The 72,089-nt window shown below is 39.1% G+C and overlaps 4 protein-coding genes across 6 annotated transcripts; 3 read left to right on the top strand and 1 right to left on the bottom strand.

Moving 5' to 3' along the window:
- The first annotated feature begins 24,234 nt into the window (after positions 1-24,234).
- On the top strand, positions 24,235-25,494 carry LOC122290065. The gene has a single exon (XM_043097590.1). The coding sequence runs from the start codon at positions 24,235-24,237 to the stop codon at positions 25,492-25,494; it is 1,260 nt and encodes a 419-aa protein (XP_042953524.1).
- Positions 25,495-25,646: 152 nt separating this feature from the next.
- Positions 25,647-26,525, top strand: LOC122290064. Its single transcript, XM_043097589.1, has 2 exons — positions 25,647-25,858; positions 25,979-26,525. Exons 1-2 carry the CDS (start codon positions 25,647-25,649, stop codon positions 26,523-26,525), a joined length of 759 nt encoding a protein of 252 aa, XP_042953523.1.
- Positions 26,526-27,786: 1,261 nt separating this feature from the next.
- Positions 27,787-32,584, top strand: LOC122290063. The gene is made up of 5 exons (XM_043097588.1): positions 27,787-28,909; positions 29,039-29,574; positions 30,590-30,922; positions 31,009-31,079; positions 32,533-32,584. Exons 1-5 carry the CDS (start codon positions 27,787-27,789, stop codon positions 32,582-32,584), a joined length of 2,115 nt encoding a protein of 704 aa, XP_042953522.1.
- A 28,280-nt stretch (positions 32,585-60,864) lies between these two features.
- On the bottom strand, positions 60,865-63,714 carry LOC122290227 (transcription factor bHLH137-like). Of its 3 annotated transcripts, XM_043097822.1 has the most exons (8): positions 63,036-63,711; positions 62,602-62,841; positions 62,404-62,469; positions 62,227-62,295; positions 62,051-62,116; positions 61,760-61,933; positions 61,388-61,515; positions 60,865-61,221 (listed from the first exon to the last, which is right to left on the bottom strand). In XM_043097822.1, exons 1-7 carry the CDS (start codon positions 63,417-63,419, stop codon positions 61,423-61,425), a joined length of 1,092 nt encoding a protein of 363 aa, XP_042953756.1. In that variant the 5' UTR covers positions 63,420-63,711; the 3' UTR covers positions 60,865-61,221; positions 61,388-61,422. The 3 variants fall into 3 exon arrangements, with proteins under 3 accessions (XP_042953756.1, XP_042953755.1, XP_042953757.1); XM_043097821.1 differs by lacking the exon at positions 61,388-61,515 and having other exon boundaries at positions 63,036-63,714; XM_043097823.1 differs by lacking the exon at positions 61,388-61,515 and having other exon boundaries at positions 62,665-62,841; positions 63,036-63,708.
- Positions 63,715-72,089: the final 8,375 nt, after the last annotated feature.

Raw genomic sequence — 72,089 nt, 5'->3', positions numbered from 1 at the left:
ATATATGCATTTTCTGCTTTCCAAGAATCTCTTTGAAATAAAGTTTCAAAACCTTACATTTATTTATCTAGTAACCTAGGGGAAGAACTTTTTATTAAATGAATGATTATTCACATAGAATGGTAAATAGGGTTTTACTTGTTGAGTCATAGACTCACATATCCACCTGCAAAATTATCTAAATTTTATAGATGGGGTGGGAAATGTCAGGCGAGAAAAGGAAGTGAAGGAAGAAGTAAGGGAGAGGCTCTGGTCTCTAGATTCCAGCTTGGGGCAACCACAATCTTCTTTACCACAGTCCTGCCATTGGCCCAGGCCCATTTTTCTTTTTCATAATTGCCATTTCTCAACTACAGTTAAAAGATATTCACTACGAATTCCCCACGTCCATGTTATGGTTCACAATGCCTACCATTTTATAGGACCACCTAGTTCGGTGTCTCAAATGCCGCTCTGCTCCTATTGGCAGTCCTCCACTTGTAAATCTCTAAATCTCCATCTTTTAATGATCCCAACTAGTTAGCAACAACCTTAATGTTATTTCCTGCATTCCCCACTTTCGTTGGTGTGAATTATTGCTTCTCTCTCTCTCTCTCTCTCTCTCTCTCTCTCTCTCTCTCTCTCTCTCTCTCTCTCTCTCTCTATATATATATATATATATATATACACACACACACACCCTTAAATTAGGTAATAATTAAGGGTGTGCAATAGTTTTATGTTTCATATATTTTCAACTTAAATTTCAAGCCAATAATTATGGGTGATTCACTACAAATTATTGCAATAAGAAAAATGCCAGTTGAACCAATAAAGGTGACCGATTGAGTTTTTTATTTTATATTTTTTTACTTAATGATTAAATAAGTGACTATTAATGAGTTGATATTTTTTAAAAATATTTAAAGATATATAAAAAATGATTAAAAGAAAAAGGAGAACAATAAAAAAAAAGGTAAATTTACATTTATCGGTCAGTTATTTTGGTTAAATCATCAGTCTTAGTAGCAATCCCCACAATAATATTTCTCAAGATATGATTAGAAAAAACCATTCCAGCATGTTTGGCAAACTACATAAGTTTTAAAATTTCTCATATCCTCGAATATTATTTAAATATAAAAAAAAATTTATTTCAAATTTTAAACTTTTTATATAATCGTTACTTAATAATTATTAAAATATAAAATTAAGTACATTTTTTACAAACTTTAAAATAAAAAACATTAATAATTTATATTCAAACACTTTTTAATTTATCTATGATCCACTTTCACAACTCTAATGCAGCATATACTTTTTCTCTCAAACAAATTTTCACAATTCTCAAATATTTCCAAACACTCTTGCTATCCAAACATGCAAGTTTTTAAAATGTTAACTTCCCGCTACTTAATATTTCTCGGGCTGTGTTGGAAGAGACAAGAAAATATAAAATATAAATCGTTTCCTGTTTTTTTCTTCTTCAAAAACTCGCACCTGGCGGTTGGCGCATTCTCATCTTTTTCCCAAGTATGTCGGCATACATATTTTGCTTTATAATTGTTACACTGTTGTCGTGGACGTCTTAGGTAAATAGGTACTTCCGCAGAATGCCTTCAGCAACCTGCAACAAGAAAATAAGGGTGATTTGGAGTCGTGAGGGACACCTCCAATACTTAATTTAAGTGATATTGAAATGTATTGACTGTATCTCTAATTTTTTTCCAATATTCATCTTTATTTATTTAAGATGAATATCCTTGTTTGATTGGGCTTGCCTTCCTGCGTGAATTTTTGTGGTCCTTGGCTAAAATGTAAATTATCAATGTGATGACTCGCTTTTACGTGTATTTTCACTGAAGGGTTATTTTTAATTTAATTAATATATTGATTTATTTATTTTAAATTATTATATTTTAAATTAGTTTTAATTTATTTGATGTGGTGTTTAATTTATTTTAGTCGTTTTACAGTTTTTAATATCGTTTTCGGCGGATCGGTTTTTAGTTTCCGGAGTGAGGATTAGACCTCATTTATTTTCTTTTCTCTTTTTTCTTTTCTTTTTCTTCTTTTCTTTCTTTTCTTCTTCTTTTCTTCCCCGTTTTCTCTCTCCCCGCACATCCCCCTTCTCCTTCCCCTTCCCGTCGCCGCCTGTTTACCAGCTCGGTTCTCCGCCGTCCGGCCGCCGTGTAGTGTACCACCCCCACCATTCTCTTCCCCTCTCACCAGAGATTATCTCCACCAATTTTCAGAGCCATCGGACCAGTCGTTAGCCGCCACACACGGCTGGAAGTCACGGCACCAGTCCTGTTTTTTCTCTCTGTCGTCGGTTGCTTTCTCAGCCCAGAACCGCCGCTCGCCAGCGGCGTGACCTACACCATCCACCCAGTTTTCTTCCCCTCTCACCGGTGAACATCCCCACCAAGTTTCACCTCCATCCGAGCCACCATTAGCCACCACGAGCTCCTCCAAGCCACAAGGATTTTCACCGATTCTGGTGCCATTGCACCACCTCCGGCCACCATCTCTTCACAGCTTCTTCCCCTACCTCTTGCCGACCTAACCCGCCCATTTCCGGCCTCGATCCATTGCCGGAGCAGCTCCCACGAGCTCAACTCCGATTTGGCCTTTTTCAGCTTCCTCCGCCATTTCCACCACCACCCACGGCCAAAACTCGTTTCCCTTAGCTTCATAAATATCTCAAGACCATTCCCTATCAATTTCGTACCTTGGGTTTTCCCCGTTCGAAAGTGGGTAATTTATTACCCACGGTCACAGTGTAAATTACACTGTTACGTTGCTTTTCCTCCGCCGTTTGCAACGCCGCGAGCTTTCAAAAAATACCGTATAGCGCTGTAAGCATTTTCCAAACCCTACTTTTGGATTTAAATATATTTTGCTCATACTATAAATATTTGCTGTTGGTTGTTGATTCCGGACTGAGTCCGAGGAGTTCGGGGATCGGACAGATTGAGGACGAAGTGCTTGGTTTTGGTTGTTTATGATTGGTTGGTTATTTTTGCCATGAGGCGTGTGTTACATATTGCATATATGTGCATTTTATTTTATTTGAGAAAAACCCTGTTTTATTGGCGTAAATGAGTTTCGGGTGCGTGTGTCTCACTAGCCCAAGCCGGGATGTGTTATTATCTCGGTGGAGCTCCTCTGGTCACTCGAGAGCGTAATATATTGAGTGACGTCCCCTGAGTTGTCACTGGGCAACGACGGGAGCAGGGGCTAAAGGATGCTTGGCTACGAACGCACGGGGTGCGGAACTGGGCATCGCTCTACGCATCGACTCCGTGGCCCTTCGCTGGCGAGGGCTAGAGGATGCTTGGCTACGAACGCGCGGGGCGCGGAACTGGGAATCGCTCGTTTAGGTGTTACACGCGTGGTCGTTACCTGCGATGTGACACAGGAGCCAGGGTGTGCGGATGACCCCTAGGGGAGGTCATGGTGTATACGGATTAATTGGTTAATGGTTGGATTTGGATATGGGCCAAATGTGACTTTTGGCGTGATATTTGGAAATGTTATATTTTTGGGCCAAATGAGATTTTTGGCGTGTGTGGAAAAATATGGTTTTACGGGACATGTGCATTGGCTTTTCTTTCATACATATTGTTTAGTTTTATATATTTTTATCTAGTGGTGTTTGGATTTTACTTACTTGCGGCACCATTTTTGGTACCGTAGATTTTGATGCAGAGATCGAGGAGGAGGAGGAGGCTGAGCCTGAGGATGCGGCTTCGCCGGAGTTCTGAGTTGAAGTTAATATCTTGTTATTGCTTTGAATAATATTTGTGTTTTGTAATATTTTAATATGTAAGTTTTGCACAGCTTTATATTAAACAATGAAAATTCTGGTACTTAGTTTATGACTTTGCTATCCGCTGCGTGTTTCTTTTTGCACATTTGTTACTTTTACACACACTTGGCACTCGTCGATAGGGTGGTAACCCGTGTTGTCATCATTCGGACGTCTCGATTTCCCCATGTCTGTGCGTGGGGATTTGGAGGCGTCACTGTCAATGTCTTATATTTGCTCGTGCGAGGGAATAATGTATTGGGGACATTAATGTAGAGGGCGTATATTGTGGACGAGTATCACATTGGAGGTCATTGACTTCCCTCGTCAGTAAGTCCATATTAATGATGGATAGATTTGAATTCTATATTTATGTATTTTGGCGGTTGTGAGTTTGGGTGTTGCAGAATAGATTTATGGCTCTTTAAGCCCATGGGCCCAAATAAAGCGAGATTTGGCCTGATTCTCTTAGGGAAATATTTGTCTTAGTAGTTACTCTGAAAATTCCTATCAAACAAGTGTGATGAGAATTTTACATTCCTTATTTTTTTTTGGGTATCACTTCAGTAACCTTTAGGTGTCCAACCTTCACTTGAAGTTAATCACCTTGAGTGGCATGAGTGCATCCTTCCAGCACCTTTGCACGTTCCATCTCAGCTTGAAATTAAGCACCTTCAGGACACATTCCCACGTTTAGGATAGCATGTGCCAGCTTTCATCCCATGTCCTTTCGTGCAGCGTGGATTGCAGGATTTGCCTGTTTTGCCTTTGTGTTAGCGACACCTGTTATTTCCTTGTTGGGGGTTATGGGTGTTCATCCGGATCCGGATATCCAGCCATAACCGGATCCGGATCTGGATTTCAAAAACCGGGAGGTTATCCACCTGGATTGAATCCGGATTCAATTCGGACGGATAACCGGATTCAATCCAGATTGTAACCGGATATCCGGATTGTTTGCCTTTTTATTTTTTTGATAAAACCCAGATCAATCACGTTATAACCGGATTCAATCCGGTTTTGTAGTATTTTATTTTTAAAAAAACTTTATAATTTGAAAAAAAAATTATAGCACCTTTTTTTTAAAAATAAAAAATAAAAATCTGATACCCTCTTCAAATTGCCTAGATTTAAAAAAAAAAAAAATTAAACACTTTTTTTAACAAATAAATTGAAGAAAAAAATTTAAAAAAAATGCAAAATAAGTAATATTGTTGTTACATCACAATGTAAAACATAAATTTACAAAGAAAAAAATAAATAATAATACATCACAACTAATTAAACTAATACAATGTTACTACTCTTAACCGATTTAAAAAAAAAAAAAAATCATCCTTCAAGACAAAAGAATGATCACAATCTTCCTCTCCTCTTGCTTGTTCTTCAGATGGAGGATCTACATCATCATCCTAGTGAAAGCAGCATAAAATTAAGTTAATATAGTCAAAAATATCGAGGTATCCATATAAATTTCACATTTATAAAAAGTTATTTCTCCAGTCATTGTTCTTCAGGATTGAGGATTGAGTATGATTCATATTAACAATGCTTGTGCAGCAACTTTGAAGCATAAATAAGCAAAACTTTGTCGTTAGTGCTCATTACAAAAACATAACTTCTAGTTTTAAGGACAGGAGATAAACATAAACTATGAAAAATGTGAAAAGAGCTTATGTTTAAACTACCAGCAATTAACGTACATTTTAGATACACTAATGCATTCCATCCAGCAGAATCACCTGGTAGTGACTTCTTTGCAACAAGTATTCATTGTCTTCTTCAGTTTATCTCATCTTAGAGAAAAATAAAATAGAATGAACAAACTAAAAATTAAGAACCATGTCTGTCTTAACAATGACTAAACTTTTAAATACCTTCGAACATTCTAACGCCATTGACATCTTCTTCCACATATCTTCCAGGCGATCATCTTCAGCATCAATTTGATAATCCTACCAATAATTAGAAGGACAGGATAAAAATGTTATCAGAACAACCAAAAGGGCGACAGATAACGGAGAGAATCAACCAAAAGGCTAGAGCAAATGGAATACGCTAATTCCAAATGCTACGAAAGGCAAAAGAGAATTGTTTCCAAATCTACAAAGGCCCTTATTAGCTTCCACGAGTAGGAGCATATTTAATAAAGCTCATCCATTTGTCACCCTAACATAAAGATAAAATAGAGACTAACTCGAAAACAAATAATGAAGCCGCAAGCCAATGATTAACATACTTCCACTAATGAAACTAAGATTTTGACAGAAGCCTTAAATCATGACACTCCTTATCACTTCTACATAGGTTTGTCTAGGTAGTTGCTCATAATCTAGCAATCTTGAGCTCAATCCCAAGATTATAATTAGTAGTGGGATCCATATTAAAGTAGTAAATGATGTTAGAACTTAAATGGGTGACACTTTTGTGCTAACATTTAGGTGAAAGCCTCTCTTTCTTTTTACTTTCTGAGTCTGTAGTGTTGTAGAATGAATGCTAGTGGACAAGTCCACTTTTTTTTTTTTGTCACTTTCTTTGCAATTTGAAGAGGGGGACACATGCATTAGTGGAGTTAATTTAGTATTCATTTCAAAAGAATTTTGTCAAGCTAAAAACACATAGGGTGCTGAGCTTTACTCATTGACTTATCTTCAGATTATATTTCGCAAAGAACATAAAAAAAGTAACCCATTCACAATAATTTCAAGGACTTTCTCTCAAGTTTCTTCACTCGGATAATCAATGATTTGATTTGAAAAAATTATGGAATGTAGTGAAGAGAAAGGAAAATGATTACTACCTTTCCAAACCCAGAAAATCAAACACAAACACAAACCCAAATAGACCAAGCGAAAATCAAACACAAACCCAGAAAAATCCAACCAAACCGAGAGAAAGACAGAGACAAAGAGACCAAAAGCATGAAATAGGGAAAGAGATATAAAGCATATTATAAACATCAGCTTCACAAAATAATAAACCCAGAAAATCAAACACAAACCCAAGCAGACCAAGCGAAAATCAAATACAAACCCAGAAAAATCCAACCAAACCGAGAGAAAGACAAAGATAGAAAGAGAGAGAGATTAGCATACCATCGATTTCAAGATAGAGACAGATTCGTAATCGGCATGTAGCCCAGATCTAAACCAAAAAGAAGAGAAAAAAAGTTAATAAACACAATCACAGCATCTAGAGAGATTAATGGAGCAGAAACTCACATCCCTAACAAAGGCTCGTAGCCCCAATTGCAGAAATCCTTTACTTTTTATAGATCTACACACAGAAACTCAAATATATAAATACGAACTCAGATCTAGCTAAAGTGGGCAATGGCCAACGAGAGAGGAAAGTGATGTACAAACACCAAAACACAGATCTAGCCAGAGTGGGCAACGATAGAGGAAACTGATATACAAACATAGAGAGAGAGAGAGAGAGAGAGAGAGAGAGAGAGAGAGAGAGAGAGAGAGAGAATATACCGAGTAATGAGAAAAAATTAGGAGAAGAAAGTAACATTACCGGACGGTAGCCACTTTAGTCACTGGCGGCGATGGATCCAACTGTGAGCAAGAGTTAGGGTTTCAGCAATCAGGGGGTCGAGGTCTCTGTCCGTAAGGGTATGAGTGTGGTGAATGTGAAGCGTTAGGACCAGATTTGTTAATTTGGTTTGTTTTTAAAATTAAAACCGGTTACGGATATCTGGTTATAAAACCGGATTCGTAACCGGATCCAGGCGGTTATCCGCCTGGATTCACACGGTTTCCGGGTTTCAGATTCAGACTGGGAAAAAATCCGATCCTGATGAACACCCCTATTGGGGGTTACCCAACTATCGTTGTTTCCCTTTTAAGTCTTAGTCTTCTTCATGTCTTTTTGTTTCTTGCCGTTGCGCTCCCTTTCAAACCCTAATATTCTATCTTTCACTTTCCTTGTCTTCCTATACTCTTTTCATTGCCAATGACTCCTAAGGTCCTCAAGGTTCTCCTACAAATCTGATGGTGCTAGTTTGCATCATTTGAATGACTTTGAGAGACACCATGGGTCCTCGACTACCTCCCAAGCGGGTCTAGATTTGGTGAGGGACCAGTATGGGGTCTTGGATTTTGTAGTTATAGACCCACCTAGGACCCATCGTGGGGCTGTCGACTCTGAAAGGTTTGCCGAATAGGTTGCTCTATACACTAGCATGTTTCTATTAAGGCTTTGACTTCCCTATTGTCGCCTCGTTCACGACGTTTTAGATTTCTTGGGCTTGGCCCCTTTACAACTCATTCCTGACACCTAGATGATCCTATTATTGTGTTGCGTGGTGTGGCATCAAGTTCTGGAGCCTGCTAGTTAGGAATATCTCAACCTTACTACCCAAGAGTTTGTTTACAATCATGATGAAAGATGTCATGACAGGAATTAATGCAGCTTCCATTCTTAGACCAGATATAAAGTGGTGCGTTTGGAGTTTTTCTATTCCCATGCCAAAGAGTGGCATAAGAATTTTATCTTTGTTTTTGGTTCTAGCAAGCCCTTGCACCCATAGGCTCATTGCACCACCTGGCCTTGAAGAAATTTTGAAGAGAAGAACACCATTCACTTGACCAAGGATGACACAATCTTGAATTTTGCACTCATCACCTCCACCGCCCACTTCCACCACTCAGAAACCTCACCATTGCTGTTCGCCTCACCCCTCCATTGAACCCTATAAATACCCCATTCTTGTGGGAGAAAAGAGTTGAAGCCAAGTATGTTGTGAGAGTGATCTTGAAGTGATTTGTTCTTGGAGCTCAAGGGCTAGGAATTTTTGTAAGTGTTCTTGCCTTACCTCTTTTTGGGTGTTAAGTTAGCATATTAGGCTTTGAGTTATGGCATGGGAATGGGAGTTTAATTGAGTTTAGTTGGGGTTTTACATGCAAGATGCAAACCAAGTTAGGTTTGGAGTATGGATTGAATAATTTGTTTTGGGTTGAATTTTTAGCCATGGAATGTCTTGATATGATTTTGTATGATGCACTAATATCTTGAAATATTTTTTGAAGGTTTAAATTTGAAGTAGAAAGCATGCCATGATAGGCTATAAATCCATATTTTGTGTTCATTATCGACATGTGTCGGTTTCACTTGATTAAAGTTTATTTTTGAAGTTTTGATTAAATTTCCTAAGCTTGAGTAATCAACATTTAGAACAGCCATGTGATTGGGATAAGAATGAAAATGCATTATTTAAGTTTTAAACATCTCTTTGACAACCTAGAAACATAATGCATATACTAACTTGATGGTTTAGTATGATTGGCTTTAATCAATGCATAAGTGCTGGGATGAATTCATATGACCTGAATCTAAGTTATAAACTTGTCCCTAAGGTTATATTCACGGTTGCCACTCAATGAAATTTGAGCAAGCATGGATCCAAATAGGTTATAGAGTTGAAATTACATATAGGCCCATATAGATGCATGCCACGGGTTGGTTGATTTTGGCATATTTTTAATTTAATTCTTGCAATTCCAAGGGAATAGATGATTTAAGAACATATAAAATATAAAGTTTGGGAAATTTTGTGAGATTTGGGGCCAAATTGCATATTGTAAAAATATAAAGCCTTAGTGGCAATTTTGGGAAAGTATAAGGGCAATTTTATAGTTTTTAATTTTTGAACCCTTTTGATTATGAATGTCTTTCTTAGTAGTGCAATTCCTAACTTAGAATAACTTTGATTACACCCGCACCAATTCTCTAAAACCTTTGGAAAGTTTGTAAGTTAACCTCTAACTTCTCTTAAATAATTTATTTATGATTTATGTATAAATGCCACATTCATTATAAATGTCGTTTTGAGCATGAAACATTATGTTATATGATGCATTGAGTATTTGATTACATAAAATTTGTAATTTTCACCATTTAGCATATTACATGAAATTGTCATTTTTGCATAAAAGCATACTTCACAAGCACATGTCACAAAAAATATTTTTAAGCATAGCATAAAAGGATTAAATTTAGTCATGACCCTAGAAGCTAGGATGGGGAATGATCCTAGTGAAACTCCTCTGTCCACTCTAGAGTGAGTAAAAATGGAGTGGAAACCCTTGTGTTGATACATAACCAACAATTGGCTTTGAATGGATTCTTTTTAAATAATAATGGAGCAAAGTAATTATGGCACCTAAGGTTGGTGGGTGCATATGTTATGATGTTATGATGATATGTTATATTACAAATGCATTGAGAATGAGTCTGCAAACAGCGTAGTTTCAATATGAGTTGTACTACAATCACCAACAGGTACTCACAGTGCATAATGAGGAGCTGTGATGATACTATGTGTTATGATGTTATTGTTAATGATGACTTTAATAACGATAAAATGTTATGAAATAATTGAAAAATGTTCTCTATAGAAAATGTGCATTAAAATTTTTCTTACAACTTGCAAGATTTTTGAGAAAACTAGATGAAAGGATAATATGGACTTTTTTTTTTTTCTTGTGCATAGCATGTATCTCATATTCGTCATTTATCATGCTTAACTTATCTCTATTTAAGTTGGTTGTTTAACTTATTGAGCTTTCAATTAAATCTCAGCCTTGTGGACCAACTATCATTCTCGCGGAATGGTAGAAGTTGTTTCAGGACTGGTAAAGGACAAACATGATGGATCGTTGGATGCAGATGGTTGAAGAAAAGCCAGATCTTTAGTAAAAGCTGGATTTAATTTTAATATTTATAGCATTGACTCTACATACTTTAGAGTGTATGAAAGAGTTGATCTGACTGTTGAGACTTAGTTTTAAGTATCTTGCACTAAGGAAATGCTATCCTTAAGTTTGAACTTATGATGTTTATTAATATTATTGGGTTGTTTAGTTCCTTTTGGCATAAGTGTTTTATAAGTCATCCTTATTCCGTTGCAATTATTGCATATAACTAGTTGCATACTAGGATACATTGCATATTAACTGTCATAAACGTGAATGTGTAACCATGTGTAGCATGTCCAGATGCTCCAAGTCTCCATTACATGCCAAGCAGGGGTTTGGGGGCATCACAGTGCAGCATCATCCCCGACAACTGTGAAATCAGTGTGGCACTTTCCAACCAGGAGAAAGCATGTCCAAAACTTATCTATTCTTGGATTGAACAAAATTATGAGGTTTGGTCTGATGTTCTTCTTACTTGGTTGAACATTGACTGGTTTTTAGTGTTCTCAAATTGTTCCCATGTTGAGGGTCAAAATTTTTGACTCGGCCGTCTGTTCCTCAGGGATAGAAAAAGACGCAATCCTATTCCATTGGAGTAGAAAGGGAAGAAACCTTGCCCTGATAGCAAAATGGCTCATGGTGCAAGTGAATCCCTGTTGTGGATCATGATTTGATTGTGAGGATTCCATGCCTTCAAGAAACTTCGAGCAGTAGTGGGCTTTATCTCCGTCAGGTGGCAATGGACCTATTCACCCAACTTCACCTCCCTTTGATAGCTTGGAAGAAATCCCGGGTCAGGTGGAGGCTGACCTAGCCATGTTATTAGATGCCAAATCCCCTAGACTTAACTCTCCAAGTGTTTCTAAGCCTTCTCGGGCGTGCACGTCCTTCTCGCCTGGTGATTGACGACAAGTTCATTAGCCCCTGTCAACTCTTGAATACCTGGTTGAGACCCTTGATCAAGAAGAGGCAGATATTGATGTGGTACTACACTCTATGTTTAATGAGTCTTTACCGGATGTTTTCCAAGTTCCTTTTCCTGAGATGTCCTTTGAGGACTTCAAGGGGATGTCGTTGTTACCAAGAGGCCATGCTGGAGCACGTAAGATTGACAAGGGATGTTGTTTTAGTTAATTTGGGGTGCTCCCTTAAACGATGTAGATGGTGGGGTCGGTACCCCACAATGCATTCCTTCCACAGTTTTGGTGGGGAAACTTCTAGCTTCTCGCTTAATCCTTAGGGATTATCTCGCGATGATCTAGCTGGTATTGAACTTAGCTGGGGTCGGGTTTCTATTCCTTCCTCTCCTTTTAGTACCTCACTACTTATAGGAGTAGTTCTTTGTTTGCCAACCTGAAAGGGACTAAGTCCTTTCTTCACGCGATCGTGAGTGGCTCAAGAAGGGTTGGTTTATGGCTTCGGCCAGTGCTACCCTTGTCATAACCTCCCTTGACATATTCACCTCCTTGTTCTGGTTGTGCGAGTGATCCTTGTTTGGGGTTGCTTGGCCCTTTTGGATCTCATCCCTTGGGATCCATCCCGCAAACTAACGATTATATGGGAGATTCAGTTTGTTAAATTGCACGCAAGCATATGGACTTCTTATCCGCGAGAAGTCCCTCTCTTCTAGTCTTTAAGCTCCCTTTTCTTTCCATCTCATAAGTTCATAACCTAATTGTCTTTATATCCTAGGGGGTCAATCCATTTTCTGGTTAGATCGTTGATCATTAGGCTTATTTGGAGAATGAGATTCACTCCCTTCGAGCCTTTTCCAATAAGGCCCATCGGGTTTTTTCTAAGGTGTAGCTTGAGAGGAATGAGTTGGAGGTGGATTAGTCTCATTTGGAATCCTATTTCCATACATTGGAGGACAAAATTATTGCCTTTCGGGACAATGTGGTGGATCTTCACTAGGATTTGGAGAAGTCCCGAGAGGAGGTGTCGTGGTGCTACTTTGAGGCTAAAGTGTTGGAGGAGGAATATGACATTGGGCGAGGGAGGCTCTATCATCTAGACCAAGAATTGGAGGAGTCTAAGTAGGGCTGTATTGACTATTCAGGTAGAGGATTCCTGTCGGGCACTCAGCTTAGACTTTGAATTCGCTCGTGGTGAGATGCCCAGATGGAGGCTCGATTTGAGGAGTCAAACAAGGAGCTTAAGGAGCATAACCAATGCTTTTTGCAGCTTAGCAATGTCACAGAGACCTTGGGGCTGAAATTAACCTCCTTCAAGCAGCAAGTTGTTGAGTTAGAAGCCAAACTTAGTGCTTCCAGGGAGGAGGTCGTCTGCTTTCTCTGCAGCTTACAATGGCCAAGTGACTAAGGGCATCGAAAATAGAGCTTGGGAGCTTGGTTACAAACTTGGTCTGCAGGAGTTGAGGGACCACCTACTGGAGCATCCTCGTATAGATTTAAAGACCTTGGAACTTAAGACTATTCATCCAAGTTGAACCACTTTCCAGGTCCTTGCCTCATTGGGTAGAGTTGTGATACCTAAGGTCTTGCCACCTCCATCCTGCAACCCTTAGTTTTTTGTTGTTGTTGTACTTGTGATTGTATTATTCTTTTGGACAACTTTTGTTTACTTTTTGCAATCTAGATTTTGCTCACTTTGGTTTAGATTTTGCTTGTTGAATCTACTTGGACTTTGTTAGTTGCTATGAATAAGAAAAGAACCGGTTAAACCTGTATAAATGGATAATCTGTTTGATCAATGAGTGCGAGTATTAGGGCACTCAGTTCTGATGTTAGGCAAGAGATATGCTTGACCATACTAGTTGGCGAGGAGTGATGCACTTAAGGAAATGAAGTCCTCCTCCAATAACCGAATGTGAATGTTAGGACACTTCAGCTTTTGACGCTAGACTAGAGATGTACTTGACCGCACTAGTTAGTGATGGGTGACGTAGTTAAGTAAGTGACATTCTCCTTTAATCTCTAGATTTGAGTGTGAGGATACTCGGCTTTGATTTCTAGGTGGGAGATGTGCTCGACTGCACTAATTGGCAAGAAGTGATGCACTTAAGAAAGTGCCATCCTCCTTTAATCATCAGATGCGAGTGTTAGGATACTCGACTTTGATGCTGGGCGGGAGATGTTCTCGACCCACTAGTTGGTGAGGCGTGATGCAGCTAAGGAAGTGGCATCCTCATTTAATAGTTAGATATGAGTGTTAGGACACTCGTCATTGATGTTGGGCGAAAGATGTGCTCGACAGCATTAGTTGGCGAGGAGTGACACTTTAGGAAGTGACATCCTCCTTTAATTAGTGGTATGAGAGTTAACATTCGCTAAGGAGATATCTTTATTGCACTGGCAATATTTCATAAATGACTTCGAATGAAATACTTTATAAGATGTATGGCATTCCATGGATGAGGTAGCTCCTTCCGTTATGCATCCTTAAGTTGTTATGACACTAATTTGTGACAGGTTGTGATTACATATGGTCCTTTCTACCGGGGGCTGAGCTTTAAATGACTACATATGGTTCTTCCTACATAGTCTTCCCTGTTTCCATTAGAACTAAGTCCCCTACTTTGAATGACCGGGGCTTGATCCTTCTATTGAAGTAATGCTCTGCCTTTCTGTTGTTAGCCGACGTCCTGACTTCTGCCCTTTCTCTCATTTCTTCAAATAGGTCGAGGTTCTCTTCCAACCTTTGGTTATGTTTTTCGTCGAAGTGGGAGACTCTATAATTTGGCACTCCAATTTCTACAAATACCACTACTTCGCTTTCGTAACTTAGGGAGAAAGAGGTTTGTCCTGTTGGAGTTTTGGTGGTTGTTCTATACACTCATAAGACCCTTGGAAATCCCTCAGCCCAAACTCCCCTTTTGTTTGATAGTTTCTTCTTTAGGGATACCCAATAATGTTTTGTTGGTCGCCTCAAATTGTCTATTGGCTTGGCGATGCCTTGGGGAGGAGTATTTGACATTTATTCCAAGTTCGATACACTAATTGGGGTAATGGTCAAAATCGAATTTTCGCCCCTTGTCTGAAATAATGCTTTGTGGTATACTGAATCAACATACAACAACTTTCCATTAGAATTTTGTGATGCTATTAATTGTGAATGTTGGCAATGCCTATACCTCTACACATTTTGTGAAATAATTCTTACTCATTTTAACAAGGGCTTAGGTCCAATGATGTCGACCCCCCATTGCGTGAAAGGTTGTGGCAACATAATTAGCTCTTTAGGAGGGCAATGGGGTACAGGTGCATGTAGCTGACACTTCACACATTTCGTAACAAATTCTTCTGTATCCATGAGGGCGCATGACTAGTAATAGCATGTTCTCATGACTTATCCCGCTATAGCTTTTCCACCTAAGTGATTCTAGCATTCTCCTACATGTATTTTTGCCATTACCTATTGAGCTTCTTCTAGCTAGATGCATCTCAAGAGGGGTGTGGAGAAACCACATTTATATTATACCCCATTTATCAGGGTGAATTGAACAACCTTATTTTTCACCTTTCTTGCCTCCCATTTCTCATCTAGAAGTTCCTTGATAGACAAAAACTTATTCACATCTAGTGCCCACTCAGGGGTTCTTGATCCTATCTCTAAGAGTTCTTCAACTATTGTTGTGTATTTCTATGTGCTAAAACTCCTTCGCTTATGAAATTGTCCTGAAAACCCTAATTGGCTTAAAAACAAGTCATTCGCTTGAGCGGCATGTTGAGTGCTCCTCGCGAACAATCAATGAACATTGGCTCGAGCGATGTGTCGAGCACAGCTCGAGTGAACACTAGAGTTTGTGTCTTGCTCGAGCCTAATGTCGAGTGAGACTTGAGTGAATTCATGGGTTGAGCTTTGCTCGAACTCACTGTCGAGCTCAACTTGAGTGAACTCATGGGTTGAGTTTCGCTCGAGCCCATTGTTGAGCAACAGTCGAGAAAACTCTCTATTTCTCAAATTTTTTGCTCCTAGACCAGCTTCCTCATGCAATCCAACACAGATCTCAACAATGAAAAGATTGTTTGAAGCAGTATGCATGTGTTTATGTGGGAACTTATATAATTCAACTATTGTGACTTATCCATTTTGATTAATACAACAAACATATTTTTGTATAAAAGCAACATTCTCTTTGAAAACTTTGCACCAAAACTTATATTTTTTTGTGGCTTGCAAAAAATGTTATCAAGGTATAGGCCATGAATATGACACCACGTATACAAGGCTTGACAAGTTTGCATTATGAGCTTTAAAAGATATAACAAATTAAGTTTTTAATTTTGTTTACTATAGTTGTTGTGTTGATGTTGACTTCATTGATGGCACTAGCTCAGTGATAGTAACTTTTTTGGGAGATAATGGATAGCAACTTCTAAACTACACAACCTAATGCTTTATGATGAAGACCACACAAGTACACAACAAAAATATATAGATAATTAGCTTTATTGCATATTATGTTATAAGTTTATGAGTTGCAGATGAGCACTTTTTTTTCCATTGTGCTCGCTTAGAAGGCCAACCACTTTTGCTCTCTTTAGTACTCATCAATGGGTCAACGAATTTTATCCCTGGAGCACATCCAGGACGAGCACTTTTACATCTCATGGTGCTTGCCTGGATCCTTTCGTGGGAGACGAGCACACTTGCTCTTCGTGGTGCTCGAGGCGAGCACATTGGCCCTTCCTAGTGCACGCCTGTGAGGCAAGCGCTTTTACTATCCCTCATGCTTGCCTGGGCTAGGCACTTTTTTCCTTCCCTTTTCTACCTTTATATATATATATATATATATATTTAGTGTAGAACCATAATGTATAGATTCCTATGTTCTCTTGTCTGACATGCTATTCAATGTGTGCATATGTGCCTCTCTATTTGGACCTCTAAAGGATCAGCACTCACAGTTCAGTCTCATCTCAATTTAGGAAGATGCTCATGAGGAAGCATAACATGTAACTTAGATTGTTCCCCAATCCTTTTAGCCACGTTTGTTGGTCTACAGTTGTGGTCTCACCAAACTAAATCATCTTATTTGTTTGTGATGTTAAAATAGGGTAACCATATTTTGCAGCTCTTAGGCCACTATTTTGTCTTGATTATGATGGTTACAGAAGGTCCATTATGATTGCCTGGGCTAGCAATTTCGATTAGCAGAGAAGGTCCTAGCAACTTTGCTCTACCAGGTGCTCACTTAGGGAGGGGCCCTTTAGCTCTCCCACATCTCGCTTGAGGTTGAGAAATTTGGCTTTTTTTAGTGCTTGCCTAGGGGGAACACTTTTACTCTTCCTAGTGCTCATTTGGAGGTGAGCCATTTGGCTCTCCTAGACCTCGATTGGGGCTGAGCACTTTCTCTCTTTCTAGTGCTCACCTTCCTGGTCCACACATGGGGGAAATAACCTTTGTCTTTCTGGTACTTTTATGCAGCGAGCACTTTCGCTCTACCGGTGCTTTTTTGTGGTGGTGAGCAAAGTCGCTCTTCTAGCTGCCTTCCTTGGAGCGAGCCCTTTGGCGCTTTCGGACCTCACCTAGATTAAGCACCTTCATCTTTCTGGTGCTCCACTGAGGGCAAGTGCATTTGCTTCTTTGGTACTAGCCTATGGTGAGCACTTTGGCTTTCCTAGTACTTGCCTTGTGGAGACCAAATTTGCTTTTCCAGCTACTCATCTTTAGCCAAGGCCTTTGGCTCTCGTTGATCTCTAAGGTTGAGCAGTATCGCTCTCCCAAACCTTGCCTGGTGGCAAGCAATTTGGCTCTCTCGGTGCTCGCCTACTGGAGACCAATTTCGCTCGTCATGTCCATTGCTTGGGGAGATTGCCTTGGCTCTCCAACCATGCCTGGTAGCAAGGAACTTCCTCTTCAAGGTGCTTTCGTGTTGACGAGCACTTCTGCACTTATGGTGCTAGCTTGGAGGGGAGCACTTTCACTCTTCGGTCCTTACCTTTAGGTGAACACCTAAGCTCTCCCAGTGCTTGCTTAACGGGCAAGCAATTTTGTTCCCTCCGTTCTCACGTGGTGACGACTTTACTCTTCGTGCCACTTGTGTGGTGATACAAAGTAGGACGTTACTTTGGATATAGGAAGCTGCACACGTGTCGTTCTCACTAATCATATATATATATGTATTAAATTCGTGTCCATCTTAGGATGAAAACCAAATGTTGTATTACGAATATTGTTTGGTTTGGAATTTCTTCAAAAGCAGTCTCTACGTTGGAGGAGTTAAGCCTGTCTTTATAGCATCAATCTTAAAAACCAATGCTCCATCGAGCTTGAATCTAAATATCATAGGTCAATTCCTTCACTTATGTCTCTAGTTATTTTATCACTTCCATGGGTCTTTTCCGTTTGATAAGGCAACAATTCTGTAATATGCACGCTCATTCAATTCCCCCCCCCCCCCCCCCCCCCAAAAAAAAAAAAATCAAAAACAAAACAAAAGATGGCTTATCAAGCATACTTACCGGATCCTTTCAGGTCTGTAGTTTAAATTTTTTACAAACGAGTACCTATTGTCATTATATATATATATATAAGTAGGACCTACTAGAGGGGCCTCTATACTTGAGTATAATCATAGCGCATCCTAACCATCGAGAATTAAAAGGAGAGGCTAAGACGGCAAGAAGTCATTAAGTGTTCTCTCAAGTCGAGTTTGAGTTATAATTTAGACTCTAACCTTACTAAAGAATTTAATGAATCCTTAGATTGCTAATAATAATAATTTGATCTGAATACATAATGGAATTAGAAATCAGGATTGAGTACATACCAAAACATCCTTGATATCTATGGTTTAAAAGTGTAAAAATGATCAGTTTAAAAGTTTTAAACTAGTCCCTCCGTCAAGACTTTATTAGTTTATACATAACAAAGCTATCATTTACGTAAAAGTTATTTTATTGGAAAAAGAACATTTTACTCTTAGAACTATCAAAATTGATGCATTGCACATTCAAACTCCATTCAATTATGGCTTTTGTGATGAATAAAAATAGGTAACGTGGTAAAATCTTGATAGTTAATACTAATAGAAGAGTGTAAAGTGCAAGTTTGTTGTAATAATGTTTTGATTTTGGAAGTTTGAGATGCAAAAGTGCAAGACCTTTGATAATTTGTGGGATGCAAAAAATGTATTTATTGCTAAAATAATCTACTTAATGACTTGAAATGATGCATTTTTGGGTCAAGATGTGGGTAACCCAATGACCCATATTGTGTCCACATGGCCCACCACTACCAACTTCAGGGAAGTTAATTAACTTCTCATATGAAAACTTTTTAAATAAGGGTTTACTTATATTAAATTAGGAGTGAAAAAAGTTTACATCAAAAAGAGAAAACCTCTCATCTTTCTATAATTTTTAAGAGAAACCATGTAGATCTCTTGGTCTTTAAGTATGGAATTTTCTAGAGAACTGTAATATCCTCCTAAGTGACGTAGAAATACAAATAACAAAGTGATACGGGCTATAAAACTAGAAAAAATATAGCCTTATGAGAATTCAGCTCCTTGATTAATTTGAATTAACTTTATTTAACAAGACTAAATATTAATATTATGATCAAATAACCGACCATTGTTCTTGATGGTGGAATGGTGCTCAAAGAGCTCATCCATGACTTGAAAAAATACTGTTGTCTTTAATTTAGCCTTAGTTAATTCAATCCTTAAGCAGTGTTGTGTCAGCCCAATATTTTTTATTCTCTCCAACTGCAAAGCCCAATATCACTTTATGTCTTACCTTCACTTTTTTTCCCAGCAAACTTACAATTTTGAACATGGGCTTGGGCATGAATTGTACTTTACATGCTCAATGGACCGACCGTGCTTATTTAATTGCAACAAGACACTCAAATCAGCCCAAGTAGGCCCGTTATATCAAAAGAGTACCATTCTCTTCATTCACCGGTTCAGCTCAATACTCGAGACCAGCAACTAGCATAGGCCTTCTTCTTTTCTACTACACTTTGGGCTCAAAACTCAAAATAACATTGACAATTTAGTGGTGTAAATCAGTCCAGTCCCACGTGCACGAGGGTCCATCACTTTTCAGGATTGGACCAGTAGCTATCGGTTTGACCTAATTATTTTATTAGTTTGTTTCATCTTTTTTTCTTATAAATATCTTAATAAAAAATTATTTAAATTACTAAAATTAAAATTAAGTGAATTATTAATGTGGATTATGTAATTAACTCATTAAAAAGTGTAACTATAATTATATTTATAATATTGATAGTTACAACTTATTAATTTAGACTTTACTCTTTAGTATACATAATTATTAATAATGTTATACATATTATATATGGTTAATGAATATTAAATAATTTCATTGTACATAGATTATTTATATTTGCTTGCAACATAAATATTAAAAAAATAAACTCCATAATGGGAATGAGGAACCCATTTCACAGGTTTCAGTGGTGGCTGGTGCACAGCCCCACCGAGCTCAATGAAGGTCCTCAGTTGGAAAACATGAGAGCTTGGGAACCCGCGTGGTATTCATACTCTTTTTGATCTAATCAAAAGAGGAGATCCTGATGTTTTGATCTTGCAAGAGACAAAACTCAATGCTGCAAAGATGGAATTCTGTAGAGTTAGGTTAAAGTTTAATTGTTGCTTAACAGTTGATGCTGTGGGGGGCCTTACATTGTTATGGAAGAAGGAAGTGCCATTGTCCATTCTGAGTTACTTAGCCTCGCATATTGATGCTATAGTAACTGAAGATTCAAGCAATTGGTACTTGACAGGTATCTATGACCAACTTGATAAGATGTATGGATACTTGGAATTTGTTAAAAAGTTTGAAGAGGAATCCTGAGGAGGCTTGGTTAGTGTTTAGGGACTTCAATGAGATTTTAATAGTACAGGAGAAATGGAGGGGAAGAGTTTGGCCACAATAGCAAATGCTTGATTTTCAACAAATGTTTCTAGATTGTGAGTTAAGGGACCTTGGTTTCTATGGTCCAAAATATACTTGGTGCAATGGAAGACAGGATGTAGCTTAGGTCTTTGAGAGGCTGGATAGGTTCCTTGGTAATAATGCTTGGTGTAATTTGTTTAATAGAGCCCCAGTCACACATGGCTCTATCTCTTATTCTGATCATCTCCCTTTATGAATTGAGTTAGAAGGTGCACAGTTAAGAGGGAGAGGTTCTAAACCTTTCAGATTTGAGGCAATGTGGCTTGGAGAAGTGGAATGTTCAAGAATAGTTCAGCATGAGTGGCTCATTGCTGCTTCTTAAAGTGGTATGCAGGGTGTTGTGGATTGCATTTCTGGTTGTAGTAGCAAATTATAAAGGTGGAAAAAGTCCCACTTTGGTAAAGTACAGGTCAAACTGAAAGAGGCTAGGCTTAAACTCTCTCTAGAACAAAGTAAAGACCCGTCAACAATAAATACCTGGGAGATTGGTATAGCAACAGATGAGGTTCAGAAATGGATGGATAGAGAGGAGATTATGTGGAAACAAAGATCAAGGGCTTTTATGGTTAGCTGAATGGGACCAAAATACAAAATATTTCCTTGCTAAAGCATCTCAAAGAAAGAAGAAGAATTATTTATCAAAGCTTATGGATGCATGAGGTTGCTAGCAGGAAGGGAAGGATTGTGACAGGCTAATTGTTAACCACTTCACTTCATTGCTTTTGTAGGATCTCGAAACTAGGAGGTTACTCTTGACAAAATGGAGAGGAAGGTCTCACCTGAGATGAATAATGATCTTATTAGACTATACACAGCTGTCTAAGTCCTCCAAGCTTTGAAAGAGATGCATCCCAATAAAGCACTAGGGCCTGATGGTATGCCACCTCTCTTTTTTCAGAAATTTTGGCCTGACATCGGTACTTCCATCACTTCTACTGTCTTACACACTTTGAACCATTGTGAAATGCCTCAAACTCTTAATCATACTTTCATCACCTTGGTTCCTAAGAAGAAGTGTCCCCAAATAGTTAATGACCTTAGAACTATTAGTTTATGTAATGTCATATATAAGCTAATTTCTAAGGTTATTGCTAATAAAATTAAGCAAGTATTACCAATGGTCATCTCATATTCTCAGTCTTCTTTCTTATATGGAAGACTCATCATAGATAATGTCCTCGTGGCCTAAGAGAAAGAAGAAATGAAAGAAAGGCTTTATGTCCATAAAGCTTGACATGAGTAAAGCTTATGATGGGGTAGAATGGAGTTTTCTTGAATCTGTTATGAGCAAATTGGGCTTCCATGAGAGTATAATTCAGCTTGTGATGATGTGTGTTAGAAACCCTTCATTCCCAGTTTTGATTAATGGCTCTCCTATTGGTTTTATTATTCCCTCAAGAGGTTTGAGGCAAGGAGACCCTATTTCTTCTACCTATTTCTCTTGTGTTCTGAAGAGTTGATTAGTCTATTGAGAGAGGATGAAAGAACTAACTCTGTTTCTGGCATATAGATTTGTCGTGGGGCCCCTAAGCTAAATCACTTGCTATTTGCAGATAATAGCTTGATTTTTTGTGTTGCCAATGTGGATACAAATGTAAGATTGCAAGCTTTGTTAAAGCAGTATGAAGTTGCTTTAGGCCAACTATTAAATAGAGAGAAAATTGCAATGGTTTTCAGTGCCAATGTGGAACAGAATAACAGGCAGGCTATTATGAACTTATGGAGCTCATCTCAAGTGCAGCAATATGATAAGTATCTTGGCGTGCCTCCAGTGGTAGGCAAGTCAAAATCAAGGGCATTCATAGGGATCAAGCACAGAGTTTGGCTCAAATTACAAGGGTGGAAAGGGAATATGTTTTCTCAAGGGGGAAGGGAAGTCCTTCTAAAAGCAGTAGCTTTGGCAATCCCATCTTATGCTATGAGTTGTTTCAGACTTCCAACAAAGCTTTGTTCTGAAATAGAGAGTATGATGGCCGGATATTGGTGGGGTCAAAAGAATGAGGAAAGAAATGTACATTGGCTAAGCTGGAAGAAAATGTTCAAATCAAAATTTGCGGGAGGGATGGGGTTCAAGGAACTAGAGATTTTCAATATGGCTATGTTGGCAAAACAAGCTTGGAGATTATTGCAGAATAAGGAGAGCTTATTCCACAAGATGTATGCTGCTAGATATTTTTCTAATGGAGACCTATTGGCAGCTTCTCTTGGAGGTAATCCTTCCTATGCTTAGAGAGGAATATGGGAGGCCAAGAACCTGCTTGTGAAAGGGGGTAGGTGGAATGTGGGAAATGGAAGTTCTATCCATATTTTAAATGATGCCTAGATTCCTGGAATTCAAAACTTGAGACATGAACTGGATTCTGAGCTGAGTGTTGAGCAACTCTGTCAATTAGAGGACAAAGTCTCCTCACTAATTGATCCAAGTACTAAATGGTGGGATCTTACAAGGGTCAGAGCTCTATTCAATCCAAAAATTGTTGATGCTGTTATCAAATTGCACCCTAGTCATACTGGATCTATAGATCAGTGGATGTGGGAACATGAAAAGTTAGGTACTTTCTCTGTTAAAAGTGCCTACAGATTCTTTAAAACTTGTTGAGAACTTGAATGTGGGGAGGCCCCTAATGGTGCTTTGATGAAGAAGTTTTCGACTGCTATTTGGAAATTAAAAATTCCTCATAAGATTAAGGTTTTTGCTTGGAGAGCATGTAATGACACTTTACCAACTAAGGCCAATCTGATTAAAAGAAAACTAGACATTGAGGGGCAATGCTACTTTTGTCAACATCCAATGGAGGATTTGTGCCATGTTTTGATATTATGCCCTTCCATTCATGCATTCTTAACTAGCAGGTTTTTTGATGCAAAATGGATCTCATTTCAATTCATTTATCTCTCCTACTATGGACCTTCTTTTCAAAGGCTCAACTGAGGAGTTATTTGATTTCTTTTTAATGGTTTGGGCTTTTTGGTTTAGAAGGAATAAGATGGTTCATGAGCAGATTGCTTTTTCACCACAACAGGTTATTGGTTTTGCTTTTGCAAAGAAGTTGCAAGTTGTATTAGTTAGGCAATAGTTGGGTTCTCCTAATCCTAAAAACCTGCTGTACATATGGTCTCCCCCTCCACAAGACTCTCTTAAGCTAAATATTGATGGTGCTCTTTTCTTTGAATTGAATAAAGCTGGAATGGGTGCAGTATTGAGGAATCATGTGGGAGAGGTGCTTATGTCAGTTAGTAGAGTTGAATATGTTCACCTAGAACTAGAACAAGTAGAGGCTGTGGCTTTTTTGAGGGGACTACAACTGTGTATGAATATGGGCATCCCGGATCTAATTATTGAAAGTGATTGCTTGTTTTTGGTGGAAGAGGTTAATAGATCAACTGAGTCTCATGCAGTCAGTTCAGTGGTAGTAGATGTCAAAAGCATGATGCAAACTTTCCCTCAATGTAGTATTTAGCATAGTAGCAGATTAACAAATGAGGCTGCTCATCGACTTGTAAGACATGCATGGTCCATTGAAGATATGATCATTTGGTGGAATAGTGTTCCTCCTATCATTGAGAATGTAATTTTCATTGATCAACACTATTATAACCTGTCTTAAGGTGTTATGCCTTTATGAAATGAAGTGTTTTCCTATAAAAAAAAGTATTAAAAAAATTGCCTAATTACTTTAATTAAGTGTAAATAGTAGAGTGCAACAAATAATAATGTGTCCCAAATAGTCTTCTCTCAACCGTTTTCCGTTTTTGGAAAGTGACTGAGGAGAAGTGTAAGTCTTCGTTTCTCGATTGAGGAGGGAAGGTGTTTCTGTGCTTGCGATTGTAAGCAGAGGAGAGGATGGAGGAAATGGAGGAAGTATGGAAGCGTTTGAGATTGAATGACGAAGAAGAGCAGCCGATTGAGATCCAGCAAAATACGATTGGAGCATTGAGGTTGAAAGGTGAAAGAAGTCTGGTAGGGAAGATTATTTCAGATCGAAGGATAGGAAAAGAGGTGGTGAGGTCGATGATGGAAAATGTATGGAAAGTTAGTAAGCCACTGGAATTTTATGAGATCAGGAGTAATTGTTTCATAACTACTTTTGTTACTCGAAGAGATAAAGTGAGAGTGTTAGAAGGCTGTCCATGGCTATTTGACAGTTATCTGCTTGTGATTAAAGAGTTTGATGGTGAAACAAAACCTAGTAGAATAGAATTTGATCATGCATGTCTATGGGTACAAATGCTGGATTTGCCATTAAGCTATATGAATCAGAAGATGGGGGAAGTTATAGGGAGTTCGATAGGGGAGGTGAAGGAGGTGGATGTTCAGGAGGATGGATCTGCTTGGGTAAGGTGTCTAAGAGTCAAAGTGAAATGTGACCTAAGGAGATCTATAGCTCGAGGGAGAACTATTCTAGTAGATGGAAAGAAAAGCTGGATTCCTTTTCGATATGAGAAATTGCCTCGGATGTGCTTTGGTTGTGGTAGAATTGTACATGAAAAGGAAGGTTGTAAGGTTGAGGAAGGGATTTCTGGTCAGTATGGTGTGTGGCTTCGAGCTATGCCTCAAGCTAGAAAGAATTATGGCAGGGGTGGGGGGAAGCAAACAAAGGTTAGGAGTGAGGAGAGTGAGGATCATTTGAGATCTAATTGTGTAAATGAAGAGAATGAAGGGGGGAATAACAAACATAATTTTGGTGATGAGGAAGTGGAAGTGAGTGAGGAGAGCTCCAAGGTGATGATGCTTAATGAAGAACAGTTAATAGTAATGAAGCAAGAAGTGAATAAGGAACTTACAAAGTCCTATGTGAATGTGGAAGATGTGCAAACTATTGTGGAGGAAAGTAGGTTGATGGTTGAAAAGCTGAATTCAAATGAAGCTAACCAGGTTCCAGATAATAAAAAGGCTACTAGATGGAAGAGAAGAACTATAGCTAGACCTAAGTCAGGTAAGTATTCTAATCCTTACTCTATGTTGAAAAGAAATCATGAGTCGATTGAAGGTGCTAGTGAGGTGGTAAGTGAAGGAAAAAGAATAAAAGGAGATGTTGAGATGGTCTGCAATGATGACAGACTAGGGGTGGTTGCTGCTGAGCAGCACCACCTGGCATTATGAAAATCATGTGTTGAAACTACTGAGGGCTTGGGAACCCTCGGACAGTTCAAGACCTTAGCCTGTTGGTTAAGGATAAGCAGCCCAATATAGTTTTTGTTTGTGAAACAAAAGCTAGATCATACAAGATTTCTAGTTTGCAAAGAAGTTTAGACATGGAAGGGTGCCTAATTGTGGATCCAGTTGGAAGAAGAGGAGGTCTGGTGTTAATGTGGAAGTATCAGAAGGAAGTGGAGGTGATCAATTACTCAAACTGGCATGTCAATGTTCTGGTTAAAGGGGAAAAGGAAGGGAGTGATTGGCACTTTACTGGTTTCTATGGCCACCCTGAAACAGGAAAAAGAAGGCTATCATGGGAATTATTGAGGTAATTAAAACCTGCCAATGCTTCTGCTTGGTGTGTAGGGGGAGACTTCAACGAGATTTTATGGCAGAATGAGAAGGTAGGAGGTAGGAGCAGGCCAGAGGGATAGCTTGAAATGTTTAGAGAAGCCTTGGAGGAATGTGGTTTAGTTGACATTGGATGCAAAGGTAATGGTTTTGCCTGGTCAAATAAACAAGAGGATCTATCCTTTACAAAGGAGAGACTAGACAGGTTTGTGATAAATAATAGTTGTAGAACACTGTTTAAGGAATTGAAGGTGGAGAACTTGATTGGGAGATGCTCAGATCACTTACCAATCTTGCTCACTGGTGGTGATGGTGACTATAACAGAAGAAGGTCGAGAGTCCCATTCAGGTTTGAGGCTTGTTGGATCAAGCAGGAAGGATGTGAACAAGCAGTTAAGCAGGGATGGGAGAAGTGGATAGTTGACTCTGAACCTATACAGAAAGTGAAAACTAAACTAAGTGTTTGCAGTGGCATACTGTCATCTTGCTTTAAGGAGAGTGATAAAGGCAGAACTAAGGAAATTGAAACAATTTCAAAGAGAATTAAAGAGCTACAAGGGGAGCTTTCTCAAGAAGGGATGACTGAGTTAAAACATCTGCAAGAAAGAGTTGGTACATTACTGGAGCAGGAGGATATAAAGTGAAAACATCGGGCTAAGAGGAATTGGTACATAATGGGAGATAAGAATACTAGATTCTTCCATGAATGTGCTAACCAAAGAAGAAAAAGAAACAAGATTGTGGCTATAATGGATGACCAGTCAGTTTTGAGGGATAATGAGGAGAGTATTAAAGCTGCATTCAGAGAACATTTTGCACAAGTTTATTCTAGTGCACATCCATCTAAAGAAAGTATTAAGGAATGTATTGCTGAGTTGGAGCCCAGGGTGACTGAATCTATGAATGAATGTCTTTAGAAGGAGTTTACAAGAGAGGAAGTGGAGGTGGCTCTGAAAATGATGGGGCCTATGAAAGCACCAGGACCTGATGGGTATGGGGCTATTTTCTTTCAATCCTTTTGGAATGTGGGGTGGAATGATGTTAGTGAAGCAGTGTTGAGATTTCTGAATGGAGACAGGTTGAAGGAATCTATCAATCAGACCTTTATTGTACTGGTTCCTAAAATTAATGATCCAAAGACTGTTAATGACTTCAGGCCGATAAGTCTTTGCAATGTATTCTATAAGATCATTGCAAAGACTCTTGCAAATAGACTCAAAATGGTGATGGATAGAGTTATCTCAAGATGTCAGAGTGCATTCATACCTGGAAGGTTGATCACAGACAATGTTATTGCAGCTTATGAGATTCTTCATTCCATGAAATGTAGACAAAAAGGCAGAGTGAAGAGCATGGCTGTAAAACTTGATATCTCTAAGGCCTATGACAAGGTTGAGTGGCAATACTTAGAGGCAGTTATGAGGAAGCTTGGATTTGGGGCAAGATGGACAGACTTGATAATGAAGTGTATTTCAACAGTAACATATGCTACTCTTATTAATGGTAGACCAGGGAAGTGTTTTTCTCCTTCAAGAGGATTAAGACAAGGAGACCCTTTATCTCCTTATCTTTTTCTAATATGTGCTGAAGGGTTAAGCTCTATGCTTGAGCTAGCAAAGCAAAGAGATGAATTGAAAGGGGTGGTAGTGGCTCGTGGGGGTGTTAAGATGACTCATCTGTTGTTTGCAGATGATTGCTTAATCTTTGGGAAAGCTTCTTGGAATGAATGGAGGAAGATTAGTGGGATTCTGGAGGTATATGGAAAGGCTTCTGGTCAGAACTTAAATAAGCATAAAACAACAGTCTTGTTCAGTCCAACAGTTGCTAGTGAAATGAGAAGGGCTATTATCAAGGATTGTGGAGCTAGAGAACAAAACAACTAAGAAATATCTAGGATTGCCAATCATGGTTGGTAGATCGAGATACCAGGCTTTCAGCATTGTGAAAGATAGGGTATGGAAGAAGTTGAGTAATTGGAAGAATCAGTTTCTATCACCTTCAGGAAAAGAAGTATTAATCAAGGCAGTCATTCAAGCAATTCCAGCCTATTATATGAGTGTGTTCAAGTTGCCAAAAAAGCTGAGTGATGAGATAGCTTCTTTAATGGCAAAATTCTGGTGGGGATTTAAGCAAAGGGAGAACAGAATCCAGTGGAGAAGTTGGGCAAAGATGGGATGGTCTAAAAATGATGGGGGACTAGGTTTCAGGGAGCTTGAAGCATTTAATCAAGCTCTTCTTGCAAAACAATGTTGGAGAGTAATGATGAAACCCCATTCTATGGCAGTTGTGATGCTTAAAGAGAAATATTTCAGACATACTGATTTGTTGCATGCTCCCTTAGGATTCAGACCCTCAGTTATTTGGAGAAGCCTATGGAATGCAAGGGATTTGTTGAGGGAGGGATTGGTTTGGAGAGTGGGAGATGGAAGGAGTATTAAGATATGGAAGGATAAATGGGTTCCAAGGGCTATTACATTTAAAATTCAATCCTCCATCAGTATTTTGCATGCTGAGGCAAAGGTGGAGCAACTAATTTCAGTAGAGAAAAAAGAATGGAATGTGGAGCTAGTGAAAGAAGTGATGAATGAAGAGGAAGCAGAAATAATAAGCAAATTACCTATTAGTCTCTCGGGGTTACCAGACAAGCAGATATGGGCATATTCAAAAAATGCCTTGTACACAGTTAGAAGTGCATATCATGTGGAAATCAATAGAAGAAGAAGGGAGAGAGGGGAGATGTCTAACAAGTCAGGGGAGGTGTGGAGGAAGGTGTGGTTATTAAACATACCAAGGGTAGTCAAAGTTTTTGTTTGGAAGACTATGTTGAACTGTCTGCCAACAAAGATGAATCTAATGAAGAGGTCTGTTGTGAAGGAAGCTACCTGTCCAGTTTGCATGAATGAAAATGAAACTGTCTGTCATGCCTTATGGAGTTGCAGGGGGCAAGGGATGTATGGGCTTGTGAGAGGAGTCCAATGCATAAATGGTAGAGTGGGGAGAGGGATATGTTTGAGCTCTGGTCAGACTGGTTTCTAAAGCTGTCTCGAGAGCAATTGGAAATTATGGATGTGGTGATGAGGAGGATATGGCATAGTGTTTGATTATAAGCTTGTAGGGCCAAATGAAGTGTTTAACCAAGCTGTTCAATGTTTGACAGATTTTCAGTTGGCTCAAGTGAAGCAGACCAGTAAAGCAAACAGTGGTGTTCCTATAAGCAATAAGGCTACTCATTGGAAACCACCTATGGGTGAAATATTGAAGGTTAATTGGGATGCAACATGGAAAGCCAAGGAGGATAGAAGTGGAATTGGGGTGGTGATCCGAGATAGTAGTGGGGAAATAGTTGCTTCTCTCTGCTGTCCTAGAACAAAGGTGCAAGATGCAATGGTAGCTGAGGTGTATGCACTATGGAGGGCCATGAAATTGTGTGTTGAACTAAATTTCAAAAAGGTTCAATTTGAAGGTGATGCTTTATCTGTTGTGAAGGCTGTGAATAGCTCTGAGGAGTGTTGGGAGAGGCATGGACAGGTAGTTGAAGATCTTAAAGATGCTTTGAGGAAGAGGATAGGCTGGGCTGTGGTGCATGTAGATAGATGTTGTAATAATGTGGCACATAGTCTTGCTAAAATTGCATTAAGTATACAAGAGGAGAGGGTGTGGATGGAAGATTATCCAAAAGAGATTCTTAAGTGTGTAAAGTTTGATAAATTGTGTAACTCAGCAAATACATGAATACAATATACAGATTTCCTTTCAAAAAAAAAAAAAGTGTAAATAGTAGAGTGATTGCCAACTCATTTTTTTTTTTAAAAGAAAAGTGTAAATAGTAGAGTATGTATGAATGTATGATGTATATTAACTATTTATATATAATGACATAATTATCATATAATTTATGATTTATTATTAATTGATAGCATATATTATTTTATATTTTATACGGTCAATGATAATAAATTAGATGAAAATTACATCTATTGGGAGATTTTACCGCCAGGGCCTTAGGCACACGAGGATTGACCTAGACTGAATATCAAGAGCGTCCCCTGCACCCTAGAGGGATTGAGAAACTTGGCCCAGGCCCGCAGAGTCTCTTAGCGATCCGCATGGGACTTGCGACTGACGTAAGACAGGAATGCCAGTCCGGGTTAGGATGGGATGTTACACAGGGAGCGTGGGAAACCAAACCAGTGGAAAGGGAGGAAAACATGCCAGAGAGAATGGACGGGACTCCAAAGTTGTACTAGGAGATCACACCACATTAACGACTTAACCTAGAGAGCCACACCGCATTAAAGGCAGTATGGCAGAGGGAGCTCCGAGAGGACATCCCTTCCCCCTAGGTCACAGGGTATGGCCTTTTGGCCCTTGGGGATGGGTATATAAGGACCCCCAACCTTTTGGTAAAGCAATCAAAATCCTTTCCACCGAGCATTTTACTTGCTGTATTTACTACTTCACGAAACATTAAAAGATTATTGCTAACTTAGGTATTGGAGACTTCTCGGGTTGTCCCAGGGCCACCATTTCCAACTATTTCTTTGTTATCGCAGGCCCAAGAAATCGAAGAGCCGAACTGTTGAGAACCTGGTCTTAGGTGTACAAAAAACGTCATCAACAGTGGCATCATCTGTGAGATTCGAAAAAAATCTAAAAACGTGTCTTTTGTATGCTTGCAATGACCTGTTCTCAGTTGGTGTGGGACTAGGAAGAAGCAGCCTCAGTGAATATGGAAACTAGGATGGTAGCTATGGAACAACTTGTTGAAAAACTCACCAACGAGATGAATGTTCTTTGCGAGAAAAGCCAAGCCCTCAAGGACGACAATCAAGATTCGGCACACCACGGAGATCCGAGTGCCAACGAGCACCAGGAGTCTCGGCAAGAAGAAGGAGGTGACAACGACCAAGAGGAAAGGAAGCACATGCAAGATGAGCTCTACAACCTCAGAGGAAAGTATGAAGAAATTATAAGGAGGATGGGAAGCTCATCGATAGTAGATCAACTACTCGTCAGAATGGGCTTACCATATAGTGCCAAGGTGATGGCAATTCCGTTACTGCCAAAATTTCAGGTTCCCCACTTTGAAACTTTCAATACCCACATGACGTTGCATGGGTTCCCTAGGGAAGTGGCCTGCAGGGCCTTCCTGTTGACGTTGAGAGGACCAGTGATAGGTGCAAAACTGCAAGTGCACAGTATCGTAATTTTATAGTAAAGTGATGAGAAAAATATCATCCTCAGGGATTGGTAACTTACTTTTGACAAATACTAAAATTATACTAATATTGACTTTATTTAGAGCAGTCACTAAGATTTTTGTAATTGCAATTTAAAATAAAATCAATTTAAAGAAAATACTCAAAGAAAAAGAAACCTGTTGTTAGAAAATCAAATTAATGAGAAAGAAAACTTCTAGGAAATCGATTTCACCTAATCTTTTACTATGCTTTACTAATCTAACTAATTGTATTGAATTCTCTCTGTTTGTTAGCAAATATCCAACTCATCCAAAAGCCTCTTTCGATAGTCAATTGAAAATATTCTTATTTATTATTTTACATAAGAGTATGCAAATTAATAAAGCAAGAAATCATTAAGACCAACAATTTTAATACTACATAGATTTATACAAGTCTTTCGATTTCTATATTTACCTATGCCAAAATATCCAAGATCTATCCTATAATTCTCTCTTTTGATAGCAAATCACAATATCAAAATCATCTAATTAATGACCAATCAATTAGAAGTAATAAGCTCAGAATAAATGAGGCAAACATAAAAGAAAATTACTTTAAATTAGCATAAACAAGCATGTATAGTTTGAAATTAGACTACATCATTTTCCTAGAATAAAGAAAATTTAGTTCATACTAAAAATTAAATTCAACATAAACAAATTCACCATTATTTTTCTGAGAGGAATAGAAGAAAATGAACATTAAAAAATAATTACTCTCCGCAGTCACAATCTCCTTCAAAACGAAAAAAAAAATCTCTTCCAAACTGACGTCCGTGCGTGCCAAAGAAGAACCTAGACTCCAAGTTGTCCCCGTGTTTTTCCTTTTTTTATTTTTAATCCAATTAGCCCAGCATAACCTGTCCACTTCTTTCTTGGATGGCAACTTCAAAAATTCAAAAAAACCAGCTTGCCTCCATTTGGTGCGTGCATGCCTCGCAATTTCTATCTGCACAACTCTAGCTGGGTCCTGCTCAATTTAAATTCTAAGGTTCATGTTTTGTGCCCCAAAGTAAAATCAAAAGAAATTCCATGGCTTGCGTCTTGCTTTCTTTAGTGTGGCATCTTGCCTTTTACCAAGTCAAATTTCAACTTCAAATCTCACTCAAGCGTACGTCTAGTGTTCAAATCTCTCTTGGCTTTTATTTTTCCAAGTTCCTGACTTCTCGTTCCCTAAACAAGGATGTGGTTCAGCTCCCTGGTGTCGGGCTCCATAGAAAACTTTGAGGAGTTGGCCTGCCCCCATAATTTCCTTCAAAGAATCTGATGAGGAGGGAGTCCTCTATCCACACGACGACGCATTGGTGGTGACCATGCAGATCGCCAACTTCACCACTAGGAAGATTCTCATCTACAACACAGCTCGGCGGACATTTTGTTCTAGAAAGCATTCACCCTTATTGGAATAGATGTAGCCCGGATCCTATTGGCCCAAATGCTGCTCAAAGGCTTATCAGGTGAGAAAGTCCAACTAGTGGGACGATCACCTTGTCTGTCTTAGTAGGCATCGCTCCTAGTACTACCTCTATCTTGGTCGACTTCTTGGTGGTAAGTGCCCCTTCCTTGTATAACACCATCATCAGTTGGCCTATCCTCAATAAGCTGAAGGCAATCACCTCCACCTACCACCAAAAGATAAAATTCCCGACAGCCTAAGTAATAGGCGAAATCTGAGGAGAACAATCCTCGGCACGAGAATGGTATATGCAGGAGTTGAAGCCAATGACCAGGGGAATGACATGCAATGTGAATATAAGCCTCTCATAAAGCCGCATCAAGCTCTTGTCAGGATGTGAACTGTCCTGGCTGAATAGGGAGAGGGGCGCATATAAGGAAAATGAAAAGTGACCCGGGTCCTCTTGTAATTTTGTAAATTTAATTCCCTGCTATATGAACTTTCTATAATGAAAATTACTAGTCTTTTTTAGGGCTTCAGTGAACAAATCTCCGGCAACAATGACCTCTTTGAAACATCAAATCTTCATTGACCAATTACCTTCCTGCGGGGTAATAAAGGGATGGGTGTAATGCCGAAAGCTACTTTATCCCTCCAGCGGTGGAGTGCTTGCCTATCCTCAAACAGCACGATTGGCCTTACCTTCCTCATGGGCATCGACCAACGAGAGCGAGTTCAGTCAGACATACTACCCAAATAGCTTTACCTCCCCTCGGGGTGCCAAAGGGTGAGATGAGCCAGAGGCCATCCCGACCCTCCCACGGGGAGAGCAGGTCCAGTCCTGAAGTTACCTGAACATTATCTCGTTCCACCACGATGAAGAGTGGCCACGGCATCAGCCTAGCCCTCACCTACCTTCCATATGGTGCCAACGGATGGGAGTGGGCTCAATTAGACAAATTACCTGAACATACTACCTCCACGTATGGGTCAACAGGTAGGAGTAACCCCTTGTTTGCTCGACCTCCCCAGCAGAGGAGAGCGAGACCAGCTCTAAGGCTGCCCGAACATTACCCTATCCCATCATGGTGAAGAGTAATATGGTTTCTAGGCCATCGACTAATTACCTCCCTAGAGGGAATGAATAGGGAGAGAGTGGTTTGTGGTGCCTCTACCCCTCCCTCGGTGGAGTGCAGGCCTGTCCTCAACAACCTAACACACCTTACTTTCCTTGTGGGTGTCGACCAACGGGAGCGGGTTTAGTCAGACATACTCTGCCCGAATAGCTTTACCTCCTCTTTGGGTACCAAAGGGTTAGATGAGCTAGAAGCCATCCTGAACCTCCCGCGGGGACAGTGGGTCTAGCCTTAAGGTTGCCCGAACATTACCCCATTCCACCATGACGAAGAGTGGGTACAGCACCAGCCTGTCCCTCACTCTCATTTCCTGTGACATCAAATGATGAGAGCGGGTTCAGTTAGACATACTGTCCAAACAGACTACTTCCATGTAAAGGTCAACAAGCAGGACTAACCTGGGTTAGCCTGACCTCCTTTGCGGAGGAAAGTGGGACCATCCCCAAGGCTACTTGAACATTGCACCGTCCCGTCACAGCAATGTGATGATTACGTCCCCCGGGGGTCTGAAGGGGAGGGTGTGGCTTGAGGCGCCCCTACCCCTCCCTGGGCAGAGTGCGGGATTGTCCCAAGACTACCTAAGACAACTTTGAAAGAGACCACCTCCTCTAGGCGAACAAAGGCTTCAAATTTCCCCATGTCAACCCATCAAGATAGGTTAATGATTGTTAATAAAATTCTATGTCTAGGTTTCAATTTTGCAACGCATACAAAAGAGCGACCCCACTGGCCGAATGCGAGGATCAATGAGGTGTGCCTGGTAATACATTCCGTGCGACCTTCGCAAAGGTGAGCCCAGTTATACATACTGCTCGATCCCTCTCATTGAGTGTGAGGGTAAACGAGGCGAGCTTGGCTTACACTCCTCTCAACCACCAAAAATGATTTTTGGGTGAGCCCAGTCTTACATACCATATGCGAGGGTCAGCGAGGCGAGGTAGGCTTACTTGCCTCTTGACCTCTGCAAAGGATTTCTGGGTGAACCTGGTCATACATACCGCTTGACCACTCTTGCCAAACGCGAAGCAATGAGGCGAACTAGGCTTACACACCTCTCAACCTCTGGAAAGGATTTTTGGGTGAGCTCAGTCTTATATATTACTCGAACCCTCTCACCAAATGCGAGGGTTAATGAGGCTAGCTAGGCTTACGCACCCCTCGACCTCTAGAAAGGATTTTTGGGTGAGCTCGGTCTTACATACCGCTCAACCCCTCTCACCATATGCAAGGGTTAATGAGGCGAGCTAGGCTTACGTGCCTCTCGACCTCCGCAAAAGATTTCTAGGTGAGCTTGGTCTTACATGCTACTCAACACCTCTCGCCAAACATAAGGTTCAACGTGGCGAGCTAGGCTTACGCGCCTCTCGACCTCTACAAAGGATTTCTGGGTGAGCCCGATCTTACATACCGCTCGAACCCTCTCGCCAAACATGAGGCTCAACGAGGGGAGCTGGGTTTAGGTGCCCCTTGACCTCCACAAAGGATTTTTGGGTGAGCTCGATCTTACATACTGCTTGACCCCTCTTGCCAAATGTAAGGGTTAATGAGGTGAGTTAGGCTTACACACCTCTCGAGCTTCGCAAAGGATTTCTGGGTGAGGTCAGTCTTACATACCACTTTAATTCCTCTAGCCAAAGAGGGAGGGTCAATGAGATGTGCTTGGTCATGCACACTGCACGACCTCCATCAGGAGTTATAAACAAACCCGACCTTACATGTCGTGCCACATCCATAAACGTCACCAGATGCTAAGGTTAGCCTAGTTTAGCCTAAGTACTCGACCCTCATGAAGGTAAGCGAGTGAAAAGGTCATTATACTTGGTGGGGTACTGCCCAGCATTTGGAATCGCTCTCACAGCATAGGAAGTTGGTAGCTCAGTGAAATAAAAGAAGTGAGATAAGCCTCAACGAGCAATTAATATACTGTCACCCATAAGGGGCTTGTGTAAAAAGCAAACGAGTAAACCAGAAATGAGCGATAAAGTTAAAGGCATAAACAAAAGAACACTTTATTCATCAACTTTCAAAACAACTACAAAATGGAAGAATACAACATCTTCGTAAGAAACCATGCAAAGAGAAAGAGTTAGAGTAATCTGCGAATAGGGTCATGCTCGGTGGGGTGCCTTATGGTACCGTTTGCAGAAAAAGACAAGACCGACGGGGTCACCCGAGGAGAACCCTCCCAAACTGTTGGAGGAGGTGAAGTTAAGAGCGCGAAACCAACCCAAGCAACCAAAGCCCACAACTGTTGAGGACAACCAAAGGGGGAAACCAGCCTCAACCAAAACCACTCTTGCATAAGCTGGGCCTTATGTGAAAGTAGCAAATAGAGGCCAAACCCCTGTAGAGACAGGGGCCCCCATCTTTCTTCTCTCCTAGCTGGAGAGGAAGTGCCAGAACCGGGGCAAGTCCAGGCGGTTAGAAGTCCCCTTTGCCCGCCAGGCTTGAGTGAGAAGCCCTGCTCCATTCTCGTCATGGGAACGAGCCAAGATGTAATGATGGAACATGAACTACACGAGGAGTTCTGAGATAGGAAAAACCATTGAACAGAGCAATTGCAAGGTTTGGGGTGCACCACCTTCGCAACACACCTCATAGAGGGATGTCATTGCTTTTAGAAAAACATCCTCCAAAAGCCTCAAGAAACTACCACAAGCCTGTCTCAACAAAAATCCACCACAAGATGCAGTGCAAAAAGGTTGGCCTAAGGCCAAAAGACCCATCGGAGTTAGGAACCACCAACTACGGATCAACATAGAAGGAGGGAAGCTTTGAAATGCTTAAGAAGCAGGAAGGAAGATCTGATGGCAAATGGTGAAGGCAATGAGGGACTATATATAGGCAAGAAGCGACAATTGGTTTCCTGAGATTCGGGAAGCATACGCATCCTAGAGTCTCACCAAAGCCAACGTGAATCTTGTGAATGGCCCAGCACGAATCCCATGATGCACGCAACGAGTGTTATCCAATGCCATCAATACATGGAGACTAATAGATATACATTAATGGCTAACTACACAAGATTCACGAACGAATTATCGACTACTGAACCAATCTCATTGTTTCACCAAGAGCCAGCGTATGGCAACAAAATTGAAGGGACAGAATACGAAGCACCACCTCTTGAAAAAGGAAACCTCTACTATAGGAAGACAAACTGACCGTGTAAAGAAGAAACCAGAGATGTAGAGGAACAATGACATAAAGAAGATGTATTATCATATGAAATGTACATATAGTAATGAAGGGATGCGTAAAGTCCACAGTCTTTATAGATAGAGAGTAAAGGCAAAAAACTACATCACAATTTGTAAAAAAAAAAAAAAAAGGAGGAGGAATGAAAAGAAGAAGGAAGAACCCTGGCAACATCGCCAAGTGGGATCAATCATGGGAAGCCCTTGAGTTCCCCTCGGGGTCAGTAGGGCCTACCTCGAGAGGACCCAACTTTGACCTAGGCTCAGCGAGGTTAGCCTCAACCCCTTCAAAGCTACCTCCCCTAAAATTGGTACCAACGTCACCCCCAGAAGGATGGTCAGGAGGATCATCGTCCTCCGAAAGAAATGCATTCAGAATCATCTCCAAGCCGATCTTGCCAGCATGATTAAGAGTGACTGGATCAGGCTTAAGATCTTTAAAATCAACGACCCGCAAGTGCGTCTCCAAAGCTTCAGAACTTTCTTAAGGGTTTAGGATGATGTAGTCATGCATACTTTCAAGGCCCTCATAGTACCTGTGAGACCAAGCTTCATCACAAACTTTCAAGGCCCTCAGAACTTTCTTTGCCCTCCCCAGCTGCTTACTCAACCGAGTGGTGACCTCTTGCACTTGCGATAAGTTTCTCCAAAAATCTTGGATGACCAAATCCTGGGCGGCTATCCTCTTGTAGGCTGCTCCCAACTCAGCTAGCACCTCATCCTCCCAGATTCTGGCTACGTACAGCAAGGCTCCTCTATCCTTTGCAATAGCCAACGATGTTGAGCGTTCCTTCTCCAACATTTTGAGCCGCTAGGCGTCAAAATCCCTAAGGCCCCTTACACTCTCATTCTCCACCTATGCCAAGTCTAGTGACTCCTAAAGCTTGCTCAGTGACTCTTGGGCCTTCACTTCCCACTCACTAGCCATAGCCAGCTTCGTCTTTAGGCAGCTTCTCTCCTCCCTCTCTCCATTGGCGTAATGGAGAGTCTTCATCACTATAGACCGAAGCTCCAGGTTCTCCCTCTTGACCGCCTCATGGCCACTCACAATATGCTCGACCAACCATACAACCCCCAACAAACTCTAAGGTTAAAAGAAAAAGGCGTGGATAAAGAGGAAGGAAGAAAGTGTAGCTAAGGAAAAAACATAGGACAAGAAGAAACCTCTAAGAGAAGCTTCTGCAACGGCCTAGACGCCCGCTCTAGGGCCTCCTTTCGCCAAGTTCTACCCTCAAGATGGGGATAAGCCGGGATAGCCTCGTCTTCATCTTTCAAAAAGTGCAAGTCTAACCTGCCTTCCTTAGATTCACTTGGGACCACCTTACATGGCTTATGATTGGAAGAAGCAAGAGTGCCTTTAGTCACCGGCAGGGGGTAAATACAAGAGGTGGTGACCCTTCCTCACCCTCAAGGCTATGCCAGCTTCCCTTCCAGAATTCCTAGCTACCGTTGCGGCCTTCCCAGGACTTGGTGGGGTAGGGACAGTAAGTTTGGCCGGCAACTAGTTGTCTTCGGCAGTGCCAATGATTGTGTCCAACGTCGGCTAGACAGCAGCACCAATAACCAAGGCATAGCCCGCAATGACTTTTTCTTGAGGAGATCTTCGGGCAAAAGTCCCCTCTTCTACAGAGTTGAAGTCCACTACAAGATGGGCCAAGACTTTCTCAAGCTTGAAAGCCTCAGCCAGGGATCGAACGATAGACGCCGATGATGGAGACATCTTCGTGTTCAGTTCTGAGGGCGTTCTACCACCTGGATTTGACGAGGTGCCCTATCTAAAAGAGCACCTTAGAAATGCATTTGGACCAAGTTCCCTCTCCGGGATGCATCCCACGACTCCACGAGAGCACCTGGGCCCCTCGAGCCAAGGATTGCTATAGGTTCCACAACGAAAGTCATAGGAAAAGGCGGCAGGGTGGATGAACCAGGATTTTTCAACTCTCCCTCCCTAGGACGCTGAGTCCTCCTCACTATCTTCAGGAACGTAAGGTCGTCCCCACTGGGCTAAGAGCAGGCTTTCTTCCCCTTGCCCTCAAAGGGAAAATCTGGAGCCCATTTCCTTGACGAGTCAGAAGATGCTGAACCATCGACAACGACAACCCTTTCGCGTGGTGCTGGGGCTTTGAAAACCACTGTGTCCGGGACACGATAGGTCAAAGCCAATGATTAGAGGAACTTAGGAGAGGCCTCAGAGTGCCAAAAGTGTCCCATGTAGGACGGCTTTGACAAGCCTGCCTCGAGACGACACTTGAAACTAGCAATTTTGGTAGATTTTTGAATAGCCATTTGGATAGTGAGAGTCCAGTAAGTGATGGAGAACGAGAAGGAATAAAGGGAAAGCGAAAAAAATGAGAGGAAGGCAGTAAGAGTGTGGTAGAAGTTATGTTGGTAAAGATCAGCTCTCGACACACTATGAGTACAAAAAGGGGGAGAAGGATTTAAAGCCTGCATGAGTATGTATCCACGAAGCAAAGAGAACGTCGAACAATCATCATTGTGAAAAAGACGGAATGACTGTCATTGAGTATCGAGATGAAGTTCCAGAGAGCCACATCGAGAGCTACAACGGAAGAACCTAGATTGCACATGTGGAATGATCAAACTGCACCAGCTTTTGCTTAATCGATCGGGTAGAAGTTGCAAGTGACGTTATTTGACAGAAGCAAAGAAATTGCCATCGGCATAGTCCGATGAGAATTGGCTGGGTAATTGTTGGAGGAATTTTTCTTTTAGGGCCTCAAGCCCATGAGGACTAGCCTAGACCAGATATCAGAAGGGTCCCTTGCACCTCAAAGGGCCCGAGAAACCAGGCCCATGCCGATTCGAGTCAGGATGAGACATTACATAGGGAGCACGGGAAGCCAAACCAGTAGAAAGGGAGGGAAACACACCAGAGAGAAGGGACAGAACTCTAAAGCAGCACCAAGAAATCTTGTCGCATTAAATAAATTCACCAGACAATCATGCTGCATTAATAAATTAACCCAGAGGGTCATGCCACATTAAATGCAGTATGGTGGAGGGAGCTCCGAGTGGACATACCTTCCCCCCAAGTCGTAGGGTATGGCCTTTTGGCTGTTGCGGCTGGGTATATAAGGACCCTCAGCCTTCAGGTAAAGGGATCAAAATCCTTCCCATTGAGCATTTTACTTGCTGTGTTTCCTACCTCATGAAACACTAAAAGATTATTGCTAACTTAGGCATCAGAGGCTTCTTGAGCCGTCCCAACTCTTTCTTTGTTATCGCAGGCCCAAGAAACTGAAGATCTGGACCACTGTGAACCCAACCATTAGGTGTACAAAACACGTCATCAACAACATCATTAACTTATATAATTACTATATAGAAGTGATATAATCAATTTTTAAATATATATATAGTTCAGTCTGGCCCAATTCAAAATTTATAGACCCAAAAACTAGACCAAATTTATTCGGTCCACAATTTGTGGGACCTAAACTGATTGATACAATTTTCAGTCTGGCCCATTTTTCGGGCCCAGACCAAAACTTGTCCACCCCTAATTGACATGCATGATAACTTTACGACTGTATGTTGAGCTTGGGTCCTAATAATGGTGATGTGAATATGAGGTAGGCATGTAGGTGGTTGGAAATTACTAAAGGAAAAGGATTTTGGATAGGTTCCTTAAAAAATATGCAATGGAGCACCCATTTACATCACATGTATAAAGTAAGCTAGCTAGCTAGTTAGGAACATGATCCAAATAGCTATAAATGATGTGATTAAATAAGGAATCTGTCCCTTGAGGTATGGCTAAACACCACGTGAAAGACTTTCATTCAAGGATGGACTAAGGATTTGGCAGGTTTTAAGGAAGTGTGGTCCATAAAAGGGGATTTGGACATGAGACAAAATCTCACTTTTTAAATCTTACACACATGTGACCTCATGAAGCTAAAATCTTTAGAAGGAGTGAAGGACTGAGTAGCGAGCTTGATGACACTATGGCGCCCCCGACTCCCACATATGAAAAGGTGGGAATTGTGACACCGGGATGATGATAATGTGGGTCATGCACCCCAACGAGAAGTGCTAAGCGTGCGTACATGCAAAAAGTGTATAATAAAAATTGCAGTGGATAAATAAAAGATAGTCAAATAAGTACCAGAATTTTGAAAACAGAACCACCAAAATAAAAGCCTTTCAAAAGGTTATACAGTTATCCATTAAAATAAAGTAAAAGCCAAATTACATACTCAAAAAGGGAAACAAATCCTATGATAAAAAATAAAAAAAAAACAACCACAAGTCACTCCTCCGGCAGAGTCGACTCTTTAAGCTCAATTTCATCATCTACATCAAAATCTACGATTCCACAAAATGGAACTAGGATAGGAATACCACATTAGATTATGAGTCTCAGTAAGTAACTAACCAAACAATCCACGAGATAAAAACACATTTAAGCAACCAACATGTATGCATTCACATGTTGAAACATACATGAGACCAAACCATCATTTTCCCTAAAAATGACTATTTTTCCAACATATGCCAAAAATCCCATTTGGCCGAAAACACGTCCATTAAAAATACCAACCACCATTCTCCTAGAAAACGGCTCAATTATAAAACTACAATTTTCCCAGAAAATAGTCCACATATATCCATTTATCAAAATCCACAATTTTCCTAAAAAATGGCCCACATATCCAATTATCTTGTATGCACAATGATCTCCCCTAGGGTTCATCCGTACACCCTGGCTTCCTTTGTCACACCACGGGTAACAACCGTGCTTGTGACTTCGTAACGTGCAATGTCCAGCTCGTTCATGACCAAGCATCCTCTAGCCCTCACCAGCAGTGGGGCTACGGAGTCGACACTAGAGCGTTACCATCTTGTCTGATCTCGTTGTCTCCTGGCAACAACTCATGGGATGTCACTCATTTTTATAGGCTTCTGAGTGACCAAAGGAGCTCCACGAGATAATACATCCTCTCAGCTTGGGGTTGTGATACGCACACACCCAAAAATGCTTTCTCAACAAAAAATTCTAATTTTCAATCATAAGACATGAAAATGCATGCAACAATATAATGGATGTCATGGCACACCACTCATCAGATAAAATACATCAATCATAGTCCAACTCCACAAATAAACCCAGCCTCCAATCTATCCTAAGGCCCACGTCCAACAACAACCACAATCCATAAAATCAACACTTCCCAAACCCAAGGCCAGTCACAACCAAGAAGATTACAGAAAAAAAAGTTAGTGTAAAAATATATTTAAATCTCAATAAATTGTTCAAAAAATTACTTACAACAATGGAATACAAATCTGGAAGATCAAGGTTGATGCCAAAGGTGGCGGAGCAGTGGCGGAGCAGTGTTTCTAAAGGGTGGTCGTGGGTCTCAAAATTGGAAATTGGGAGGGGAACCTAAGCGGAGGTCATGACTGGGCATGAAGGGGCTTATGGTGGTCAGTGGAATGGATGGTGATGGCTCATGGTGGTTGGGGGTGGCGGCATACAATGGTAAGGGGGTTGAGGATGTGTATGGCATAACTGTAGAAGGGAGAGGGAGAACTAGAAGGGGTGGAATTGGAAGGGGTTGAGCATGGAGGGGTTTGGAAAGACCTTGGCAAGGTTGTGGTGGCATGAGGCTACACCACGACGGCACACAGAGGAGAAAACCACATGGGTTTCTCGAATGCTGCACACAGAGAGAGAGAGAGAGAGAGAGAGAGAGAGAGAGAGAGAGAGAGGCTGTGAGGGTGGAGGCTGGCATGAGGGAGGTCGCTAGCGAGCTGGGGTCAGTGTAGTGGGCTGCTGGTGGCAGATCTATGGCTGGGTCATGGTAGCAGAGTGGAAACTAAGAGGGAGGGCTGCATGAGGGGCCTATGGGAAGAGTAAAAGGAAGAGGGAGAGGTGTCATGGGCTGGGTCCAATCGGAGGTAGGTCACCGGTGAGGTGGTGGAGGTGCGGCGCTGTAGTGGTGGTCGACGATGGCTGGGCTCCTTGAGGGAGGAGATCGAGTGAGGGGAGGGGAAGGCCAACCGGTGAGCTGAAGGGAAGGGAGGAGAGAGAGAAAGGGAAAAAGAAAGGGACTTGGGGTTTTAATCCCTCATCTTAGGTTTTCAACCTGATCTGAATTAAACAATTGTTTAACTTAAAACTACAGTAACTAAGTAAAATAAAATAGCAAAACCCAACAATAAAAATAATTTGAAATGAAGAGCCAATAAATAATAGATAGTAAATAATAACAAGAAAAAGTTCAATAAAATAAATTACACAACTTAAGCAGTAATAAGGATAAAATACTTTAATAATAATAATAATCAATTTAAAACAAAGGAACCAATAAAATAATTAATAAAATAACTAAATAAAAACACAAAACCTTCCCCTTTCTGACATGAATAAGTATGTTTTGATTCATTAGGTTTATCTTATGCACATTTCCTATTATCCGAGATGTTAAATGTGTTTGTTATTTTTAACTAATTCATAATCTCTATGTGAATATCTTTATCTTTGTGTGAGTAACTGTACAATGCATCGATCTTCATGGGATAGGACAGAGTTCCCTGAGCTCATTGCTGTAAGATGTCACCACTAGCTTCAAATGGGTAGAGGAATTCTCCGTGAATGTTTGGGGTAAGGCAATATCGTGTTGGCTTCATCTAATAATCGAGATGCAGAATCTCCCGGCGTATCATGTTTTGGTATCTTCAAGTTGGTTGGCCGAGTAGAAGTTCCTCAGTGCAACATGTTATCTCTGTGTGAGAGTTGACTTGTCTTGGGGTATAGGCGAGTTGGCTTGCACCATGTTGATTGGGTAGAAGGGATTTTTTTGATGTTAAAGGAAAGAGCAGCACTTCCCTGTTTTAGCATCAGGCGACAAATTGACTGTGTGACAAATATCTTTGTGATGAATGTCTTTATGTTGGCAGTTGAACAAGTGGAACCATAGACTTTTATGCAGAGTTAGAACCAAGAGTAATGCCTAAGGAGGAAGAGCTAACCTTGCTTGAATCCTAAAGATGGAGAGTTCTCTTTGTTGTAGGAGGCATGCATCATTTTGAGTTGTACTTAGTCTTTTAGTAAGGGGCGACCAACTGTATTAAGTCTGCCACCTATTAGACAATGAACATGTCATTTTGGGCTGTATGTAACTTCATGTCAATGTTTATGAGGAATGATAGTAATGATTTCTGAAATATATTTTAAACTCTGGTACTACAAGATCTAATTTACTGACTAAACCTCTATCTTTTCCCTAGCGATCTTATATCTATACACCATATGTGCACTTACATTTGGATGATGCATGACTAACTGTGTGCCACAACTTGGTACTAAAGCGAGCTTGCACGTGACTCTCGGTGAACCTATGAATTATGTAGGACAGTGTCATATATGTAGGAGTTGATTTTAATGTTGTAAGCTTGGAAATTTTAGTACCCTAGGTTTCATCTATATTTAGAAAAGAGCAATAGGATTGAAAGTGATAGGTTTGGATTATGTGATAGGATTTAAGTATGGTGCGACCGAGAGCCTCATGAGGAGAGCAACCCCCCAAGTAATCACGAGGGAGGACCATTGAGTAATAAGAGAAATGAAGATCTAGCAACAATGTTAAATGGGATTTTGGAAGTGATGTAGTAGTAACATGAGTTATATGCCCATCATATGCAAGTTTGGTCATTAGAATCTCCGTGAGGAGAATAGAGCAGATGCACGTACGAGCAATTCTTGGCACATCACTACCTGGGATTCTTTGGTAACGAGGGTCCAATGATGGTAGAGAGGTGGATAATGGACATCGAAAGGACTTTTGAAGTGTGTGGATGCATCGAGAGTCAAAAGCTACTGTATGCAAGTTACTTGCTACAAGGAGAGGCCGTGGTATGGTGCGATACTAAGAGACACTTAATTACCATGGAGTTAGGAGTCGTGGAAGGAATCTTGTGGGTGATATTCAAGAAAAAATTTGACGATCACTACGTTCGGATGTTTGGTCAAGAAAAAAATATGACAATAGAGTCTATAGGTTTATAGAGTTAGGGAGAATTGCCCCTCATCTCATCTCCATGGACATTTTTTGGTGAAGGGAGGAGCTCGGGTATACAAGGATGCCCTAGAGACCTAGGTGGCAGGTGTCATCACAAGTAAGGAACTGTAGTTTATGACTAGCTAATCATGTTCGTAGGCATGTAGTATAAGTAGTTGATCATACAAGGTGAGTTAGGATATCGCAATTCTACGAGAGCACACTATTTCACTCATGAGCTTCCCAATGTTTAGTGTCTATAGCATTCATTAGGATGATTGGTCTTCAGGCATAACCATTGAGTCAAGGAGTCTCTATAGCACTACCCAAAAAATGGATAGTGTACTACATTAAGGTATTAGAAAGTGTCATTTAGAGATAGATGGGACTCCTTTGGAGGCAGATTTGATAGTGTTCAACATGTTTGGAATCAATGTCATTTTAGGGATGGAGTGGCTATTTAGGCATTTCATTGGAATAGATTGTCGATGGAGAACAGTGACATTCTCCATGCCAAGAATGGAGGATATGTTCTTCCGTGGAAACAAATTGAGGTCAATGCTGGAGGTGATTACCTCACTTCAAGCCAAGAAGGACTTAGCACATGGGGCTAAGACTTATTTAGTACACTTAGTACTTAAGGAGAAAGAACCCAAGGAAATTGAGGATATACCAATGGTAAGGGAATTTTCCAAGGTCTTTAGAGAATTGTTAGGATTACCCCCTTTTAGGGAAATCAATTTTTCGATTGAGACAGAAACGAGTAGCTCTATTAAACAGGACACCTTACCAAATGGTGCCAACAGAGTTGAAAGAGCTAAATGGTCAACTAGAAGAGTTGTTGAGAAAAAGATTTATCAGGCCAAGCATTTTACCTTGGAGAGCACTAGTACTATTCGTGAGAAAGAGAGATAAAGCCCTTAGGATGTGCATTGACTATCGAGAATTAAATAAGGTGACTGTAAATAATAGTTATCCATTGCCAAGGATAGATTATCTATTTGATTTACCGTAGGGAGTAGCAGTGTTTTCTAAGATTGATCTTAGGCTTGGATATCACCAATCAAGAATTAAGAAGGGTGACATACCCAAAGCAATCTTTCATAGGTATGGCCCTTATGAATTTAGATTGATGCACTTCGGATTAGCTAACACTATAATGGCTTTTATGGATATCATGAATAGTGTTTCGGTTGTTTCTAGACTTATTCATAGTAGTCTTCATGGAAGACATCTTAGTATATTCTAGAGATGCTAAGGAGCATGACAGTCATCTAAGATTGGTGTTGAAGACACTCAATGACTATCGATTGTTTACCAGGCTCAACAAGTGTGAGTTTTGGCTAAATGAAGTAAGGTTCCTTGGTCAAGTGATATCCAAAGAGGGAGTCAGGGCCGACTTGGGTAAGATAGAGGTGATAGTAGGATGGTAGTGATCTATCTTTGTGCAGGAGGTGAGGAGCTTCCAAGGATTGGCCAGCTACTATCAAAGGTTTGTGGAAGGATTCTCTAGACTGTTGAGTCCACTTACGACATTAACTAGGAAGAATGTTAAGCTCGGGAGCTTTGAGGAGCTAAAGAGATGGTTGACTACGAACCTTGTTCTAACCTTATACATGCCTCATAAGCCATTTGTGGAGTTTAGTGACACCTCGAAGTATAGCCTAAGTTGCGTTCTCATGTAGGAAGATAGGGCAGTAGCCTATGTGTCCTGAAAATTAAAGGACCATGAGAGGAACCACTCAACTCATGACTTGGAGTTGGCGGCAATAGTGTTTGCCTTGAATATATAGTAGCAATACCGATATGGAGAAGAATGAAAGGTATATACGCATTACAAAGTCTGAAGCATTTGCATTAGCAACTACCGATGTGAAATTAATGCGAAAGAATTGGCACCCACAACCCCAACTTGGTTGACAAGTTTCTTACACTATCATGACACACGAACTCAAATTCTATTTGACAACCTTTAGCCTAGAAGACAAAACCAACTCAAACCCTTCCAAACACCATTCATGGCTGAGTAACATACTTGGCACCAAAATTTGATTTCTCATCCTCCCATCTACCACCATGCCTTCAATGTAACAGCCCGCCAGAAATTCATTGGATGAATTTCTTTAGGCTTCAGGAATATCATGCAAATTCTAAAAAGTCTTCATAAATCGATCCATAGCATTGGTTTCAGTCTGCCAGCATAGTCAGTCTTGCTACTCATTATGATGTCAGAAATGCGATTTTATTTATTTGAGATACTTAGGAGTGTGAGAATGAGAAACGGTCTACACCATTAGTTTAAGATGAATATTTAAGATTTCATGGCAAAATAAAACGATTTTAATTTTTGAGACAACAGCTGCTCGAAAACACTTTTTGAATTATTTGAGGCACTTAGGAGTTGAATTTCATAAAACAAGGTATGCTCCTAGTTTCATATGAATATTTAGTATTTTATGATATAAAGTTATTTTTATCTATTCTCGAAGTGAATAGTGACGCTTAGTTAAGCGACATGTGGCACTCAGTTAAGTGTTTTCAAGATCACAGTGTGGAATGTCTAAACTAGGTTAGAGAAGTTTTTTTTGGATAGTTGGCACCAAGAGAAACCATAAGAAAAAACTGTGAATGAAATCAAGTTTTGTGATCATGCCACCTAAGCTAAACATTATTTCATCCAACGATTCAAGTTGTACAAAAAAAAAAAAAAAAGAGGATTTCAACCCTAGTGAAACTCCAAATATTTGGAATCCAATTGAAACCCCAAATAGTTTCCCAAAACCCTAAAAGTTTGTCTCCAAACCTTAATTTAAACCAATTGTAGCTTAATATTTAACTACTTAATTAAATCAATTCCACATATTATAAACCACTAAAACTCATTTTATTACATCCTTATTTATTCTTTTATAACTTGATAATTTTATTAGGCTAAGAAAGATTAGATTTGGGTTTGTTAAACCCAAACCCCATTGGAACCCCAAATGAAGGCTCATTCAGTTAAAACCTATTAAGGTCCATGAAATTGCATCACCAGGGTAATGCTTGTAGAGGAAGTTTCTCCTACCAAGTGTGTCATTCCACTGCCAAAGTCAGCCTCAAATAGTGTTGATGGAAAGGCCAAAAGCCACCTCACGACCTCTCTCTCACTTGGCTGCAGTAAGGTTGAAAACCACAGGTTGTGGCACCTGGTTTTGCATCTAGTTTTGGTTGACACCACATTACCCAAGGTATCTTTCACACATGTCCTATCACCCCTTCAGATGTATAAGTTTCTTCATTGTCCATTTCACTAGCTTTTGATCACTTTTAACGTCTTTTCTTGGAGAGGAAACCAGAGGAGCTCTTGGACAATTTTCTGACCTTGCTTGCCCGATTTGTTCATGAGAAAACCCTTCACATATGCCATCGTTCCTCAAGTTAGTTTCGGTTGGTATGTTTTGTGTAAATGTTCATGGTTATTTGATAGGTGAAAAGTTTGTTTAAGAATAAAGAGGACATTCTGGGCGATAAGCTGGATAGTGTGTGATTCTTTGATTTTTTTTATGGCGTTCTTGACAACATCTTGGTCTAATATTTTTGCAGTTTATTTTAACATGGTAGTATACACCTAAAAAAAATTAGTTGCATGTTATAAGTTTTTTATGAGAGTTTTGCAAAGATCTAAAAATTTGAAAATTACGAGTACGAAAACATATTTTGGTTTGAATAAGCTTAGGTCTTTTGTTGTGAAAGCATGCTCCAATGGTTTTGATATTCACATATGATGTTTCTAGGACTTTGATCTACATTGTAGGATGTTATTTTGAGGATTTATAATGTCGATTATAAATATATGAATTTTTATCCATGGAATGGTTCATATAGGTCTTGTATTTGAGGTTCATAGGTAGATCTATGTTTTTATGCAAATTTCATCATGTGATCTTAGGTTTGATGATTAGATCTATTATAGGACTTGATTATTAAGCATATTATGATTTTCATTTATGATTTATTTCATGAAAGGTTTCGGATCTAATGGTTTGATCAAAACCAAACTATATAGTTTTCAGTTTTGTGAAAGGCTTGAAACTGAATATGTTTAGTTAGCTTTTTTACTTTTGGTGGTTTTGGCTTGATTATTCAAACCATGATAGTTCTTAGTAATGTGTTCTGAATATTTGGATAGTATTTTATTATGTTTTTTTAGTCTTTTGAGTTGTTTTGAAAAGAGATAAAACCATGAACATTAAGGGTTGTTTTCAAGGTTAAATACTTGAATTTTTATATTAAAAAGATTTGTGATTTTGTCATGTAAATTTTGTTGGTTGTTCTAGTATGTTATTTGAGCATAGGATGTGACTTTTTTATGTTGCATGAGAAATGAGGTTTGAAAGAATTGCAACAAAATCAAGAGTTTTTTATTGTACATGTTTCGACCTATGCACGTTTGGCCTAGTTGGGTTGTGTTTTAAATTTTTCTAATTAAATATTTAGATTTAAGACAAAAATTACATGAGGAATGTAATTTTCTGTTGTAAATTTTAGTGAGTTTTGGAGTTAAGATGTGAAATTTTTAAGTTAGGGATAAAAGGGTTATTTTCTCACATGTGGAGGGGTAAAATGGTCATTTTACTTTATGTCAATATTTTAATATTTCTAAGTTATTAGTGAGGAGTTTCTAACATTTAGAAACATCTCCTTACCATTCCCTGTCAATTCATGTATTTTAATTCATCACTCTATGCTCACTATAAGTTAAACTCTAATTTAGTTTTAGGATACTTGTGTAGATATGATGGTAAGAGACCATTATCCATGTTTTTTATGCTTATTATAAATGTCATATTATATCATGTTTTGATTTATTTCAAGTACATGTTTATGTATGAGTAAGTTGCTTCGAACTTACTATCAGAATATGATGTATGTGTATTGGTAAGGGAACTGTTATTTATGTTTTTATGTTCTTATATATATCATGCTAAGCCATGTCATAAAACGTATATTTGTTATACATTATATTATGTCACAAAATGTATATTTGTTACACATCATATTATATAACAAAATGTATATTTGTTACACATCTTACTATGTCATGAAATGTATATCTACTATACATTATATTATGCCACTAAATGTATATCTATTACACATCATATTATGTCACCAAATGTATATCGATTACAACTTATATTATGTCATGAAATATTTTTCTATTACACATTATGCTATATTACAAAATATTATTTGTTTCATGTTATGCCATGTTATTCATATCATGTACATGTCATGTTACATTATGTTATGTCATTTATCTTTCTGTTTAGTCATGTCATGTCTCAAGTACTGAGTGTATCACGTAAACAGTGTTTTCACATCAGTCAAGTCTTTTTACGTTTGTCATGACCCCAAATGCTGGGATGGGGTAATATACTAGTATAATTTTTTTGTTCAAGTTGGAGTGTTTAACTACTGTGAACTTCCATGTGGTCTCAACTAGTGTAAAGATCAACAGGCTTCGAATGAGGCCTAAATAACTGGCCACCTGAGCGAAGTCAAGCACCAATGCCAATGGTGCCACCCACATTTCAATTTTATGTTATACGTACTCATGCAGGTGCAAATACCTATCATGTGCTATGTACATTACGTTTTTCATAGCAGGTGCAGATACTTGTGATCTGATGCAGTATCGGTAGGCACACATAGCTTAAGGGGACTTGTGTAGCTCCCACATTTCACTTTTAATTAACCAAGTTTAATTATTAAACAAGATTTTAAGTTCATGTTATTTCACGTTCACGTTCATGAAAGTTTCAATTCAAGTTCAAATTTATATTCAGTTTCAGTTCAAGTTCATGTTCAGTTCAAGTCATGTCAATCCATTTCATGTTAGTTCAAGTCATGTAAGCACATGTCACATTATTTATCAAGTCACGTTAAGCTTATTTATAATCATTTTTGCATTTATACTTTTACTGTCATGCATGCATCTTTAAATTGTCAGTTTAAATTAGTTTGTCAACTTATTGAGATCTTACCATGGTAGTCCCAACTACCATTCTTTTCGGAATGGTAGACCATATGTCGGGATCAGAAGGTGCACCAAAGGTTAATCGATTGGAGACGATCAATTAGATAGAGATGGCATGACGCAGAACTCATAGTCTCAATGCTTCGATTTATTGATAGTGTTATGACATCCTTGACTAAGTTGCATGAGCTACTCAATGGATTATGTTAGTAGTTACTATAGTTCTTACTTGTACTCAAGGAGCTTGGCTTCCAGTACTCTTATGATTACAGACCTGATAGACTTATGTTGTAATCTTGAATGTCTATCACATTTAGTTTATGAATTATGTTATAATGTTTTGGGATATATCTTATTTGGTGCATAATATTGCTTAAAGAAAAAAAAAGTTATTCGTTGAGAATATTGTATATTACTAGATGTATGCTAGGTATATTGTATTTTTAATTGTCATGAATGGGGACAGCTAACCCCTTTTTATATGTCTCGACGCTTCAGAGTTCGTATGATCCCAAGTGAAATTTGGGGAAGTCTCATTCTCCTCTCAGTTTAGGACTAAACACATGTTACCCTAAGCAAGGAAGGATTTCCAACTCATGTCATGACCTCTAGCAACATGTCAAACCTATGCACTTCACTCAAAATAGCCATGAGTGCAATCAGGTTTCTTTTGAATGAAGCCATAGGTGTGTGTCAATTTGAATGGAAATTTTTGAAAAAATACCAGCCCCAACATAGAGTCATTGATAAGAGAATCAGACTTAGCATAAAGGCTTAGGCAGCATCATTATACACATACAAAAGAGGAAACAAATTCACCTAGTAGCTAGTTGAGCATCATCATGGACATGCCTACAAGCTCTTTTCTATTCACACGCCATCACCTTTGTCCCCAAGCAAAGATTGGAGTTCCAAGGCATCCAGCCATTACTTGACACATAACCCCTTACTTGGCCACAAGAATTTGAAGGAAAATTGAATATAGGATGGAAGAAGCCAAATGGCTCTTTGCGGCCACTAAAACTTCACTCACCTATCTTCCACCTCTTTCATAGAAAATCCAAGTATCTCTCTCCCTCATCTCTTTTTTGCACAAGAAAGAAACACTTTTGCACCTACTCAGACCTTATAACTGAACTAGCTAAGAGAAACAAATGGTTTTAGGCAATGGTTTTGGAAACTTAAGGAAATATGATCATGACTTAGCTATTCTCATGGAAACTTGTTCAAACTTTAGAAAACTTATACCCCTATGCCCCCCACACACTCAGTTACCCTTCATCCTTAGGTAGACAAGAGATTTTCCTAGCTCCACATAAGAAAACAAAAGAGAGCATCATCATAACTCCCTAGTCGATCACACCATGATGAACCTAAGTGTAATTTTTTAGATGAACCATGTTGTACTTTGCTTTTTGTATGGTTTTCTTCTTTTTATGAATCCTATAAATAGCACCTGTCATCCTCCACTTCCATCCATCCCACTTTCAAGAGTAGTTAAGCAAATTGAGAGAAAAGTTCCATAAGTGTTAAGCTAGGAGTGTAGCCAAGTAGCTTGAAGCAAATGAGTATTGAGTGCATCCACAAAGCTTGCAATTGGTAAGTAACTTATCATGATATTTTCATGGTTGATGGATTGATATGGTAAGCATGAATTCTTGTTATCATGAGGAGTCTAAATTCAAGTTTAGACATGATGAAGTAAAAGGGAGCATGCTTAGGTTAGGCTTTGATGTTAGAATGAATAAGTTTGTGTTAGGTTTAATATATGATCTTGATATGCTATGATATGAAGTTGTCAACCTAGTTAAAGTCTTGGAAAATCAAGTGAATTTTGGCATTTTGAAATTAATACCATGCAATGTTAGATATCGAATTAATATCTTGGGTTGATCATGAAGAATGTTTTGGTTTACTACTAATTTAAGAGTTGGATCTGCATGATGTTTTGGCAAAATTGCATGTAAATACATTGTCATCATATTAAGGTTTAGTTTAAATAATTTTTAAGTGTTATAGACATCACATGAAGAACTTGGTTTAGTGAGTAAGTGTTAGTTTGCTGTGAAGCATCTTATAGGTGATAGCATGATCATTGAATTGATTTCTTAGTGATATTAGCTTGATTGCATGCCACGGTTTAAATAGAATCTTTCATAATAAACACTTGATTCAAGATACTTGAGAATTATATAGGAGTTGAAACATGGAAGTTATAAACTTGCATGTCTTGGTGGAAATTAGAAAAGCTCACAAGTCAAGTGCTAATTTGGGTAGTATATGGCTTTTAGTGACTATTAAAGTTCTAACTTTAACCATACCTCTTGTTTCAACCACACCAACATTAGAGCTCAAGGAATTTGTAAGTTGGTCCCTAATTTAGTCTTAGATAATGTTTATATGACTTTGTATAAACACCACATTCTTGTTATAAATTTGATTTTGATCATGAAATATCTTATGGTACATGATTAGCATTTGGTCATATACATGACATGTGTTGTTTAATGGTTAATTTTGCATGAACATGTACTATTGACCGGTGCAAAACTGCAAGTGCACAGTATCGTAGTTTTATAGTAAAGTAATAAGAAGAGTATCGTCCTTAGGGATTAGTACCTTACGTTTGCCAAATATCAAAATTATACTAAACTTGATTTTATCTAGAGGAATCACTAAGATTTTTGTAGTTGCAATCTAAACTAGATCAACTCAAAGAAAAATGTGCAAAGGAAATAACACTGACGTTCGAAGATCAAATTAATGGGAAGAAAACTTCTAGGAAATCGATTTCACCTACTTCTTCACTATGCTTTTCTCATCCAGCTAATTTAATTTAAATCTCTTTTGTCTATTAGCAAATCTCTAATTCATCCAAAAGCCTCTTTCGATAGTCAATTGGAATTGACTCTTGGTTATCAATTCACACAAAAATATGCAAATTCAATAATCAAGAACGCAATAAAACCAATGATTTAATTACTACATAGGTTCATACAAGTCTTTCGATCTCTATACTTACCTATGCTGAAATATCCAAGATCTACCCTATGATTCCCTCTTTCGATAGCAAATCACAAGATTACTTATCATCTAATCAATGGCCAGTTAATTAGAAGCAATAAATTCAGAATAAATCAGATAAACAAAGAGAGAATTGCATTAAATTAGCATAGACAGTCAAGCATAGTTCAGAAATAGGTTACATCGTTTTCCTAGAATGAAGAAAATTTAGCTCATGCTAGAAATGGAATTCAACATAAACGAATTCACCATAATTGTTCTGAGAAGATGGGAAGAAAATAAACACTGAAAAATCCTCTTTGCAGCCTCAACTCGTCGTCAAAAGCTCAAGGGAACGATTCAACGCTTTTCTCCCGTCCGTGCTCGTGTATGATTCCAACGTACGTGCAATAATTGGAATTTTCTCTCCAAAAACAGATGATTTGAATCCCTCTAGCTATGTTTTTCTCTCCCAAGAAGTGTTCTCCAGTCAAAACTCGCGGCTCTAGAGTGAAAAATTGCTTTTATATGGTCTCATGGCGGAAAACCTAAAATCTGTCAAAATACGATGTTCGCTCGAGCGGGGTGTCGAGCGCGCGTCGAGCGTTCGACTTTGCCTGATTTCGCTCGAGCGGCCAATGTCTCCGCTCGAGCGATCTTTGATTTCCAGCAACTCGCTCGAGCTCCCTGTCGAGCGGCAGTCGAGCATTTGAATCTGCCTGAATTCGCTCGAGCGGCCAAAAGCCTCCGCTCGAGCGAACTTGTAAAATCTGCAATATGAAATTTTGCAAGTCATCAACTATTGACCATGATACATGAAATTATGTCATTTTTCATAAAGCGTATTACATGCTATAAAGTGAAGCATATGTCATGAAGTATGTTTTATCGTGAGCATAGCATGAAAAACATTTTAACACGACCCAAGCCTAAGATGAGAGAATATTCGAGTGGAATTCCTTTCTCTATTCTGGAGTGATTAAAATTGGAGTGGTAACATCTGAGTTGACAAAGAACAATCAATAAACTTCAATTGGTTCCTCATTAAAGGATTCCAGGGCAAAGTCGAGTTATGGCATCTGATACTAGTGGGTGCATATGTTATGAGATGATATAGAAAGTTATGATCAATACATTGAAACTTATATTTGTACAGCTTTGATGACATAGGCTCAAGTGAGTTATAGTAACCAGCAGGTACTCATGGTGCAAATGGGGAGCCGTAATGGTACCATATGTTAAGAATGATGCTAAGTAATGGAATAATTGTTTTGGAAATGTTCTCTATAAGAAGATTTGTAGCAAAGTTTTCTGAAAGATGGTGACGAATCTAGAAATGAGACAAATATGATTTTTTCTACATTTTATGCATTTATCTCATATTTATTATCTGTCATGTCTATATTATCTCTGTGTATGTTGGTTATTAACTTACTGATATTTCAATGAATCTCACTATGATAGTCTAAACTACAATTTCTCTATAGAATGGTAGAAGCTATGATAGGACCAGAATATGGTGAATTCCAACCCTTGGTTAAGGGTAATTGAGGAGGAACCAAATCCCAATCGTAAATTGGAGTTAATCATAATATTCTTAGAAATGGCCTTGTCCGCCATTCAACTCATCCAAGAGATGCTTTGAAAAATGTTTACTTTTGCAACCCCCTATCAACCAAGTCTGTGATAAGGAGATATAATCTCCATAACAATGTTGGAAATGCTGCCTTACAATGGACATCTAAGTAAGGCATAATGAATGTTTAAGCTTTGGGATGTTTAATTTCATTCTGGTGCAAAATTTTTATAAGTTACCATTTCCTCTACGATTTAATGAATATTGCTATATACATGCTAGGTTGCATAGCATTTATTTATCATGAACGGAGATATGTAGCCCTATGTTATATCTATTGACTCTCCAAATCTCCGTTTCATTCTAAGCAAACGTTGGGGTAAGTAGAAGTTGGAGGTGTCACACTGTTTACAACTATTTTAGCCATTAATACCTTTTTCATGTGATCATGACTCATTATTACATGTTGATCTATTCGTTACTACTTATTCCTTATAATCTGCTAGTGTAGGTGAAATGAGATGAATAAGGACACCAACATATTAAATCAGTGTCGCATTCTAACATTACGTGAGGACAAAATAAAGGGACAAAAGCAATTCAATGACCTTCAATCCTCCTGATTCCCCGGAAACCATCACGTCCAGGATGGTCCCTCCCGAAGCTTTTCGACAATATATATGGGACCATCTTAAGTTATTTTCCTTGGAATTTGCTTCAAGAGTTACCTGCACCTCATGTATACTAAATAATGCATGCAGCTTGTTTGTACATAGTGATTGGACGGGAGCTACTTATTCTTAATATTATGAGGAAGTTATCTCTCATGCCCCGACTCAAAACACTAACTAAATAACCTGTAGTGCATAGTAATTTAGCCACGCACCTTCATTTCTTCCTACTTTATTACCCATCAAAGATTAACAAGCGGTCAGTCGATAGTCTCACAATTATCTTTCAAAGGGAAGTACAAGAGGACTTGGAATTTAAGTTCAATGAATTTTTTCTCCCTAGCTTTATAGCCATAAAGTAGTTGGGTAGTGCCAAATCACATAAAAGTATGGCCTCTTTTATTTTCTACCATTTCACTTATTTTATTGCATTGATGGCTTTACGATGCTATTTCACGTACAGCATCCGGGACATCTGACCAACATTGACTTTTGGGTTCAAAATCCCAGATCCATTTAACAGTGCCTTTCAAATCAGTTTTCTAATTGAAGAACTTGTTGTCCAAATGTCTTCAAATAAATATTTTTTGTCAAATATATGGGCTTAAATGATTGACAATAGGATATAGTAGTTGCCAACATGAAATCCAATCACTTTTAGACAACTAAGATCTCTATCTTTCGAAAGTTGTAATTAAGATAATATTTCATAGATGTTTTTCTAACTTGCTGCGCTCGTGATAATAGTTTTGGCAAGGTCTATAATTGTAGGTTTAGATTCTCTAGATTTTTCTGTCTAGATTTTGAAATTTGAAGCGTGCAAGAGATATAGACATGTCCAAGTGAAACATGAAATCAAGTCGATTGAACCCTATCTAACAATTTGATTGTTTGGCCGACACCAACCGACCCTAGAATTACAACTTTAATTGTACCTATTACCTTACAAATTTCAGGGCCATAAACGCACAAATTAGAAAGGAAATGACTCAACCAAAGAAACTTATCATTCCAAATTAATGACTTGTTGAGGTTTCAATTCAAGGATTCAAACGTTCATGCATGTCGGGTTTCTTAAGCTTAGAGGTAAAGCAGGGATTCCTGAACAGAACCAAACAAAGAACAAAATTAATTAGGACCATACCTGGATGTCGGCAAGCAACATCAAAGTGGACACTCCAACAAAAATATAGATTTGGTGCGTGCAATTAATATATTATGTATGTATGTATGTATGACTGACTGGAAAATAAGAGTATCTATATTTAGTCCGCTAGAAGACAGTAGTATATTAATTAAGCGCCCTAACTTAACGGAGAAAATTCTATTTCGAGAGTACTCAACCTATACGGGTGGCCCCTTGAAATATTTTGATTATTATGGAAGAGAATGACATTGGGGGGACCCCAAACAGTAAATTGATGACTTCGTGAGATACAAGTTAGCATGGTTAATTAGAGCATTTAACAATCTTATATATTATATTAGTAATGTTACATACAGTCTCTATTTAGAGACTGCAATATAAGTTTAGATAATTTTATCTTTAAATATTTTAAAAATTAAAAAAATATCTATGATGATTTTTCTCATTTAATAAAGGGTCTGTACATGTAGTCTCCAAATGAAGACTGCAAATAGAATTTCTCTTTATATATATATATATGGAGTCAGTGCTATATGCTATAATCTTATTCCATTTTAATTATATTATGTTAATTAATGTGATATTGTCCACCAATCATTAAAACAACTTTCGTTTGGTTCTTATCAATATAGTAACATTTTCCTTATATCTCTATTCTATTTATGATAAAATGACTCGTAAAAGTTCTTATCTTATTTTTGAGTACTATGTGCTCTCTTATATTTTTTTAATGTGTTCTTTTAGGTTTCATTTAGACAGTGAGATGAGATAAGATGATTTGTAAATAGTATTAAAATGATTTATGAATAGTAGTGAAATAGTTTGAGTTGATATGTTTTATAAGGTTTTGAAAAATGAAAGAAAAAAAGTTAAATAAAAATATTATAAAGTTAAAATATTGTTAGAATATATTTTTTTAATATTATTTTTGTTTTAGAATTTGAAAATTTTGATTTGTGTTTTGTGTTTTGTTTCTAAATTTGAAAAAGTTATAATGATTAGATAAAAATGTTAATTTGAAATTGAAAAGTATTTGTATTTATAGTATTTGGACATGAAGATAAGATGTGATGTGATAAGATGAGATAAAATGAAAGGCTTTTGTTATCCAAATCAGGCAACTCCCGTTTGATTTTATAGATGGTCTCAATCCATCTCATTCCATCTCTATAATCAAATAAAAACAATTTTCAATTTCAAATTTTTAAATTTTTAAAATTTTCATCTAATCATAACAACTTTTCTAAACTTATAAACAAAATACAAAAAATAATTCAAATTTTTTCAAATTTCAAAACCAAAATAATAATCTAACAATATTTTAATTTCATAATATTTTAAGGAAAATGATAAAATGACTACCAAATATAGGGGTGTACAAGAAACCGACAAACCGGTCGTGACCGACACAAACCGGTCGCCGGAGTCAAGAACCGGCCCGAACCGCTAGGGAACCGGTCGGCAGGCAGCAGAAATTTAAGAAAACTGACGTTCATCAGTTTGGTCACAGTTTATGGCCGGCTCAAACCCCTGACCCGGTCGACCACATATACATATATTTTTCTTTTAATTTATAGCTATATAAAACGACGCCGTTCCACTTAAAACTTAAGTGGAACGGCGTCGTTTGATGCTTTTAGTAGTGATTAAAACACATATAAATGACACCATTTGTATTAAAGCAAACAGCGTCGTTTTATCTATGAGAAACAAAAAAAAAAAAAAATTAAGTAGAACGACGTCGTTGGATTTAGAACCTAACCAAATATACCCAACAAATGTGCCCACTTATATTTTTTAATTTTTTAAATTTTTTCTTAATGGTTAAGAAAGTGACTATTAATAAATTTATATTTTTTTATTTAACTTTTTCTCTCTCATTTTTCAAAACTGCATAAATATCTTAACTCAAACTATTTAACTACGATTCACAAATTATCTCATTACTACTTATAAATTTCTAATCTGATCTCATTTCATATGTGTAACCAAACGAGGTCTTAGAACACTCACATGAATATATTATGAAAAATGCATAATGATGGATACAATTCACTAATGCACAAATTCTTGTATTAGTTTCTCTCTCTTCTTTTATTTTGCTTTTCAGTATGTATTCTTCTATTTCTTTCTTTTTTTATTTTTCTATTGAAGTAAGTCTTCATACTTGAAATAAATTTTTCATTACCCGGCTGTAATCACCTAGGAAGCTCTTGAAGGTGGGGAAGGAAGGTACATGTCACCCTGGCCTCCCCCTCCCCCAAACGACACTTAGTTTCAGAGAACTTGTGCCGACATCTAGGCGAAAAATGCAGGGAGCGCTTGATCTCTTAACAATAAGTAAGGATGGGTTTGACGGAGTGCACCTGCTATAAGCAAAAGGGACAGGAAGTCACGTTGTATTTATTGCACTACTCTAGGAGGCCACGCTGCATTCAAGGACTCTGACCAAGGGAACAATTGAGATAACATGTATGATGTATCCCTGACACAAGGTATAGGCACTTAACTCCCAAAAATCAGGTATAAAAGCTAGTACCCAGGTATGAAAAACTCTCTCTAAACTCTCTAATCATTCGTATAAACTATTAAAATGATACTGACTTAAGAATCAGAGCTTGCACAAAGGCTCTCTTCTCTTTGTATGTTTTCTATATATATATTTATACGTAGGTCCAAGACTGAAAAACTAAATTAGTAGAGCTTGGATCAAAGATATGCAAAATACGACGTCATCAGTTAAAGTAAACAGTATATTGAAATATCAATAATATGTCAGGGTATAATGCAAAAATTCAAAGATTACACGACATTAAAATTTCTTGTCGGTACGTAGTGTGAAAGGACAAATATACTGTTTAAATAATAATGATAATATTTAATTGATATGAGAAATAGTAGATAATGAGATGTATTATATATATGTACATTGACCAGTTGAAATTTATTAAAATAAATCATGTAGATTTTTATTAACTATTTTAGATACAAAATATTGCTCTTACAATACGGTTTTTAATCAAACTAAGTGGCAAATCAGCATTGGTTCAAATAAGATACATTAATGGTTGAGTAGTTATAAATATATATATATATATAGTTATCAATCTAAATAAAAAATAATAATCTGAATATATTTTTTATTAAAAAAAAAGTAATAGATCGATCTATGATTTATCCTTCGTACCGATTGCAAATACTTTCAACATGGTCGGCATCCATTACTTCAAAGCTGTTGAACCTGTGCAAGAGATGGGACTTGACACTGCCAGGTAAACTTTGAACTTTCTTGCTTGACCAGATATATAAAAAAGAAAAGAAACATGAGTTACGCTGACGCGTGAAGTCATGCGTCGGCAAGAATGGAGTGAGGTGAAACACATTTTGTAAAACTGAGGTTAGGAAATTAGTTGATGTCTCACTTTTCAGACGACATCGGCCTCGATAGGGGCGGCTTTGTAAGTTTGTAAGTTATTTATAATATAGTTATTACGTTAACCACAACGATCTTGTGGATTAGAGTTAATGGTGGTATAGCTATATATTTAGAATTGTCAGATTAACCATGCATTCAAATTGCTATTATTATATAAACTTTATATGCCTCCACCAATACACGTAAAAGCCAGCTAAACCGACTAATGCCTAACAAGTCATGCCAATAACGGCAACAGCAAGCTCTTTATTGTTAATAGAAGAGAAAAAGGGAATAGTAAAAATAATCGTAATAACAGAATTACTATTAAGCATTGATTTTGTTTGCATCACTTGGGTAGTCAAGATAGCTATATTTATATAGGAACAAGGATCTGTTTGGTCAGTTATATATGTCCTGCATGCATGCTCCTCATCCATTGATTTTGCTGCCCTTTATTCATCTTCAGACAACTTTTTTTAGCTAGGCTCCCCCGTTGGAACTGGTGCTGAAAAGATAAAAAAAAATACAAACAGAGCAGAAGTCAAGATGTAGAAACTGCAAGTACAAGTTAATAAAATGCTCATCGATCTGTACATATTATATGGCTTTTATTTTCTTTGTTTATATATATATCTATATATATATATATGAAACAGGACTTGAGGGCTAACCCATGTTTGTAGGGCAGTTGACGTTGTATTTTACTCTATTGGAAGAAACACAAGTTGTTGCCGAACTCAGGGGGAATAAGAAAGTTTTGTCTTTGGTCTTCTAGCTCACAAAATATGCAAGCAATATCCTGAAAATGGTATGTTTGACACAGTTAGAAAGGGAAGAAAAAATAGGCCGGGTTTTCCTAATTGATTTAAATAAACACAGTATACATTATATATTATTTATATATAGTTGCTTGTGAAGATTCCGGACAAGAACAGGGTCATTTGATGTCGTCAGATATTAGAAGTACACGGAAAAAAAAAATAATGGAAAAAAATATGATAATGAACAGTAAAAACATTAATGAGGATGCCCTATTTTTTAACCTGCGAGAATGCATTGGCATTGGGTGAAGCAGTGTCCACAATGGGATGGTAATTATTAGCTGTTGTAAAGGCAGTGGTGGTCGTTGTATGAGCAAAACCTGTAGGCTCGGTACCCATGGAACTGCAATGTACTGTTGCAGCAGGTGACAGTGGAGATGCCTTGCTTGTCAATCTCTGAATACAAATTTCAACTCAGAGACGGAGAATTGCATCATCTTGATAAAATTAAGATGAAGAAAGAATATGAAATTAAAGCTAGATTATATTTTCTCTTCTATATATTATATATACCTCTGGCTCCATTAATCCAAAGACATACGGCATGGAATTCACTGAAGTTAACTTCATCGAAAGGAACTGTCAAATCACCAAAAATAAATGAGGATCAATTGTTACATTAATCATTGGTTACTTTTCTTTTAACAATGTATTAGTAACTCATAAGAAACTGGGTTTGATATCATTACCTCCACTTGATTTTGTAGGGACTGAACATAATTGATTATCTCATCCAACATCAGGGCCTTCCCAGTTACCTGTTTTTCGACCAGACCACATGAAGTTGTCAGAAAAAATATTTCTCATGTTGTGAGAAGGGAGAACTTTTTCCAAGAAAAGACAAAATGTAGAACGGAATCCACCACCTTGTCACAGCCCGGAACAAGTCCTTGTAAGATCTTCATTCTCTCACTTATTTTCTCTCTTCTTACCTGAAGCCATTAATCAACAGAAAAGATTTACGAAGAGACACGTAGAAGTGGTCATAACAAATATCATGATCATTTTGGGTAGGCCTATTGTATAATATATGACGAAGGCACCAAACTTTGGTCTATTGTAACCTTTCTGCAATGATAAGAGACCCTGGGATCCAATCCATGGGGAGTTTTAAGAATGAATTGTACCCTTTCTGCAAGGCTGTGGCTATCTGTTGCCTGACCCCTCCTTGCTCTTACATGGACGTAACCTGTTGGAGGCTCTTTAGCAACTTTCTTCTGTTCTTTTTCAGCTTTAGGCTTCTCTTTTTCTGTCTGGGTGCCCTTACATTTCTTTTGTTTCTTGGTCTTCCCTTCTGTTAAGTCCTAATGAATTCAGTACATGAACAACGATCAAAATCCGTTAATTTTGACAAGCTAAATTAGAACCAAAGTTCAAAATGTTGGCCCTCAAATAACAGCCACATGCACTATAAATTTAACTTATTATCATCATTCTGTTATGAGTAACCTGAGTTTCTGTTTCATTAAATCAAACTCAATTTCGGAGCGTGGACTACCTTTGGTTGAGCACAGTTCAAGGAAGCCCCATTTCTGTTACTCCTCTTCTTCACCATGGGAGTCACCTTCTGAGTAACCTGATCACCACTATCAAGCTTATCCACCACTGTTGATGATTCTGTACTGATCTGCTTTTTGGTCAGAGAAGCCTCATTGTCACTAAAATAAGCACCCTTTGAGCTATGCTCAAGAAAGCTACTTTGATAAACTCCAAAATCAGCAGGAATCTCTTGGATAGATTCATGTGGGTAAAATTGAGAGAAACCGTTGGGGTTGATATTTTCTTCCACAAAGCTAGACATGATCTTAATAGGGCTGCTTGGCAAGAAAAGTGAATTCTCAAGAAGAAAAGGCAGGTGGTGTTCGTATGAAAAGGCTGCCATTTAAGAGCTTTGGAATTGGAAATGAATGTAATAAAGTGATTGAAGGAAAAGCTGGGCTGATGATAGTCGAAGGCAGTCAGAATTGGCAGTCGAGAAAAGTGAGTCTTGAGTCCGTGACAAACTACGAGGCAAGGTTTATATAATATAAATTAAGACCGGGATAGAGGAAAAGCACAGAGACACCAATGCTGAAGTCTTTGGTAACTCATAAGTCATTCCCATGCAGAGTTTCTGCTTTTGTAGATTTGACTGGTCCTATCTCAGCAATTCTCTCTCTCTCTCTCTCTCTCAAACGAGCCACCTAAGAAAATAAGAACAAACAAAACAAGCACAGCATGAAAGAAATTGATTTGGTAGGGAGGAGTTGCAAATTCTGATTTACAAAAAGAGTTCAAAACTAAATTCTTGTAGAAGATGGGTAAAGAAATTAGTCTCAAATAAATCTGCTTTTGTTTTCTTTTTTCGATCACTTTACACGGTTATTTATTTCTTTAGGACGTTTGTTAGGTACCTCACTCCTTTCTTAAGTATCATATTTTTAATATAACGAATTAAAGCTTACTTAGAAAAAAAAAAGAAAAAAAAAAGGCAAAGAATAGAAGTGTTGGTTATTTACTCTCTATTAAAGTTGCCCTAAGGCGTCGTGTCAATGTACGATCCGGTAAAGCTCCCCATTCACAGGATAACTAGTAGGGCTACTTAGTCCATTTTAATTTTAAAAATATCTCATCTCATTATTTTATTTAATTATTATAATTTTTTTAAAATTTTTATATAAAATATAATAAATAATTTAATTTTTTAAAATTTTAAAATAATAATAATATTTTAAAATTATATTTTAATAATATTTTATTTAACAATTATTTTTTATTTAAATCTATTTCATCTTATCTAATTTTTTAATCTAAATTTGCAGTGTAAAAGATAAACAGGTGTCAGAAGACGCGTGGAGTTTGCACTTTGCATTTACCTCACTTAATTAAGTGGAAGGTTCTAATTTATTGATCAAATAAAGGTCACCGTCGGCGCAGAGAGAGAGAGAGAGAGAGAGAGAGGATGAGAAGAGTAGGGGTGGGGGGGCGCCTGGGAACAACCATCGTCTCCCCTGTTCTACTTTTTGCTGCCATTCAATGAGTGATTAAATTAAGAAAAGATAAAATAAATGTTTGGATACATTAACAAAAATGCCCCCATTTTCGATTGATAGTTGATTGTTATTTGAGAAGTTTGGAAATTTGTTTGAGATTAAATTTTGGGAAATGAAAGTAATGGTCAGGTAATAATTAGTTAAAAAATATTATATTTAAATAATATTTAGAAATAAAATTACAAAAAAAAAAAAAAAAGAGAGAACAGAAATGTTAAAAAATTTTAAAAACACTGTGATGCCCCCAAATCCCTACACACGGATACGGAAAAATCGAGACGTCTAGATGATGACATCACGAGTCACCACCCTATCGACGTGTGCCAAGTATGTGGATAAGCAACGAAAGTGCACAAGAAACACGCAGCGAAAATCAAAATCAATAACTAAGTACTAGAATTTTTCTTAATTTAAATACAAAACTGTTCAAAACATACATAATAAAATATTACAAAACATAAATATTATATCAAAGCCAAGAAGAAAACATAAACTCCACTCAGAACTCCGACGGAGCTGCATCCCCGGGCTCAGCCTCCTCCTCTTCCTCGAACTTTGCACCAAAATCTACGGAACCAAAAATGGTACCGCAGGTAAGTAAAGTCCAAATACCACTAGATAAAAATATATAAAATTCAAATAATATGCATGAAAGAAAAAACCAATGCACATGCGCCATAAAAACTATAATTTTTTCCACGCACGCCAAAAACTCATTTGGCCCAAAAACATAACCTTTAAAACCAAGCCTCGCCATTATCGCAGATAATAGCCCAAACCATCATTTTTCCAGCAAATAGATCAGAAGTCTCGAAAACCAAACCTCGCCATTTTTCCAGAAAATGACCCATATCCGAAAACCATAAAAACAATCCGATTATGCATGCACCATGATCTCCCCTATGGATCATCCGCACACCCTGACTCTATGCCACACCCCAGGTAACGACTACGCGTGTGACACCTAAACGAGCGATGCCCAGACTCGCACCCCGCGCATACCTAGCCAGGCCATCCTCTAGTCCCCTCCACTCTAGGGACCACGGAGTCGACACGACAGCGTTACCGTATCGTGCGATCCGGTCGTCGCTCTGCGACAACTCAGGGGATGTCACTCAGTATTATCCACTCCCGAGTGATCAGAGGAGCTCCACCGAGATAATAAGTCATCCCGGCTTGGGCTCGTGAGACACACGCACCCAAAAACTATTTACACCAATAAAACGAGATTTTCTCAAATAAAATAAAATGCATAAATACACAATATGCAACTCACGCCTTATGGCTCAAAAAAAAACAAGCAATCACAAACAACCAGAACCAAGCACTCCGTCCTCAAACCATCCGACCCCCGAACTCTTCAGACTCAGTCTGAAATTAGCCAACCAACAGATAAATATTTATTGTAAGAGCAGAATATATTTAAATCTAAAAGTAGAGTTTGGAAAATACTTACAGTGTTAAATGGTATTTTTAGAAAGCTCGCGGCGTTGCAAACGGCGGAAGGAAATCAACGTAACAGTGAAATTTCACTGTGGCCGTGGGTTGTAAAATACCCACTTTTGAACGGAGACAAACCAAGGCTAAGGATTGATGGGGAATGGTCCAAGGATGTTTATGAAGCTAGTGGAAGTGGAGTTTGACCGTGGATGGCGGCGAAAACGGCGAAGGAAGGGCCAAAATGCCCAAAACGGAAACTAGCTCATGGGAGCTGTTCCGGTGACTGTTAGAGTCCGGAAATGGGTGGGTTAGGACGACAAGGAGTTGGTGATGAAGTGGTGAAGAGGTGGTGGCCGGAGGTGGAGCGACAGCGGTAGATCGGAGCAAAAACTGTATGGCTTGATGGGCTTTTTCCGATTAAATGGTGGCTCCGTTGGTGGTGAAATTTTTTGGTGTGGTTCACCGGAGGGAGGGGAAGAAAATGGTGGGGGTGGTGTGCCGCACGGTGGCCGGCGGCAGTGGGTCTAGGCAGATGATGCTTTCGGCATGAAGGAGAGGAGAGGAGAGAGAGAGAGAGAGAGAGAGAGAGAGAGAGAGAGAGAGAGAGAGAGACGGACGGGGGAGGGGGGTCGCGCGGGAGGGAAGGGGAAAAAGGAAGAAAAAAGAAAAAGAAAAAAAAATAAAAAAGAAAGAAAAGAGAAAAAAGAGAAAAAAGAAAAAGAGAAAAGAAAAGATGGAGGGAAAAAATGAGGTCCAATCCTCACTCCGGAAAACAAAACAGATCCGTCGAAAACGAGATTAAAAACCGTAAAACGACTAAATAAATAAAACACAACATCAAATAAATAAAAACCAATTTAAAACTCAATAATTTAAAATAAATAAATCAATATATTACTTAAATTAAAAACAACCCTTCAGTGAAAAAACACGTAAAAGCAGGTCGTCACATCCTCCCTCCTTAAAACAAATTTCGTCCTCGAAATTTGCAAGATCAACCACTAACTTAAAACAAGCCACATAATCACATAAACCATCTGTGACCATGATTAAGAAACGTACTGTCTTTACTCAAACAAGTATGGGTATTGTTCCCTCATGTCCGCTACTCGCTCCTAAGAGAAGTCTTGAACTAACGGATCTTCCCATGCTACCTTAACCAAAGGTATCGTCTTGGACCTTAACTGTTGCTCATTCCAATCCATGATCTGCGACGGAACAACCTCATAAGTGAGATCCGGTTGCAACTGAATACTCTCTGGGTCGACAAAGCGTGGCTCTTGTTGTCCAAAGCTCTTCTTCAAGGACGATACGTGGAAGACATCATGAATATCCCCAAAATACTCTGGCAAAGCACCTCTATAGGCGACGGACCCTACCTTTTCCAGAATCTGAAAAGGGCCGACATACCTCGGATCCAGTTTCCTCTTCTTACCAAAACGCTTAACACCTCTCATGGGAGAGACTTTGAGATAAACCCAATCACCTTCTTCAAAAGATAACTCTCTCCTCCTGGTATCAGCGTAGCTTTTCTGATGACTCTGAGCTGCCGCCATTTTATCCCTGATGATCCTAACTTGGCTTTGCATCTCTTGAATTATTTCGGGTCCAATTATCCTACTCTCCCCGACTTCATCCCAACACAAGGGCGATCTGCACTTCCTCCCATAAAGAGCTTCATAGGGAGCCATCTGAATGGTCGCATGGAAGCTGTTATTATATGCAAACTCTAGGAGACGCAAAAAGTTTTCCCAACTCCCTTGAAATTCCATGACACATGCTCGCAATATGTCTTCAAGGGTCTGAATGGTGTGCTCTGATTGGCCGTCTGTCTGCGGGTGATATGCGGTACTGAACTTCAACTTAGTACCCAATGCTGCCTACAAACTCTTCCAGAACTGAGACGTGAACCTTGGGTCTCGATCAGACACTATACTCTTTGGTATTCTGTGCAGCCGCACTATTTCTTTCACGTACAAGCGTGTCAACTTACCCAAGGAATCAGTGTTATTAACAAGCAAGAAATGAGCACTCTTCGTTAACCGGTCAACAATCACCCAAATAGAATTTTTCCCACTAGGCGTCCTCGGCAAACCCACTACAAAGTCCATCGTGATGTCATCCCATTTCCACTCAGGAATAGGGAGGGGTTGGAGCATATCTGCGGGTCTTTGATGCTCGGCCTTCACTTGACGGCATGTGTGGCATTTTTCAACATACAAGGCAATATCCCTCTTCATTTCATCCCACCAGTAATTTTTCTTCAAGTCCCGGTACATCTTCGTACTGCCGGGATGAACTGAATAAGGGGCCGCATGAGCTTCTGCCATGATTCGCTCCTTGAATTTTGAATCCTTGGGGACCACTCGGCGATCTCAGAATCGAAGTATTCCATCTTTATCCATACTATAGTGCAACGGCCCTCGAAATTTTCTAACTCTTTTTCTGATATTCAGCAGCTTCGGATCCTTCCTTTGAGGAGTCTTCAATTCTTCAAAATCAGTTACCCGAATATCAAGAACTGGAGATAAAATCTCTTCTTGCTGTGAACTTTCAATAAGGAGCCTTCTCATCCCACAAAGCAAAGAATCTAATTCCGACGGCTCGGCTTCATCTTCCAAGTGCAATTTTCGGCTCAAAGCATCAGCAACTACATTTGCCTTCCCTGGATGATACTTGATCTCACACTGGTAGTCACTGATTAACTCCAGCTATCGCCTCTGCCTCATGTTCAAATTTTTCTGGGAAAACAAATGCTTCAAGCTCTTGTGATCAGTGTATACCTCACATGCTTCCCCATACAAAAAGTGCCGCCAGATCTTGAGAGCAAAAACAATCGCAGCCAATTCCAAATCGTGCGTCGGATAATTCTTCTCATGGTCCTTTAGTTGATGAGATGCATAAGCAACAACTCGTCCTTCCTGCATAAGGACACAACACAACCCAAATTTAGACGTATTGCTGAAGACTACGAATGGCTTATGCGGTTCTGGAAGCGATAACACTGGTGCCATCGTCAACCTGCGCTTCAAATCTTGGAAGCTTCTCTCACACTTATCTGACCAAACAAATTCTGCATTCTTCCGAGTCAAAGCTGTGAGAGGTCTGGATAGGCGAGCAAAACCCTCCACAAATCTTCGGTAATATCCGGCAAGTCCTAAGAAACTCCGGATCTCGCGCACTGTAGTCGAACGCTGCCATGACAAATGGCTTCCACCTTACTAGGATCAACAGCCACTCCGTCTCGGGAAATCACATGCCCAAGAAATCTGACTTCCTCCAACCAGAATTCACACTTGCTGAGCTTGGCGTACAACTGGTGTTCTCTCAATTTCCCAAGTACCAGACGAAGGTGATACACATGCTCTTCAACATCTCGAGAATAAATCAGAATATCATCAATGAATACTACCACAAAGGAATCCAGATAAGGTCGAAATACTCGATTCATTAAATCTATAAAAGCGGCAGGGGCATTAGCTAACCCAAACGGCATCACCTTAAATTCATAATGCTCATATCTCGATCTGAAAGCAGTTTTGGGCACATCCTTGCCTCTGATCCTCAGCTGGTAGTATCCCGACCTCAAATCAATCTTCGAGAACACAGCTGCTCCTTGAAGCTGATCAAATAAATCGTCGATCCGTCCGGGAGAGGATATTTATTTTTGATGGTCACCTTATTTAATTCTCGATAATCAATGCACATACGGAGGGTTCCATCTTTCTTTTTAACAAACAGAACTGGCGCACCCCACAGCGAAGTACTTGGTTAAATGAATCCCTTATCTACCAGCTCTTGCAACTGAGTTTTCAACTCTTTTAATTCAGCCGGTGCCATGCGATAAGGAGATTTATGTACAGGAGCCGCTCCAGGTTCTAAGTCTATAACAAACTCCATTTCTCAAACGGGGGGTAGTCTAGGCAAGTCATCTACAAACACATCGGAGAATTCTTCCACAACTGGAATGTCTACCAAAGACTTCTTCTCAGACGGCGTGGACACCATCTGGAGCAAGAAAGCTTCCGCTCCCCATGCAATCTCTCTTCTTGCTTGAATTGCCGATATAATTACTGGCTTTTCTTTTAACTTACTCCCCGCAAATTCTAGACAATCACCATTTGGAAGCTGAAAGCTAATTATCCGACTTTTGAAAACCCAACAGCTTAAACACCACCAAATCAGCATCCAAGAACCTCCCATCAAAATTTAATGGGCATCCCAAAGCAACCTTGGAACACCACACCATTTCACCATCGGGTAGAGCCACTACCAATGACTTCGGCAAAGGTTCCGTGACCAAATTACACATCCGCGCAAATGTGGAAGATACAAATGACTGTGAAGCACCCGAATCAAACAAAGTGCAAGCATAAAACTCATATAAACAGACTCTCCCTGAACCAAACACATTAACCCATGAAATCCAAAAATAAAAACAAAGGAGAAACCAAATACACCAAGAATTAAATCCAACATAAAATTAAATTAAATTAATCCATACATGTAATTACTCCAGCATCATGGGTCGCTGGTGCCTCATCATCCACATCTCCGGGTGTGATAGCATAAACCCGGGCTTGCACTGCTTGCCTTGGATTTGTTCTTCCACCGCGTCTACCTCCACGGCTTCCTTGAACTGGTCTTGGACACTCTCGGGCAAAGTGACCCTGCTGGCCACAATTATAACATCGAGCCCCACCAGAAGGGCACTCACCCACATGGGCTCTATTACAAATTCCGCAAACTGGCACACGTCCTCCCATGCAAACACCAGAGGATACTTGCGGTCAAGTTCCGGTCCGCTGAACAAATTTCTGAGGCGAACCCGAGCTGCTTTCTTCACCAGAAAAACTCCGCCTCTTATGCCCTGGAGGGGAGTCCATACTTAGATTATTCTCTCGCTCCACAAGGGTGGCCACAGTCCACTAAGTCTTGAAAAGTGGATATCCGGTGACTGACCACCATACAGCGTATATCAGGGCGTAGTCCATCCTGAAAACGCTCAGCTCGCATCTCCTCTGTTGCGATGAGGCGGGGAGCAGACCGCCCAAGTTCTATAAATCTTCGGGCGTATTGTTCCATTGTCGTGCTCCCTTGAACCAAATATAAGAACTCTCTTGCCTTTTGCTTCCTTACAGAAGCGGGAAAGAAGCGGTCGTTAAACTCTTTCTTGAAGCGCTGCCAGGTCACAGCGGCAAAAGATCCCAACTCTGATTCCAGCATAACCCTCTTAGTATCCCACCAATCAGAAGCGGTGCCTTGTAACAGATAGCTGGCATAGAGTACTTGTTGAGCCTCGGTGCAACCACACACCTCAAAAGTTCTTTCCAAGTCCTTGATCCACTTTCCAGCTTGAAGTGGATCATCTTCTCCAGTGAAGTGTGGAGTCCTATGTGCCAAAAAGCGCTCATAGGTGCATCCAGCTTGCACCATGCTACTAAATCCTCCTAGGTATAGCCAAGGCCCTCCTTGATGTGACCGAGGACCTCCTGGTTATGGCCAAAGCCCTCCTTGTTGTGGACAAGGCCCTCATTGTGGCGGCCAGGGACCCCCTTCTTGTGGCCAAGGTTCTCCTTGTTGTGGCCAAGGACCTGTCTGCTATGGCTTAAAATTCTGCTGCATAAACTCTGTCATCTGCCGTATTGCTTGGACTATGGAGTCATCTCTTGATGTATTGTTCCGTGGCTCCTGAGTAGATTTCCTTGGTCTCACAATTTTTTTCCTGCCACCACAACCTTTGACCCCCTTTAAGAAAACAAAAACAAATAAAACTAACAATAAACAAAAATGAAAACCAAAGACCAACACCACATAATAAAAAACAAAAAGAAACCAGCATGCAAAAACATAACTAAATAAATAAAAACAAGCAACCAAGCTCAAACAAATAAAACAAATCAAAACAAATCAAATAACAACTTTATTTAACATAATTTTTAAAACACAACCTTAAAAACATTCTGGTACTACCTACGGGACATGTAGTTTTACCCAGAGCCAAACCGCTCTGATACCACCTGTGACGCCCCCAAATCTCCACGCACGGATACGGAAAAATCGAGACGTCTGGATGATGA

This window comes from Carya illinoinensis, chromosome 12 (genome assembly GCF_018687715.1).
Source record: "Carya illinoinensis cultivar Pawnee chromosome 12, C.illinoinensisPawnee_v1, whole genome shotgun sequence".
Lineage (NCBI taxonomy): Eukaryota > Viridiplantae > Streptophyta > Magnoliopsida > Fagales > Juglandaceae > Carya > Carya illinoinensis.
This window is presented reverse-complemented; position numbering and strand designations above follow the sequence as displayed.

Excerpts from the sequence above, each read along its gene's own strand:
- LOC122290227 (XM_043097821.1), bottom strand. The coding sequence starts at position 63,419 with ATGGCAGCCTTTTCATACGAACACCACCTGCCTTTTCTTCTTGAGAAT. Across the intron at positions 62,296-62,403 it reads TTGTTCCGGGCTGTGACAAG|GTAACTGGGAAGGCCCTGAT; the intron begins GTGGTGGATTCC and ends GTCGAAAAACAG. Across the intron at positions 61,222-61,759 it reads ATGCCAATGCATTCTCGCAG|CACCAGTTCCAACGGGGGAG; the intron begins GTTAAAAAATAG and ends TTATCTTTTCAG.
- LOC122290065 (XM_043097590.1), top strand. The coding sequence starts at position 24,235 with ATGGAGGAAATGGAGGAAGTATGGAAGCGTTTGAGATTGAATGACGAA.
- LOC122290064 (XM_043097589.1), top strand. The coding sequence starts at position 25,647 with ATGGAAGGGTGCCTAATTGTGGATCCAGTTGGAAGAAGAGGAGGTCTG. Across the intron at positions 25,859-25,978 it reads CTATCATGGGAATTATTGAG|AGAAGCCTTGGAGGAATGTG; the intron begins GTAATTAAAACC and ends TGAAATGTTTAG.
- LOC122290063 (XM_043097588.1), top strand. The coding sequence starts at position 27,787 with ATGGTTGGTAGATCGAGATACCAGGCTTTCAGCATTGTGAAAGATAGG. Across the intron at positions 28,910-29,038 it reads TTTGAGCTCTGGTCAGACTG|ATTTTCAGTTGGCTCAAGTG; the intron begins GTTTCTAAAGCT and ends AATGTTTGACAG. Across the intron at positions 30,923-31,008 it reads GCTTACCATATAGTGCCAAG|GGAAGTGGCCTGCAGGGCCT; the intron begins GTGATGGCAATT and ends TGGGTTCCCTAG.